The following is a 68,675-nucleotide window of genomic DNA, read 5'->3' on the forward strand; positions in this document are numbered from 1 at the left end:
GCTGACATGTGGCAAGACGCTCCTCGGAGCGCGTCTTGCTGGGGCTTCTCTCATGGAGGCACTCAGTCAGACCCAGTGTTGACATGTGGCAAGACGCTCCTCAGGGCGTTTCTTGCTTGGGTCTCTCTCCTGGAGGCGCTCAGTCAGACCCAGTGTTGACATGTGACAAGACGCTCCTCGGGGCTCGTCTTGCTTGGGCCTCTCTCCTGGAGGTGCTCAGTCAGACCCAGAGGTGACATGTGGCAAGACGCTCCTCGGGGTGCGTCTTGCTTGGGCCTCTCTCCTGGAGGCGCTCAGTCAGACCGAGTGCTGACCTGTGGCAAGACGCTCCTTGGGGCGCGTCTTGCTTGGGCTTCTCTCCTGGAGGCCCCTTAGTCAGACCCATTGTTGACATGTGGCAAGACGCTCCTCGGGGTGCGTCTTGCTTGGGCCTCTCTCCTGGAGGCGCTCAGTCAGACCGAGTGCTGACATGTGGCAAGAAGCTCCTCGGGGCGCGTCTTGCTTGGGCTTCTCTCCTTTAGGCCCTCAGTCAGACCCATTGTTGACATGTGGCAAGACGCTCCTCGGGGCGCGTCTTGCTTTGGCCTCTCTCCAGAAGGCCCTCAATCAGACCCAGTGTTGACACGTGGCAAGACGCTCCTCGGGGCGCGTCTTGCTTGGGCCTCTCTCCTGGAGGCGCTCAGTGAGACCCAGTGGTGACATGTGGCAAGACGCTCCTCGGGGCGCGTATTGCTTGGGCCTCTCTCCTGGATGCCCTCTGTCAGACCCTGTGTTGACATGTGGCAAGACTCTCCTCGGGGCGCGTCTTGCTTGGGCTTCTCTCATGGAGGCGCTCAGTGAGACCCAGTGGTGACATGTGGCAAGACGCTCCTCGGGGCGCGTATTGCTTGGGCCTCTCTCCTGGATGCCCTCAGTCAGACCCATTGTTGACATGTGGCAAGATGCTCCTCGGGGCGCGTCTTGCTTGGGCCTCTCTCCTTGAGGCCCTCTGTCAGACCCAGTGTTGACACGTGGCAAGACGCTCCTCCGGGCGCGTCTTGCTTGGGCCTCTCTCCTGGAGGCGCTCAGTCAGACCCAGTGTTGACATGTGGCAAGACGCTCCTTGGGGCGCATCTTGCTTGGGCCTCTCTCCTGGAGGCGCTCAGTCAGACCGAGAGCTGACATGTGGCAAGACGCTCCTCGGAGCGCGTCTTGCTGGGGCTTCTCTCATGGAGGCACTCAGTCAGACCCAGTGTTGACATGTGGCAAGACGCTCCTCGGGGCTCGTCTTGCTTGGGCCTCTCTCCTGGAGGTGCTCAGTCAGACCCAGAGGTGACATGTGGCAAGACGCTCCTCGGGGTGCGTCTTGCTTGGGCCTCTCTCCTGGAGGCGCTCAGTCAGACCGAGTGCTGACCTGTGGCAAGACGCTCCTTGGGGCGCGTCTTGCTTGGGCTTCTCTCCTGGAGGCCCCTTAGTCAGACCCATTGTTGACATGTGGCAAGACGCTCCTCGGGGTGCGTCTTGCTTGGGCCTCTCTCCTGGAGGCGCTCAGTCAGACCGAGTGCTGACATGTGGCAAGAAGCTCCTCGGGGCGCGTCTTGCTTGGGCTTCTCTCCTTTAGGCCCTCAGTCAGACCCATTGTTGACATGTGGCAAGACGCTCCTCGGGGCGCGTCTTGCTTTGGCCTCTCTCCAGAAGGCCCTCAATCAGACCCAGTGTTGACACGTGGCAAGACGCTCCTCGGGGCGCGTCTTGCTTGGGCCTCTCTCCTGGAGGCGCTCAGTGAGACCCAGTGGTGACATGTGGCAAGACGCTCCTCGGGGCGCGTATTGCTTGGGCCTCTCTCCTGGATGCCCTCTGTCAGACCCTGTGTTGACATGTGGCAAGACTCTCCTCGGGGCGCGTCTTGCTTGGGCTTCTCTCATGGAGGCCCTCAGTCAGACCCAGTGTTCACATGTGTCAAGACGCTCCTCAGGGCATGTCTTGCTTGGGCCTCTCTCCTGGAGGGTGCTCAGTCAGACCCAGTGTTGACATGTGGCAAGACGCTCCTCGGGGCGCTTCTTGCTTGGGCTTCTTTCCTGGAGGCCCTCAGTCAGACCCAGTGTTGACATGTGGCAAGACGCTCCTCGGGGCGCGTGTTGCTTGGACCTCTCTCCTGGAGGCGCTCAGTCAGACCGAGTAGTGACATGTGGCAAGACGCTCCTCGGGGCGCGTCTTGCTTGTGCTTCTCTCCTGGAGGCCCTCAGTCAGACCCATTGTTTACATGTGGCAAGACGCTCCTCAGGGCGCTTCTTGCCTGGGCCTCTCTCCTGGAGGCGCTCAGTCAGACCGAGTAGTGACATGTGGCAAGACGCTCCTCGGGGCGCGTCTTGCTTGGGCCTCTCTCCTGGAGGCGCTCAGTCAGACCCAGTGTTGACATGTGGCAAGATGCTCCTCGGGGCGCGTCTTGCTTGTGCTTCTCTCCTGGAGGCCCTCAGTCAGACCCATTGTTGACATGTGGCAAGACGCTCCTCGGGGCGCTTCTTGCTTGGGCCTCTCTCCTGGAGGCGCTCAGTCAGACCGAGTGCTGACATGTGGCAAGACGCTCCTCGGGGCGCGTCTTGCTTGGGCTTCTCTCCTGGAGGCCCTCAGTCAGACCCATTGTTGACATGTGGCAAGATGCTCCTCGGGGCGCGTCTTGCTTGGGCCTCTCTCCTTGAGGCCCTCTGTCAGACCCAGTGTTGACACGTGGCAAGACGCTCCTCCGGGCGCGTCTTGCTTGGGCCTCTCTCCTGGAGGCGCTCAGTCAGACCCAGTGTTGACATGTGGCAAGACGCTCCTTGGGGCGCATCTTGCTTGGGCCTCTCTCCTGGAGGCGCTCAGTCCGACCGAGAGCTGACATGTGGCAAGACGCTCCTCGGAGCTCGTCTTGCTGGGGCTTCTCTCATGGAGGCACTCAGTCAGACCCAGTGTTGACATGTGGCAAGACGCTCCTCCGGGCGTTTCTTGCCTGGGTCTCTCTCCTGGAGGCGCTCAGTCAGACCCAGTGTTGACATGTGACAAGACGCTCCTCGGGGCGCGTCTTGCTTGGGCCTCTCTCCTAGAGGTGCTCAGTCAGACCCAGAGGTGACATGTGGCAAGACGCTCCTTGGGGCGCGTCTTGCTTGGGCTTCTCTCCTGGAGGCCCTCAGTCAGACCCATTGTTGACATGTGGCAAGATGCTCCTCGGGACGCGTCTTGCTTGGGCCTCTCTCCTTGAGGCCCTCTGTCAGACCCAGTGTTGACACGTGGCAAGACGCTCCTCCGGGCGCGTCTTGCTTGGGCCTCTCTCCTGGAGGTGCTCAGTCAGACCCAGTGTTGACATGTGGCAAGACGCTCCTTGGGGCGCATCTTGCTTGGGCCTCTCTCCTGGAGGCGCTCAGTCAGACCGAGAGCTGACATGTGGCAAGACGCTCCTCGGAGCGCGTCTTGCTGGGGCTTCTCTCATGGAGGCACTCAGTCAGACCCAGTGTTGACATGTGGTAAGACGCTCCTCAGGGCGTTTCTTGCTTGGGTCTCTCTCCTGGAGGCGCTCAGTCAGACCCAGTGTTGACATGTGACAAGACGCTCCTCGGGGCGCGTCTTACTTGGGCCTCTCTCCTGGAGGTGCTCAGTCAGACCCAGAGGTGACATGTGGCAAGACGCTCCTCGGGGCGCGTCTTGCTTGGCCCTCTCTCCTGGAGAAGCTCAGTCAGACCCAGTGTTGTCATGTGGCAAGACGCTCCTCGGGGCGCGTCTTGCTTGGGCCTCTCTCCTGGAGGCGCTCAGTCAGACCGAGTGCTGACCTGTGGCAAGACGCTCCTTGGGGCGCGGCTTGCTTGAGCTTCTCTCCTGGAGGCCCCTTAGTCAGACCCATTGTTGACATGTGGCAAGACGCTCCTCGGGGCGCGTCTTGCTTGGGCCTCTCTCCTGGAGGCGCTCAGTCAGACCGAGTGCTGACATGTGGCAAGAAGCTCCTCGGGGCGCGTCTTGCTTGGGCTTCTCTCCATTAGGCCCTCAGTCAGACCCATTGTTGACATGTGGCAAGACGCTCCTCGGGGCGCGTCTTGCTTGGGCCTCTCTCCAGAAGGCCCTCAATCAGACCCAGTGTTGACATAAGGCAAGACGCTCCTCGGGGCGCGTCTTGCTTGGGCCTCTCTCCTGGAGGCGCTCAGTCAGACCCAGTGGTGACATGTGGCAAGACGCTCCTCGGGGCGCATATTGCTTGGGCCTCTCTCCTGGATGCCCTCTGTCAGACCCAGTGTTGACATGTGGCAAGACTCTCCTCGTGGCGCATCTTGCTTGGGCTTCTCTCATGGATGCCCTCAGTCAGACCCAGTGTTGACATGTGTCAAGACGCTCCTCGGGGCGTGTCTTGCTTGGGCCTTTCTCTTGGAGGCGCTCAGTCAGACCCAGTGTTGACATGTGGCAAGACGCTCCTTGGGGCACGTCTTACTTGGGCCTCTCTCCTGGAGGCGCTCAGTCAGACCGAGTAGTGACATGTGGCAAGACGCTCCTCGGGGCGCGTCTTGCTTGTGCTTCTCTCCTGGAGGCCCTCAGTCAGACCCATTGTTGACATGTGGCAAGACGCTCCTCGGGGCGCTTCTTGCTTGGGCCTCTCTCCTGGAGGCGCTCAGTCAGACCGAGTGCTGACATGTAGCAAGACGCTCCTCGGGGCGCGTTTTGCTGGGGCCTTTCTCCTGGAGGCGCTCAGTCAGACCCAGTGTTGACATGTGTCAAGACGCTCCTTTGGCGTTTCTTGCTTGGGCCTCTCTCCTGGAGGTACTCAGTCAGACCCAGTGTTGACATGTGACAAGACGCTCCTCGGGGCGCGTCTTGCTTGGGCCTCTCTCCTGGAGGCACTCAGTCAGACCCAGAGGTGACATGTGGCAAGACGCTCCTCTGGCCTCTCTCCTGGAGGCGCTCAATCAGACCCAGTGTTGACATGTTGGAAGACGCTCCTCGGGGCACGTCTTGCTTGGGCCTCTCTCCTGGAGGTGCTCAGTCAGACCCAGTGTTGACATGTGGCAAGACGCTCCTCGGGGCACGTCTTGCTTGGGCCTCTCTCCTGGAGGCGCTCAGTCAGACCCAGAGGAGACATGTGTCAAGACGCTCCTCGGGGCGCATCTTGTTTGGACCTCTCTCCTGGAGGCGCTCAGTCAGACCCAGTGTTGACAGGTGGCAAGACTCTCCTCGGGGCGCGTCTTGCTTGGGCTTCTCTCATGGAGGCCCTCAGTCAGACCCAGTGTTGACATGTGTCAAGACGCTCCTCGGGGCGTGTCTTGCTTGGGCCTCTCTCCTGGAGGCGCTCAGTCAGACCCTGTGTTGACATGTGGCAAGACATTCCTCGGGGCGCTTCTTGCTTGGGCTTCTTTCCTGGAGGCCCTCAGTCAGACCCATTGTTGACATGTGGCAAGACGCTCCTCGGGGCACGTCTTGCTTGGGCCTCTCTCCTGGAGGTGCGCAGTCAGACCGAGTAGTGACATGTGACAAGACGCTCCTCGGGGCGCGTCTTGCTGGGGCTTCTCTCCTGGAGGCCCTCAGTCAGACCCATTGTTGACATGTGGCAAGACGCTCCTCGGGGCGCGTCTTGCTTGGGCCTCTCTCCTGGAGGCGCTCAGTCAGACCGAGTGCTGACATGTGGCAAGAAGCTCCTCGGGGCGCGTCTTGCTTGGGCTTCTCTCCTTTAGGCCCTCAGTCAGACCCATTGTTGACATGTGGCAAGACGCTCCTCGGGGCGCGTCTTGCTTGGGCCTCTCTCCAGAAGGCCCTCAATCAGACCCAGTGTTGACACGTCGCAAGACGCTCCTCGGGGCGCGTCTTGCTTGGGCCTCTCTCCTGGAGGCGCTCAGTCAGACCCAGTGATGACATGTGGCAAGACGCTCCTCGGGGCGCGTATTGCTTGGGCCTCTCTCCTGGATGCCCTCTGTCAGACCCAGTGTTGACATGTGTCAAGACGCTCCTCGGGGCGTGTCTTGCTTGGGCCTCTCTCCTGGAGGCGCTCAGTCAGACCCAGTGTTGACATGTGGCAAGACACTCCTCGGGGCGCTTCTTGCTTGGGCTTCTTTCCTGGAGGCCCTCAGTCAGACCCATTGTTGACATGTGGCAAGACGCTCCTCGGGGCACGTCTTGCTTGGGCCTCTCTCCTGGAGGCGCGCAGTCAGACCGAGTAGTGACATGTGACAAGACACTCCTCGGGGCGCGTCTTGCTGGGGCTTCTCTCATGGAGGCACTCAGTCAGACCCAGTGTTGACATGTGGCAAGACGCTCCTCGGGGCGCGTGTTGCTTCGACCTCTCTCCTGGAGGCGCTCAGTCAGACCGAGTAGTGACATGTGGCAAGACGCTCCTCGGGGCGCGTCTTGCTTGGGCCTCTCTCCTGGAGGCGCTCAGTCAGACCCAGTGTTGACATGTGGCAAGACGCTCCTCGGGGCACGTCTTGCTTGTGCTTCTCTCCTGGAGGCCCTCAGTCAGTCCCATTGTTGACATGTGGCAAGACGCTCCTCGGGGCGCTTCTTTCTTGGGCCTCTCTCCTGGAGGCGCTCAGTCAGACCGAGTGCTGACATGTGGCAAGACGCTCCTCGGGGCGCGTCTTGCTTGGGCTTCTCTCCTGGAGGCCCTCAGTCAGACCCATTGTTGACATGTGGCAAGATGCTCCTCGGGGCGCGTCTTGCTTGGGCCTCTCTCCTTGAGGCCCTCTGTCAGACCCAGTGTTGACACGTGGCAAGACGCTCCTCCGGGCGCGTCTTGCTTGGGCCTCTCTCCTGGAGGCGCTCAGTCAGACCCAGTGTTGACATGTGGCAAGACGCTCCTTGGGGCGCATCTTGCTTGGGCCTCTCTCCTGGAGGCGCTCAGTCAGACCGAGAGCTGACATGTGGCAAGACGCTCCTCGGAGCGCGTCTTGCTGGGGCTTCTCTCATGGAGGCACTCAGTCAGACCCAGTGTTGACATGTGGCAAGACGCTCCTCAGGGCGTTTCTTGCTTGGGTCTCTCTCCTGGAGGCGCTCAGTCAGACCCAGTGTTGACATGTGACAAGACGCTCCTCGGGGCTCGTCTTGCTTGGGCCTCTCTCCTGGAGGTGCTCAGTCAGACCCAGAGGTGACATGTGGCAAGACGCTCCTCGGGGTGCGTCTTGCTTGGGCCTCTCTCCTGGAGAAGCTCAGTCAGACCCAGTGTTGACATGTGGCAAGACGCTCCTCGGGGCGCGTCTTGCTTGGGCCTCTCTCCTGGAGGCGCTCAGTCAGACCGAGTGCTGACCTGTGGCAAGACGCTCCTTGGGGCGCGTCTTGCTTGGGCCTCTCTCCTGGAGAAGCTCAGTCAGACCCAGTGTTGACATGTGGCAAGACGCTCCTCGGGGTGCGTCTTGCTTGGGCCTCTCTCCTGGAGGCGCTCAGTCAGACCGAGTGCTGACATGTGGCAAGAAGCTCCTCGGGGCGCGTCTTGCTTGGGCTTCTCTCCTTTAGGCCCTCAGTCAGACCCATTGTTGACATGTGGCAAGACGCTCCTCGGGGCGCGTCTTGCTTTGGCCTCTCTCCAGAAGGCCCTCAATCAGACCCAGTGTTGACACGTGGCAAGACGCTCCTCGGGGCGCGTCTTGCTTGGGCCTCTCTCCTGGAGGCGCTCAGTGAGACCCAGTGGTGACATGTGGCAAGACGCTCCTCGGGGCGCGTATTGCTTGGGCCTCTCTCCTGGATGCCCTCTGTCAGACCCTGTGTTGACATGTGGCAAGACTCTCCTCGGGGCGCGTCTTGCTTGGGCTTCTCTCATGGAGGCCCTCAGTCAGACCCAGTGTTCACATGTGTCAAGACGCTCCTCAGGGCATGTCTTGCTTGGGCCTCTCTCCTGGAGGGTGCACAGTCAGACCCAGTGTTGACATGTGGCAAGACGCTCCTCGGGGCGCTTCTTGCTTGGGCTTCTTTCCTGGAGGCCCTCAGTCAGACCCATTGTTGACATGTGGCAAGACGCTCCTCGGGGCACGTCTTGCTTGGGCCTCTCTCCTGGAGGCGCGCAGTCAGACCGAGTAGTGACATGTGACAAGACGCTCCTCGGGGCGCGTCTTGCTGGGGCTTCTCTCATGGAGGCACTCAGTCAGACCCAGTGTTGACATGTGGCAAGACGCTCCTCGGGGCGCGTGTTGCTTGGACCTCTCTCCTGGAGGCGCTCAGTCAGACCGAGTAGTGACATGTGGCAAGACGCTCCTCGGGGCGCGTCTTGCTTGTGCTTCTCTCCTGGAGGCCCTCAGTCAGACCCATTGTTTACATGTGGCAAGACGCTCCTCAGGGCGCTTCTTGCCTGGGCCTCTCTCCTGGAGGCGCTCAGTCAGACCGAGTAGTGACATGTGGCAAGACGCTCCTCGGGGCGCGTCTTGCTTGGGCCTCTCTCCTGGAGGCGCTCAGTCAGACCCAGTGTTGACATGTGGCAAGATGCTCCTCGGGGCGCGTCTTGCTTGTGCTTCTCTCCTGGAGGCCCTCAGTCAGACCCATTGTTGACATGTGGCAAGACGCTCCTCGGGGCGCTTCTTGCTTGGGCCTCTCTCCTGGAGGCGCTCAGTCAGACCGAGTGCTGACATGTGGCAAGACGCTCCTCGGGGCGCGTCTTGCTTGGGCTTCTCTCCTGGAGGCCCTCAGTCAGACCCATTGTTGACATGTGGCAAGATGCTCCTCGGGGCGCGTCTTGCTTGGGCCTCTCTCCTTGAGGCCCTCTGTCAGACCCAGTGTTGACACGTGGCAAGACGCTCCTCCGGGCGCGTCTTGCTTGGGCCTCTCTCCTGGAGGCGCTCAGTCAGACCCAGTGTTGACATGTGGCAAGACGCTCCTTGGGGCGCATCTTGCTTGGGCCTCTCTCCTGGAGGCGCTCAGTCCGACCGAGAGCTGACATGTGGCAAGACGCTCCTCGGAGCGCGTCTTGCTGGGGCTTCTCTCATGGAGGCACTCAGTCAGACCCAGTGTTGACATGTGGCAAGACGCTCCTCCGGGCGTTTCTTGCCTGGGTCTCTCTCCTGGAGGCGCTCAGTCAGACCCAGTGTTGACATGTGACAAGACGCTCCTCGGGGCGCGTCTTGCTTGGGCCTCTCTCCTAGAGGTGCTCAGTCAGACCCAGAGGTGACATGTGGCAAGACGCTCCTTTGGCGTTTCTTGCTTGGGCCTCTCTCCTGGAGGTACTCAGTCAGACCCAGTGTTGACATGTGACAAGACGCTCCTCGGGGCGCGTCTTGCTTGGGCCTCTCTCCTGGAGGCACTCAGTCAGACCCAGAGGTGACATGTGGCAAGACGCTCCTCTGGCCTCTCTCCTGGAGGCGCTCAATCAGACCCAGTGTTGACATGTTGGAAGACGCTCCTCGGGGCACGTCTTGCTTGGGCCTCTCTCCTGGAGGTGCTCAGTCAGACCCAGTGTTGACATGTGGCAAGACGCTCCTCGGGGCACGTCTTGCTTGGGCCTCTCTCCTGGAGGCGCTCAGTCAGACCCAGAGGAGACATGTGTCAAGCCGCTCCTCGGGGCGCATCTTGTTTGGACCTCTCTCCTGGAGGCGCTCAGTCAGACCCAGTGTTGACAGGTGGCAAGACTCTCCTCGGGGCGCGTCTTGCTTGGGCTTCTCTCATGGAGGCCCTCAGTCAGACCCAGTGTTGACATGTGTCAAGACGCTCCTCGGGGCGTGTCTTGCTTGGGCCTCTCTCCTGGAGGCGCTCAGTCAGACCCTGTGTTGACATGTGGCAAGACATTCCTCGGGGCGCTTCTTGCTTGGGCTTCTTTCCTGGAGGCCCTCAGTCAGACCCATTGTTGACATGTGGCAAGACGCTCCTCGGGGCACGTCTTGCTTGGGCCTCTCTCCTGGAGGTGCGCAGTCAGACCGAGTAGTGACATGTGACAAGACGCTCCTCGGGGCGCGTCTTGCTGGGGCTTCTCTCCTGGAGGCCCTCAGTCAGACCCATTGTTGACATGTGGCAAGACGCTCCTCGGGGCGCGTCTTGCTTGGGCCTCTCTCCTGGAGGCGCTCAGTCAGACCGAGTGCTGACATGTGGCAAGAAGCTCCTCGGGGCGCGTCTTGCTTGGGCTTCTCTCCTTTAGGCCCTCAGTCAGACCCATTGTTGACATGTGGCAAGACGCTCCTCGGGGCGCGTCTTGCTTGGGCCTCTCTCCAGAAGGCCCTCAATCAGACCCAGTGTTGACACGTCGCAAGACGCTCCTCGGGGCGCGTCTTGCTTGGGCCTCTCTCCTGGAGGCGCTCAGTCAGACCCAGTGATGACATGTGGCAAGACGCTCCTCGGGGCGCGTATTGCTTGGGCCTCTCTCCTGGATGCCCTCTGTCAGACCCAGTGTTGACATGTGTCAAGACGCTCCTCGGGGCGTGTCTTGCTTGGGCCTCTCTCCTGGAGGCGCTCAGTCAGACCCAGTGTTGACATGTGGCAAGACACTCCTCGGGGCGCTTCTTGCTTGGGCTTCTTTCCTGGAGGCCCTCAGTCAGACCCATTGTTGACATGTGGCAAGACGCTCCTCGGGGCACGTCTTGCTTGGGCCTCTCTCCTGGAGGCGCGCAGTCAGACCGAGTAGTGACATGTGACAAGACACTCCTCGGGGCGCGTCTTGCTGGGGCTTCTCTCATGGAGGCACTCAGTCAGACCCAGTGTTGACATGTGGCAAGACGCTCCTCGGGGCGCGTGTTGCTTCGACCTCTCTCCTGGAGGCGCTCAGTCAGACCGAGTAGTGACATGTGGCAAGACGCTCCTCGGGGCGCGTCTTGCTTGGGCCTCTCTCCTGGAGGCGCTCAGTCAGACCCAGTGTTGACATGTGGCAAGACGCTCCTCGGGGCACGTCTTGCTTGTGCTTCTCTCCTGGAGGCCCTCAGTCAGTCCCATTGTTGACATGTGGCAAGACGCTCCTCGGGGCGCTTCTTTCTTGGGCCTCTCTCCTGGAGGCGCTCAGTCAGACCGAGTGCTGACATGTGGCAAGACGCTCCTCGGGGCGCGTCTTGCTTGGGCTTCTCTCCTGGAGGCCCTCAGTCAGACCCATTGTTGACATGTGGCAAGATGCTCCTCGGGGCGCGTCTTGCTTGGGCCTCTCTCCTTGAGGCCCTCTGTCAGACCCAGTGTTGACACGTGGCAAGACGCTCCTCCGGGCGCGTCTTGCTTGGGCCTCTCTCCTGGAGGCGCTCAGTCAGACCCAGTGTTGACATGTGGCAAGACGCTCCTTGGGGCGCATCTTGCTTGGGCCTCTCTCCTGGAGGCGCTCAGTCAGACCGAGAGCTGACATGTGGCAAGACGCTCCTCGGAGCGCGTCTTGCTGGGGCTTCTCTCATGGAGGCACTCAGTCAGACCCAGTGTTGACATGTGGCAAGACGCTCCTCAGGGCGTTTCTTGCTTGGGTCTCTCTCCTGGAGGCGCTCAGTCAGACCCAGTGTTGACATGTGACAAGACGCTCCTCGGGGCTCGTCTTGCTTGGGCCTCTCTCCTGGAGGTGCTCAGTCAGACCCAGAGGTGACATGTGGCAAGACGCTCCTCGGGGTGCGTCTTGCTTGGGCCTCTCTCCTGGAGAAGCTCAGTCAGACCCAGTGTTGACATGTGGCAAGACGCTCCTCGGGGCGCGTCTTGCTTGGGCCTCTCTCCTGGAGGCGCTCAGTCAGACCGAGTGCTGACCTGTGGCAAGACGCTCCTTGGGGCGCGTCTTGCTTGGGCTTCTCTCCTGGAGGCCCCTTAGTCAGACCCATTGTTGACATGTGGCAAGACGCTCCTCGGGGTGCGTCTTGCTTGGGCCTCTCTCCTGGAGGCGCTCAGTCAGACCGAGTGCTGACATGTGGCAAGAAGCTCCTCGGGGCGCGTCTTGCTTGGGCTTCTCTCCTTTAGGCCCTCAGTCAGACCCATTGTTGACATGTGGCAAGACGCTCCTCGGGGCGCGTCTTGCTTTGGCCTCTCTCCAGAAGGCCCTCAATCAGACCCAGTGTTGACACGTGGCAAGACGCTCCTCGGGGCGCGTCTTGCTTGGGCCTCTCTCCTGGAGGCGCTCAGTGAGACCCAGTGGTGACATGTGGCAAGACGCTCCTCGGGGCGCGTATTGCTTGGGCCTCTCTCCTGGATGCCCTCTGTCAGACCCTGTGTTGACATGTGGCAAGACTCTCCTCGGGGCGCGTCTTGCTTGGGCTTCTCTCATGGAGGCCCTCAGTCAGACCCAGTGTTCACATGTGTCAAGACGCTCCTCAGGGCATGTCTTGCTTGGGCCTCTCTCCTGGAGGGTGCACAGTCAGACCCAGTGTTGACATGTGGCAAGACGCTCCTCGGGGCGCTTCTTGCTTGGGCTTCTTTCCTGGAGGCCCTCAGTCAGACCCATTGTTGACATGTGGCAAGACGCTCCTCGGGGCACGTCTTGCTTCGGCCTCTCTCCTGGAGGCGCGCAGTCAGACCGAGTAGTGACATGTGACAAGACGCTCCTCGGGGCGCGTCTTGCTGGGGCTTCTCTCATGGAGGCACTCAGTCAGACCCAGTGTTGACATGTGGCAAGACGCTCCTCGGGGCGCGTGTTGCTTGGACCTCTCTCCTGGAGGCGCTCAGTCAGACCGAGTAGTGACATGTGGCAAGACGCTCCTCGGGGCGCGTCTTGCTTGTGCTTCTCTCCTGGAGGCCCTCAGTCAGACCCATTGTTTACATGTGGCAAGACGCTCCTCAGGGCGCTTCTTGCCTGGGCCTCTCTCCTGGAGGCGCTCAGTCAGACCGAGTAGTGACATGTGGCAAGACGCTCCTCGGGGCGCGTCTTGCTTGGGCCTCTCTCCTGGAGGCGCTCAGTCAGACCCAGTGTTGACATGTGGCAAGATGCTCCTCGGGGCGCGTCTTGCTTGTGCTTCTCTCCTGGAGGCCCTCAGTCAGACCCATTGTTGACATGTGGCAAGACGCTCCTCGGGGCGCTTCTTGCTTGGGCCTCTCTCCTGGAGGCGCTCAGTCAGACCGAGTGCTGACATGTGGCAAGACGCTCCTCGGGGCGCGTCTTGCTTGGGCTTCTCTCCTGGAGGCCCTCAGTCAGACCCATTGTTGACATGTGGCAAGATGCTCCTCGGGGCGCGTCTTGCTTGGGCCTCTCTCCTTGAGGCCCTCTGTCAGACCCAGTGTTGACACGTGGCAAGACGCTCCTCCGGGCGCGTCTTGCTTGGGCCTCTCTCCTGGAGGCGCTCAGTCAGACCCAGTGTTGACATGTGGCAAGACGCTCCTTGGGGCGCATCTTGCTTGGGCCTCTCTCCTGGAGGCGCTCAGTCCGACCGAGAGCTGACATGTGGCAAGACGCTCCTCGGAGCGCGTCTTGCTGGGGCTTCTCTCATGGAGGCACTCAGTCAGACCCAGTGTTGACATGTGGCAAGACGCTCCTCCGGGCGTTTCTTGCCTGGGTCTCTCTCCTGGAGGCGCTCAGTCAGACCCAGTGTTGACATGTGACAAGACGCTCCTCGGGGCGCGTCTTGCTTGGGCCTCTCTCCTAGAGGTGCTCAGTCAGACCCAGAGGTGACATGTGGCAAGACGCTCCTTTGGCGTTTCTTGCTTGGGCCTCTCTCCTGGAGGTACTCAGTCAGACCCAGTGTTGACATGTGACAAGACGCTCCTCGGGGCGCGTCTTGCTTGGGCCTCTCTCCTGGAGGCACTCAGTCAGACCCAGAGGTGACATGTGGCAAGACGCTCCTCTGGCCTCTCTCCTGGAGGCGCTCAATCAGACCCAGTGTTGACATGTTGGAAGACGCTCCTCGGGGCACGTCTTGCTTGGGCCTCTCTCCTGGAGGTGCTCAGTCAGACCCAGTGTTGACATGTGGCAAGACGCTCCTCGGGGCACGTCTTGCTTGGGCCTCTCTCCTGGAGGCGCTCAGTCAGACCCAGAGGAGACATGTGTCAAGCCGCTCCTCGGGGCGCATCTTGTTTGGACCTCTCTCCTGGAGGCGCTCAGTCAGACCCAGTGTTGACAGGTGGCAAGACTCTCCTCGGGGCGCGTCTTGCTTGGGCTTCTCTCATGGAGGCCCTCAGTCAGACCCAGTGTTGACATGTGTCAAGACGCTCCTCGGGGCGTGTCTTGCTTGGGCCTCTCTCCTGGAGGCGCTCAGTCAGACCCTGTGTTGACATGTGGCAAGACATTCCTCGGGGCGCTTCTTGCTTGGGCTTCTTTCCTGGAGGCCCTCAGTCAGACCCATTGTTGACATGTGGCAAGACGCTCCTCGGGGCACGTCTTGCTTGGGCCTCTCTCCTGGAGGTGCGCAGTCAGACCGAGTAGTGACATGTGACAAGACGCTCCTCGGGGCGCGTCTTGCTGGGGCTTCTCTCCTGGAGGCCCTCAGTCAGACCCATTGTTGACATGTGGCAAGACGCTCCTCGGGGCGCGTCTTGCTTGGGCCTCTCTCCTGGAGGCGCTCAGTCAGACCGAGTGCTGACATGTGGCAAGAAGCTCCTCGGGGCGCGTCTTGCTTGGGCTTCTCTCCTTTAGGCCCTCAGTCAGACCCATTGTTGACATGTGGCAAGACGCTCCTCGGGGCGCGTCTTGCTTGGGCCTCTCTCCAGAAGGCCCTCAATCAGACCCAGTGTTGACACGTCGCAAGACGCTCCTCGGGGCGCGTCTTGCTTGGGCCTCTCTCCTGGAGGCGCTCAGTCAGACCCAGTGATGACATGTGGCAAGACGCTCCTCGGGGCGCGTATTGCTTGGGCCTCTCTCCTGGATGCCCTCTGTCAGACCCAGTGTTGACATGTGTCAAGACGCTCCTCGGGGCGTGTCTTGCTTGGGCCTCTCTCCTGGAGGCGCTCAGTCAGACCCAGTGTTGACATGTGGCAAGACACTCCTCGGGGCGCTTCTTGCTTGGGCTTCTTTCCTGGAGGCCCTCAGTCAGACCCATTGTTGACATGTGGCAAGACGCTCCTCGGGGCACGTCTTGCTTGGGCCTCTCTCCTGGAGGCGCGCAGTCAGACCGAGTAGTGACATGTGACAAGACACTCCTCGGGGCGCGTCTTGCTGGGGCTTCTCTCATGGAGGCACTCAGTCAGACCCAGTGTTGACATGTGGCAAGACGCTCCTCGGGGCGCGTGTTGCTTCGACCTCTCTCCTGGAGGCGCTCAGTCAGACCGAGTAGTGACATGTGGCAAGACGCTCCTCGGGGCGCGTCTTGCTTGGGCCTCTCTCCTGGAGGCGCTCAGTCAGACCCAGTGTTGACATGTGGCAAGACGCTCCTCGGGGCACGTCTTGCTTGTGCTTCTCTCCTGGAGGCCCTCAGTCAGTCCCATTGTTGACATGTGGCAAGACGCTCCTCGGGGCGCTTCTTTCTTGGGCCTCTCTCCTGGAGGCGCTCAGTCAGACCGAGTGCTGACATGTGGCAAGACGCTCCTCGGGGCGCGTCTTGCTTGGGCTTCTCTCCTGGAGGCCCTCAGTCAGACCCATTGTTGACATGTGGCAAGATGCTCCTCGGGGCGCGTCTTGCTTGGGCCTCTCTCCTTGAGGCCCTCTGTCAGACCCAGTGTTGACACGTGGCAAGACGCTCCTCCGGGCGCGTCTTGCTTGGGCCTCTCTCCTGGAGGCGCTCAGTCAGACCCAGTGTTGACATGTGGCAAGACGCTCCTTGGGGCGCATCTTGCTTGGGCCTCTCTCCTGGAGGCGCTCAGTCAGACCGAGAGCTGACATGTGGCAAGACGCTCCTCGGAGCGCGTCTTGCTGGGGCTTCTCTCATGGAGGCACTCAGTCAGACCCAGTGTTGACATGTGGCAAGACGCTCCTCAGGGCGTTTCTTGCTTGGGTCTCTCTCCTGGAGGCGCTCAGTCAGACCCAGTGTTGACATGTGACAAGACGCTCCTCGGGGCTCGTCTTGCTTGGGCCTCTCTCCTGGAGGTGCTCAGTCAGACCCAGAGGTGACATGTGGCAAGACGCTCCTCGGGGTGCGTCTTGCTTGGGCCTCTCTCCTGGAGAAGCTCAGTCAGACCCAGTGTTGACATGTGGCAAGACGCTCCTCGGGGCGCGTCTTGCTTGGGCCTCTCTCCTGGAGGCGCTCAGTCAGACCGAGTGCTGACCTGTGGCAAGACGCTCCTTGGGGCGCGTCTTGCTTGGGCTTCTCTCCTGGAGGCCCCTTAGTCAGACCCAGTGTTGACATGTGGCAAGACACTCCTCGGGGCGCTTCTTGCTTGGGCTTCTTTCCTGGAGGCCCTCAGTCAGACCCATTGTTGACATGTGGCAAGACGCTCCTCGGGGCACGTCTTGCTTGGGCCTCTCTCCTGGAGGCGCGCAGTCAGACCGAGTAGTGACATGTGACAAGACACTCCTCGGGGCGCGTCTTGCTGGGGCTTCTCTCATGGAGGCACTCAGTCAGACCCAGTGTTGACATGTGGCAAGACGCTCCTCGGGGCGCGTGTTGCTTCGACCTCTCTCCTGGAGGCGCTCAGTCAGACCGAGTAGTGACATGTGGCAAGACGCTCCTCGGGGCGCGTCTTGCTTGGGCCTCTCTCCTGGAGGCGCTCAGTCAGACCCAGTGTTGACATGTGGCAAGACGCTCCTCGGGGCACGTCTTGCTTGTGCTTCTCTCCTGGAGGCCCTCAGTCAGTCCCATTGTTGACATGTGGCAAGACGCTCCTCGGGGCGCTTCTTTCTTGGGCCTCTCTCCTGGAGGCGCTCAGTCAGACCGAGTGCTGACATGTGGCAAGACGCTCCTCGGGGCGCGTCTTGCTTGGGCTTCTCTCCTGGAGGCCCTCAGTCAGACCCATTGTTGACATGTGGCAAGATGCTCCTCGGGGCGCGTCTTGCTTGGGCCTCTCTCCTTGAGGCCCTCTGTCAGACCCAGTGTTGACACGTGGCAAGACGCTCCTCCGGGCGCGTCTTGCTTGGGCCTCTCTCCTGGAGGCGCTCAGTCAGACCCAGTGTTGACATGTGGCAAGACGCTCCTTGGGGCGCATCTTGCTTGGGCCTCTCTCCTGGAGGCGCTCAGTCAGACCGAGAGCTGACATGTGGCAAGACGCTCCTCGGAGCGCGTCTTGCTGGGGCTTCTCTCATGGAGGCACTCAGTCAGACCCAGTGTTGACATGTGGCAAGACGCTCCTCAGGGCGTTTCTTGCTTGGGTCTCTCTCCTGGAGGCGCTCAGTCAGACCCAGTGTTGACATGTGACAAGACGCTCCTCGGGGCTCGTCTTGCTTGGGCCTCTCTCCTGGAGGTGCTCAGTCAGACCCAGAGGTGACATGTGGCAAGACGCTCCTCGGGGTGCGTCTTGCTTGGGCCTCTCTCCTGGAGAAGCTCAGTCAGACCCAGTGTTGACATGTGGCAAGACGCTCCTCGGGGCGCGTCTTGCTTGGGCCTCTCTCCTGGAGGCGCTCAGTCAGACCGAGTGCTGACCTGTGGCAAGACGCTCCTTGGGGCGCGTCTTGCTTGGGCTTCTCTCCTGGAGGCCCCTTAGTCAGACCCATTGTTGACATGTGGCAAGACGCTCCTCGGGGTGCGTCTTGCTTGGGCCTCTCTCCTGGAGGCGCTCAGTCAGACCGAGTGCTGACATGTGGCAAGAAGCTCCTCGGGGCGCGTCTTGCTTGGGCTTCTCTCCTTTAGGCCCTCAGTCAGACCCATTGTTGACATGTGGCAAGACGCTCCTCGGGGCGCGTCTTGCTTTGGCCTCTCTCCAGAAGGCCCTCAATCAGACCCAGTGTTGACACGTGGCAAGACGCTCCTCGGGGCGCGTCTTGCTTGGGCCTCTCTCCTGGAGGCGCTCAGTGAGACCCAGTGGTGACATGTGGCAAGACGCTCCTCGGGGCGCGTATTGCTTGGGCCTCTCTCCTGGATGCCCTCTGTCAGACCCTGTGTTGACATGTGGCAAGACTCTCCTCGGGGCGCGTCTTGCTTGGGCTTCTCTCATGGAGGCCCTCAGTCAGACCCAGTGTTCACATGTGTCAAGACGCTCCTCAGGGCATGTCTTGCTTGGGCCTCTCTCCTGGAGGGTGCACAGTCAGACCCAGTGTTGACATGTGGCAAGACGCTCCTCGGGGCGCTTCTTGCTTGGGCTTCTTTCCTGGAGGCCCTCAGTCAGACCCATTGTTGACATGTGGCAAGACGCTCCTCGGGGCACGTCTTGCTTCGGCCTCTCTCCTGGAGGCGCGCAGTCAGACCGAGTAGTGACATGTGACAAGACGCTCCTCGGGGCGCGTCTTGCTGGGGCTTCTCTCATGGAGGCACTCAGTCAGACCCAGTGTTGACATGTGGCAAGACGCTCCTCGGGGCGCGTGTTGCTTGGACCTCTCTCCTGGAGGCGCTCAGTCAGACCGAGTAGTGACATGTGGCAAGACGCTCCTCGGGGCGCGTCTTGCTTGTGCTTCTCTCCTGGAGGCCCTCAGTCAGACCCATTGTTTACATGTGGCAAGACGCTCCTCAGGGCGCTTCTTGCCTGGGCCTCTCTCCTGGAGGCGCTCAGTCAGACCGAGTAGTGACATGTGGCAAGACGCTCCTCGGGGCGCGTCTTGCTTGGGCCTCTCTCCTGGAGGCGCTCAGTCAGACCCAGTGTTGACATGTGGCAAGATGCTCCTCGGGGCGCGTCTTGCTTGTGCTTCTCTCCTGGAGGCCCTCAGTCAGACCCATTGTTGACATGTGGCAAGACGCTCCTCGGGGCGCTTCTTGCTTGGGCCTCTCTCCTGGAGGCGCTCAGTCAGACCGAGTGCTGACATGTGGCAAGACGCTCCTCGGGGCGCGTCTTGCTTGGGCTTCTCTCCTGGAGGCCCTCAGTCAGACCCATTGTTGACATGTGGCAAGATGCTCCTCGGGGCGCGTCTTGCTTGGGCCTCTCTCCTTGAGGCCCTCTGTCAGACCCAGTGTTGACACGTGGCAAGACGCTCCTCCGGGCGCGTCTTGCTTGGGCCTCTCTCCTGGAGGCGCTCAGTCAGACCCAGTGTTGACATGTGGCAAGACGCTCCTTGGGGCGCATCTTGCTTGGGCCTCTCTCCTGGAGGCGCTCAGTCCGACCGAGAGCTGACATGTGGCAAGACGCTCCTCGGAGCGCGTCTTGCTGGGGCTTCTCTCATGGAGGCACTCAGTCAGACCCAGTGTTGACATGTGGCAAGACGCTCCTCCGGGCGTTTCTTGCCTGGGTCTCTCTCCTGGAGGCGCTCAGTCAGACCCAGTGTTGACATGTGACAAGACGCTCCTCGGGGCGCGTCTTGCTTGGGCCTCTCTCCTAGAGGTGCTCAGTCAGACCCAGAGGTGACATGTGGCAAGACGCTCCTTGGGGCGCGTCTTGCTTGGGCTTCTCTCCTGGAGGCCCTCAGTCAGACCCATTGTTGACATGTGGCAAGATGCTCCTCGGGACGCGTCTTGCTTGGGCCTCTCTCCTTGAGGCCCTCTGTCAGACCCAGTGTTGACACGTGGCAAGACGCTCCTCCGGGCACGTCTTGCTTGGGCCTCTCTCCTGGAGGTGCTCAGTCAGACCCAGTGTTGACATGTGGCAAGACGCTCCTTGGGGCGCATCTTGCTTGGGCCTCTCTCCTGGAGGCGCTCAGTCAGACCGAGAGCTGACATGTGGCAAGACGCTCCTCGGAGCGCGTCTTGCTGGGGCTTCTCTCATGGAGGCACTCAGTCAGACCCAGTGTTGACATGTGGTAAGACGCTCCTCAGGGCGTTTCTTGCTTGGGTCTCTCTCCTGGAGGCGCTCAGTCAGACCCAGTGTTGACATGTGACAAGACGCTCCTCGGGGCGCATCTTGCTTGGGCCTCTCTCCTGGAGGTGCTCAGTCAGACCCAGAGGTGACATGTGGCAAGACGCTCCTCGGGGCGCGTCTTGCTTGGGCTTCTCTCCTGGAGAAGCTCAGTCAGACCCAGTGTTGACATGTGGCAAGACGCTCCTCGGGGCGCGTCTTGCTTGGGCCTCTCTCCTGGAGGCGCTCAGTCAGACCGAGTGCTGACCTGTGGCAAGACGCTCCTTGGGGCGCGGCTTGCTTGAGCTTCTCTCCTGGAGGCCCCTTAGTCAGACCCATTGTTGACATGTGGCAAGACGCTCCTCGGGGCGCGTCTTGCTTGGGCCTCTCTCCTGGAGGCGCTCAGTCAGACCGAGTGCTGACATGTGGCAAGAAGCTCCTTGGGGCGCGTCTTGCTTGGGCTTCTCTCCATTAGGCCCTCAGTCAGACCCATTGTTGACATGTGGCAAGACGCTCCTCGGGGCGCGTCTTGCTTGGGCCTCTCTCCAGAAGGCCCTCAATCAGACCCAGTGTTGACATAAGGCAAGACGCTCCTCGGGGCGCGTCTTGCTTGGGCCTCTCTCCTGGAGGCGCTCAGTCAGACCCAGTGGTGACATGTGGCAAGACGCTCCTCGGGGCGCATATTGCTTGGGCCTCTCTCCTGGATGCCCTCTGTCAGACCCAGTGTTGACATGTGGCAAGACTCTCCTCGTGGCGCATCTTGCTTGGGCTTCTCTCATGGATGCCCTCAGTCAGACCCAGTGTTGACATGTGTCAAGACGCTCCTCGGGGCGTGTCTTTCTTGGGCCTTTCTCTTGGAGGCGCTCAGTCAGACCCAGTGTTGACATGTGGCAAGACGCTCCTTGGGGCACGTCTTACTTGGGCCTCTCTCCTGGAGGCGCTCAGTCAGACCGAGTAGTGACATGTGGCAAGACGCTCCTCGGGGCGCGTCTTGCTTGTGCTTCTCTCCTGGAGGCCCTCAGTCAGACCCATTGTTGACATGTGGCAAGACGCTCCTCGGGGCGCTTCTTGCTTGGGCCTCTCTCCTGGAGGCGCTCAGTCAGACCGAGTGCTGACATGTAGCAAGACGCTCCTCGGGGCGCGTTTTGCTGGGGCCTTTCTCCTGGAGGCGCTCAGTCAGACCCAGTGTTGACATGTGTCAAGACGCTCCTTGGGCGTTTCTTGCTTGGGCCTCTCTCCTGGAGGTACTCAGTCAGACCCAGTGTTGACATGTGACAAGACGCTCCTCGGGGCGCGTCTTGCTTGGGCCTCTCTCCTGGAGGCACTCAGTCAGACCCAGAGGTGACATGTGGCAAGACGCTCCTCTGGCCTCTCTCCTGGAGGCGCTCAGTCAGACCCAGTGTTGACATGTGGCAAGACGCTCCTCGGGGCACGTCTTGCTTGGGCCTCTCTCCTGGAGGTGCTCAGTCAGACCCAGTGTTGACATGTGGCAAGACGCTCCTCGGGGCACGTCTTGCTTGGGCCTCTCTCCTGGAGGCGCTCAGTCAGACCCAGAGGAGACATGTGTCAAGACGCTCCTCGGGGCGCATCTTGTTTGGACCTCTCTCCTGGAGGCGCTCAGTCAGACCCAGTGTTGACAGGTGGCAAGACTCTCCTCGGGGCGCGTCTTGCTTGGGCTTCTCTCATGGAGGCCCTCAGTCAGACCCAGTGTTGACATGTGTCAAGACGCTCCTCGGGGCGTGTCTTGCTTGGGCCTCTCTCCTGGAGGCGCTCAGTCAGACCCTGTGTTGACATGTGGCAAGACATTCCTCGGGGCTTTTCTTGCTTGGGCTTCTTTCCTGGAGGCCCTCAGTCAGACCCATTGTTGACATGTGGCAAGACGCTCCTCGGGGCACGTCTTGCTTGGGCCTCTCTCCTGGAGGTGCGCAGTCAGACCGAGTAGTGACATGTGACAAGACGCTCCTCGGGGCGCGTCTTGCTGGGGCTTCTCTCCTGGAGGCCCTCAGTCAGACCCATTGTTGACATGTGGCAAGACGCTCCTCGGGGCGCTTCTTGCTTGGGCCTCTCTCCTGGAGGCGCTCAGTCAAAGCGAGTGCTGACATGTAGCAAGACGCTCCTCGTGGCGCGTTTTGCTGGGGCCTTTCTCCTGGAGGCGCTCAGTCAGACCTATTGTTGACATGTGGCAAGACGCTCCTCGGGGCGCTTCTTGCTTGGGCCTCTCTCCTGGAGGCGCTCAGTCAGACCGAGTGCTGACATGTAGCAAGACGCTCCTTGGGGCACGTCTTACTTGGTCCTCTCTCCTGGAGGCGCTCAGTCAGACCGAGTAGTGACATGTGGCAAGACGCTCCTCGGGGCGCGTTTTGCTGGGGCCTTTCTCCTGGAGGCGCTCAGTCAGACCCAGTGTTGACATGTGTCAAGACGCTCCTCGGGCGTTTCTTGCTTGGGCCTCTCTCCTGGAGGCGCTCAGTCAGACCCATTGTTGACATGTGGCAAGACGCTCCTCGGGGCGCGTCTTGCTTGGGCTTCTCTCCTTGAGGCCCTCAGTCAGATCCATTGTTGACATGTGGCAAGACGCTCCTCGGGGCGCTTCTTGCTTGGGCCTCTCTCCTGGAGGCGCTCAGTCAGACCCAGTGTTGACATGTGGCAAGACGCTCCTCGGGGCATGTCTTGCTTGGGCCTCTCTCCTGGAAGCGCTCAGTCAGACCCAGTGTTGACATGTGGCAAGACGCTCCTCGGGGCGCGTCTTGCTTGGGCCTCTCTCCTGGAGGCGCTCAGTCAGAGCGAGTGCTGACATGTGGCAAGACGCTCCTCGGGGCGCGTCTTGCTTGGGCCTCTCTCCTGGAGGCGCTCAGTCAGACCCAGTGGTGACATGTGGCAAGACGCTCCTCGGAGCGCGTCTTGCTGGGGCTTCTCTCATGGAGGCACTCAGTCAGACCCAGTGTTGACATGTGGCAAGACGCTCCTCCGGGCGTTTCTTGCCTGGGTCTCTCTCCTGGAGGCGCTCAGTCAGACCCAGTGTTGACATGTGACAAGACGCTCCTCGGGGCGCGTCTTGCTTGGGCCTCTCTCCTAGAGGTGCTCAGTCAGACCCAGAGGTGACATGTGGCAAGACGCTCCTTGGGGCGCGTCTTGCTTGGGCTTCTCTCCTGGAGGCCCTCAGTCAGACCCATTGTTGACATGTGGCAAGATGCTCCTCGGGACGCGTCTTGCTTGGGCCTCTCTCCTTGAGGCCCTCTGTCAGACCCAGTGTTGACACGTGGCAAGACGCTCCTCCGGGCACGTCTTGCTTGGGCCTCTCTCCTGGAGGTGCTCAGTCAGACCCAGTGTTGACATGTGGCAAGACGCTCCTTGGGGCGCATCTTGCTTGGGCCTCTCTCCTGGAGGCGCTCAGTCAGACCCAGTGTTGACATGTGGCAAGACGCTCCTCGGGGCACGTCTTGCTTGGGCCTCTCTCCTGGAGGCGCTCAGTCAGACCCAGAGGAGACATGTGTCAAGACGCTCCTCGGGGCGCATCTTGTTTGGACCTCTCTCCTGGAGGCGCTCAGTCAGACCCAGTGTTGACAGGTGGCAAGACTCTCCTCGGGGCGCGTCTTGCTTGGGCTTCTCTCCTGGAGGCGCTCAGTCAGACCCTGTGTTGACATGTGGCAAGACATTCCTCGGGGCTTTTCTTGCTTGGGCTTCTTTCCTGGAGGCCCTCAGTCAGACCCATTGTTGACATGTGGCAAGACGCTCCTCGGGGCACGTCTTGCTTGGGCCTCTCTCCTGGAGGTGCGCAGTCAGACCGAGTAGTGACATGTGACAAGACGCTCCTCGGGGCGCGTCTTGCTGGGGCTTCTCTCCTGGAGGCCCTCAGTCAGACCCATTGTTGACATGTGGCAAGACGCTCCTCGGGGCGCTTCTTGCTTGGGCCTCTCTCCTGGAGGCGCTCAGTCAAAGCGAGTGCTGACATGTAGCAAGACGCTCCTCGTGGCGCGTTTTGCTGGGGCCTTTCTCCTGGAGGCGCTCAGTCAGACCTATTGTTGACATGTGGCAAGACGCTCCTCGGGGCGCTTCTTGCTTGGGCCTCTCTCCTGGAGGCGCTCAGTCAGACCGAGTGCTGACATGTAGCAAGACGCTCCTTGGGGCACGTCTTACTTGGTCCTCTCTCCTGGAGGCGCTCAGTCAGACCGAGTAGTGACATGTGGCAAGACGCTCCTCGGGGCGCGTTTTGCTGGGGCCTTTCTCCTGGAGGCGCTCAGTCAGACCCAGTGTTGACATGTGTCAAGACGCTCCTCGGGCGTTTCTTGCTTGGGCCTCTCTCCTGGAGGCGCTCAGTCAGACCCATTGTTGACATGTGGCAAGACGCTCCTCGGGGCGCGTCTTGCTTGGGCTTCTCTCCTTGAGGCCCTCAGTCAGATCCATTGTTGACATGTGGCAAGACGCTCCTCGGGGCGCTTCTTGCTTGGGCCTCTCTCCTGGAGGCGCTCAGTCAGACCCAGTGTTGACATGTGGCAAGACGCTCCTCGGGGCATGTCTTGCTTGGGCCTCTCTCCTGGAAGCGCTCAGTCAGACCCAGTGTTGACATGTGGCAAGACGCTCCTCGGGGCGCGTCTTGCTTGGGCCTCTCTCCTGGAGGCGCTCAGTCAGAGCGAGTGCTGACATGTGGCAAGACGCTCCTCGGGGCGCGTCTTGCTTGGGCCTCTCTCCTGGAGGCGCTCAGTCAGACCCAGTGGTGACATGTGGCAAGACGCTCCTCGGGGCGCGTCTTGCTTGGGCCTCTCTCCTGGAGACGCTCAGTCAGGCCCAGTGGTGACATGTGGCAAGACGCTCCTCGGGGCACGTATTGCTAGGGCCTCTCTCCTGGAGGCCCTCTGTCAGACCCAGTGTTGACATGTGGCAAGACACTCCTCGGGGCGCGTCTTGCTTGGGCCTCTCTCCTGGAGGCCCTCTGTCAGACCCAGTGTTGACATGTGGCAGGACGCTCCTAGGGGAGCGTCTTGCTTGGGTCTCTCTCCTTGAGGCCCTCAGTCAGACCCATTGTTGACATGTGGCAAGACGCTCCTCGTGGCGCTTCTTGCTTGGGCCTCTCTCCTGGAGGCGCTCAGTCAGACCCAGTGTTGACATGTGGCAAGACGCTCCTCGGGGCACGTCTTGCTTGGGCCTCTCTCCTGGAGGCGCTCAGTCAGACCCAGTGATGACATGTGGCAAGACGCTCCTCCGGGCACGTATTGCTTGGGCCTCTCTCCTGGAGGCCCTCTGTCAGACCCAGTGTTGACATGTGGCAAGACGCTCCTCGGGGCGCGTCTTGCTTGTGCCTTTCTCCTGGAGGCCCTCAATCAGACCCAGTGTTGACACGTGGCAAGACGCTCCGAGGGGCGCGTCTTGCTTGGGCCTCTCTCCTGGAGGCGCTCAGTCAGACCGAGTGCTGACATGTGGCAAGACGCTCCTCGGTGCGCGTCTTGCTTGGGCCTCTCTCCTGGAGGCGCTCAGTCAGACCCAGTGGTGACATATGGCAAGACGCTCCTCGGGGCGCGTGTTGCGTGGGCCTCTCTCCTGGAGGCCCTCTGTCAGACCCAGTGTTGACATGTGGCAAGACACTCCTCGGGGCGCGTCTTGCTTGGGCTTCTCTCCTGGAGGCCCTCAGTCAGACCCAGTGTTGACAAGTGTCAAGACGCTCCTCGGGGCACGTCTTGCTTGGGCCTCTCTCCTGGAGGCGCTCAGTCAGACCCATTGTTGACCTGTGGTAAGACGCTCCTCGGGGCGCGTCTTGCTTGGGCTTCTCTCCTGGAGGCCCTCAGTCAGACCCATTGTTGACATGTAGCAAGACGCTCCTCGGGGCGCTTCTTGCTTGGGCCTCTCTCCTGGAGGCGCTCAGTCAGACCCAGCGTTGACATTTGGCAAGACGCTCCTCGGGGCGCGTCTTGCTTGGGCCTCTCTCCTGGAGGCGCTCAGTCAGACCCAGTGGTGACTTATGGCAAGACGCTCCTCGGGGCGCGTATTGCTTGGGCCTCTCTCCTGGAGGCCCTCTGTCAGACCCAGTGTTGACATGTGGCAAGACACTCCTCGGGGAGCGTCTTGCTTGGGCTTCTCTCATGGAGGCCCTCAGTCAGACCCAGTGTTGACAAGTGTCAAGACACTCCTCGGGGCGCGTCTTGCTTGGGCCTCTCTCCTGGAGGCGCTCAGTCAGACCCATTGTTGACAGGTGGCAAGACGCTCCTCGGGGCGCGTCTTGCTTGGGCTTCTCTCCTGGAGGCCCTCAGTCAGATCCATTGTTGACATGTGGCAAGACGCTCCTCGGGGCGCTTCTTGCTTGGGCCTCTCTCCTGGAGGCGCTCAGTCAGACCCAGTGTTGACATGTGGCAAGACGCTCCTCGGGGCATGTCTTGCTTGGGCCTCTCTCCTGGAAGCGCTCAGTCAGACCCAGTGTTGACATGTGGCAAGACGCTCCTCGGGGCGCGTCTTGCTTGGGCCTCTCTCCTGGAGGCGCTCAGTCAGACCCAGTGGTGACATGTGGCAAGACGCTCCTCGGGGCGCGTCTTGCTTGGGCCTCTCTCCTGGAGGCCCTCAATCAGACCCAGTGTTGACACGTGGCAAGACGCTCCTCGGGGCGCGTCTTGCTTGGGCCTCTCTCCTGGAGGCGCTCAGTCAGACCCAGTGTTGACATGTGGCAAGACGCTCCTCGGGGCGCGTCTTACTTGGGCCTCTCTCCATGAGGCGCTTAGTCAGACCCATTGTTGACATGTGGCAAGACGGTCCTCGGGGCGCGACTTGCTTGGGCTTCTCTCCTGGAGGAACTCAGTCAGACCCATTGTTGACATGTGGCAAGACGCTCCTCGGGGCGCTTCTTGCTTGGGCCTCTCTCCTGGAGGCGCTCAGTCAGACCCAGTGTTGACATGTGGCAAGACGCTCCTCGGGGCACGTCTTGCTTGGGCCTCTCTCCTGGAGGAGCTCAGTCAGACCCAGTACTGACATGTGGCAAGACGCTCCTCGGGGCGCGTCCGGCTTGGGCCTCTCTCCTGGAGGCGCTCAGTCAGACCCAGTGTTGACATGTGGCAAGATGCTCCACGGGAAGCGTCTTACTTGGGCCTCTCTCCTGGAGACGCTCAGTCAGACCCAGTGGTGACATGTGGCAAGACGCTCCTCGGGGCACGTATTGCTTGGGCCTCTCTCCTGGAGGCCCTCTGTCAGACCCAGTGTTGACATGTGGCAAGACACTCCTCGGGGCGCGTCTTGCTTGGGCCTCTCTCCTGGAGGCCCTCTGTCAGACCCAGTGTTGACATGTGGCAGGACGCTCCTAGGGGCGCGTCTTGCTTGGGCCTCTCTCCTGGAGGCGCTCAGTCAGACCCAGTGGTTACATATGGCAAGACGCTCCTCAGGGCGCCTATTGCTTGGGCCTCTCTCCTGGAGGCCCTCCGTCAGACCCAGTGTTGACATGTGGCAAGACACTCCTCGGGGCGCGTCTTGCTTGGGCTTCTCTCATGGAGGCCCTCAGTCAGACCCAGTGTTGACAAGTGTTAAGTCACTCCTCGGGGCGCGTCTTGCTTGGGCCTCTCTCCTGGAGGCGCTCAGTCAGACCCAGTGTTGACATGTGGCAAGACGCTCCTCGGGGCTTGTCTTGCTTGGGCCTCTCTCCTGGAGGCGCTCAGTCAGAGCGAGTGCTGACATGTGGCAAGACGCTCCTCGGGGCGCGTCTTGCTTGGGCCTCTCTCCTGGAGGCGCTCAGTCAGACCCAGTGGTGACATGTGGCAAGACGCTCCTCGGGGCGCGTCTTGCTTGGGCCTCTCTCCTGGAGGCGCTCAGTCAGACCCAGTGGTGACATATGGCAAGACGGTCCTCGGGGCGCGTATTGCTTGGGCCCCTCTCCTGGAGGCCCTCTGTCAGACCCAGTGTTGACATGTGGCAAGACGCTCCTCGGGGCGCTACTTGCTTGGGCCTCTCTCCTGGAGGCGCTCAGTCAGACCCAGTGTTGACATGTGGCAAGACGCTCCTCGGGGCACGTCTTGCTTGGGCCTCTCTCCTGGAGGCGCTCAGTCAGACCCAGTGTTGACATGTGGCAAGACGCTCCTCGGGGCGCGTCTTGCTTGGGCCTCTCTCCTGGAGGCTCTCAGTCAGACCCAGTGGTGACATGTGGCAAGACGCTCCTCGGGGCGCGTCTTGCTTGGGCCTCTCTCCTTGAGGCCCTCAGTCAGACCCATTGTTGACATGTGGCAAGACGCTCCTCGTGGCGCTTCTTGCTTGGGCCTCTCTCCTGGAGGCGCTCAGTCAGACCCAGTGTTGACATGTGGCAAGACGCTCCTCGGGGCACGTCTTGCTTGGGCCTCTCTCCTGGAGGCGCTCAGTCAGACCCAGTGATGACATGTGGCAAGACGCTCCTCCGGGCACGTATTGCTTGGGCCTCTCTCCTGGAGGCCCTCTGTCAGACCCAGTGTTGACATGTGGCAAGACGCTCCTCGGGGCGCGTATTGCTTGTGCCTTTCTCCTGGAGGCCCTCAATCAGACCCAGTGTTGACACGTGGCAAGACGCTCCTCGGGGCGCGTCTTGCTTGGGCCTCTCTCCTGGAGGCGCTCAGTCAGACCGAGTAGTGACATGTGGCATGGCGCTCCTCGGGGCGCGTCTTGCTTGGGCCTCTCTCCTGGAGGCGCTCAGTCAGACCCAGTGGTGACATGTGGCAAGACACTCCTCGGGGCGCGTCTTGCTTGGGCCTCTCTCCTGGAGGCCCTCTGTCAGACCCAGTGTTGACATGTGGCAAGACGCTCCGAGGGGCGCGTCTTGCTTGGGCCTCTCTCCTGGAGGCGCTCAGTCAGACCGAGTGCTGACATGTGGCAAGACGCTCCTCGGTGCGCGTCTTGCTTGGGCCTCTCTCGTGGAGGCGCTCAGTCAGACCCAGTGGTGACATATGGCAAGACGCTCCTCGGGGCGCGTGTTGCGTGGGCCTCTCTCCTGGAGGCCCTCTGTCAGACCCAGTGTTGACATGTGGCAAGACACTCCTCGGGGCGCGTCTTGCTTGGGCTTCTCTCCTGGAGGCCCTCAGTCAGACCCAGTGTTGACAAGTGTCAAGACGCTCCTCGGGGCACGTCTTGCTTGGGCCTCTCTCCTGGAGGCGCTCAGTCAGACCCATTGTTGACCTGTGGCAAGATGCTCCTCGGGGCGCGTCTTGCTTGGGCTTCTCTCCTGGAGGCCCTCAGTCAGACCCATTGTTGACATGTAGCAAGACGCTCCTCGGGGCGCTTCTTGCTTGGGCCTCTCTCCTGGAGGCGCTCAGTCAGACCCAGCGTTGACATTTGGCAAGACGCTCCTCGGGGCGCGTCTTGCTTGGGCCTCTCTCCTGGAGGCGCTCAGTCAGACCCAGTGGTGACTTATGGCAAGACGCTCCTCGGGGCGCGTATTGCTTGGGCCTCTCTCCTGGAAGCCCTCTGTCAGACCCAGTGTTGACATGTGGCAAGACACTCCTCGGGGAGCGTCTTGCTTGGGCTTCTCTCATGGAGGCCCTCAGTCAGACCCAGTGTTGACAAGTGTCAAGACACTCCTCGGGGCGCGTCTTGCTTGGGCCTCTCTCCTGGAGGCGCTCAGTCAGACCCATTGTTGACAGGTGGCAAGACGCTCCTCGGGGCGCGTCTTGCTTGGGCTTCTCTCCTGGAGGCCCTCAGTCAGATCCATTGTTGACATGTGGCAAGACGCTCCTCGGGGCGCTTCTTGCTTGGGCCTCTCTCCTGGAGGCGCTCAGTCAGACCCAGTGTTGACATGTGGCAAGACGCTCCTCGGGGCATGTCTTGCTTGGGCCTCTCTCCTGGAAGCGCTCAGTCAGACCCAGTGTTGACATGTGGCAAGACGCTCCTCGGGGCGCGTCTTGCTTGGGCCTCTCTCCTGGAGGCGCTCAGTCAGACCCAGTGGTGACATGTGGCAAGACGCTCCTCGGGGCGCGTCTTGCTTGGGCCTCTCTCCTGGAGGCCCTCAATCAGACCCAGTGTTGACACGTGGCAAGACGCTCCTCGGGGCGCGTCTTGCTTGGGCCTCTCTCCTGGAGGCGCTCAGTCAGACCCAGTGTTGACATGTGGCAAGACGCTCCTCGGGGCGCGTCTTACTTGGGCCTCTCTCCATGAGGCGCTTAGTCAGACCCATTGTTGACATGTGGCAAGACGGTCCTCGGGGCGCGACTTGCTTGGGCTTCTCTCCTGGAGGAACTCAGTCAGACCCATTGTTGACATGTGGCAAGACGCTCCTCGGGGCGCTTCTTGCTTGAGCCTCTCTCCTGGAGGCGCTCAGTCAGACCCAGTGTTGACATGTGGCAAGACGCTCCTCGGGGCACGTCTTGCTTGGGCCTCTCTCCTGGAGGAGCTCAGTCAGACCCAGTACTGACATGTGGCAAGACGCTCCTCGGGGCGCGTCCGGCTTGGGCCTCTCTCCTGGAGGCGCTCAGTCAGACCCAGTGTTGACATGTGGCAAGATGCTCCACGGGAAGCGTCTTACTTGGGCCTCTCTCCTGGAGACGCTCAGTCAGACCCAGTGGTGACATGTGGCAAGACGCTCCTCGGGGCACGTATTGCTTGGGCCTCTCTCCTGGAGGCCCTCTGTCAGACCCAGTGTTGACATGTGGCAAGACACTCCTCGGGGCGCGTCTTGCTTGGGCCTCTCTCCTGGAGGCCCTCTGTCAGACCCAGTGTTGACATGTGGCAGGACGCTCCTAGGGGCGCGTCTTGCTTGGGCCTCTCTCCTGGAGGCGCTCAGTCAGACCCAGTGGTTACATATGGCAAGACGCTCCTCAGGGCGCCTATTGCTTGGGCCTCTCTCCTGGAGGCCCTCCGTCAGACCCAGTGTTGACATGTGGCAAGACACTCCTCGGGGCGCGTCTTGCTTGGGCTTCTCTCATGGAGGCCCTCAGTCAGACCCAGTGTTGACAAGTGTTAAGTCACTCCTCGGGGCGCGTCTTGCTTGGGCCTCTCTCCTGGAGGCGCTCAGTCAGACCCAGTGTTGACATGTGGCAAGACGCTCCTCGGGGCTTGTCTTGCTTGGGCCTCTCTCCTGGAGGCGCTCAGTCAGAGCGAGTGCTGACATGTGGCAAGACGCTCCTCGGGGCGCGTCTTGCTTGGGCCTCTCTCCTGGAGGCGCTCAGTCAGACCCAGTGGTGACATGTGGCAAGACGCTCCTCGGGGCGCGTCTTGCTTGGGCCTCTCTCCTGGAGGCGCTCAGTCAGACCCAGTGGTGACATATGGCAAGACGGTCCTCGGGGCGCGTATTGCTTGGGCCCCTCTCCTGGAGGCCCTCTGTCAGACCCAGTGTTGACATGTGGCAAGACACTCCTCGGGGCGCGTCTTGCTTGGGCTTCTCTCATGGAGGCCCTCAGTCAGACCCAGTGTTGACAAGTGTCAAGACGCTCCTCGGGGCGCGTCTTGCTTGGGCGTCTCTCCTGGAGGCGCTCAGTCAGACCCAGTGTTGACATGTGGCAAGACACTCCTCGGGGAGCGTCTTGCTTGGGCTTCTCTCATGGAGGCCCTCAGTCAGACCCAGTGTTGACAAGTGTCAAGACACTCCTCGGGGCGCGTCTTGCTTGGGCCTCTCTCCTGGAGGCGCTCAGTCAGACCCATTGTTGACAGGTGGCAAGACGCTCCTCGGGGCGCGTCTTGCTTGGGCTTCTCTCCTGGAGGCCCTCAGTCAGATCCATTGTTGACATGTGGCAAGACGCTCCTCGGGGCGCTTCTTGCTTGGGCCTCTCTCCTGGAGGCGCTCAGTCAGACCCAGTGTTGACATGTGGCAAGACGCTCCTCGGGGCATGTCTTGCTTGGGCCTCTCTCCTGGAAGCGCTCAGTCAGACCCAGTGTTGACATGTGGCAAGACGCTCCTCGGGGCGCGTCTTGCTTGGGCCTCTCTCCTGGAGGCGCTCAGTCAGACCCAGTGGTGACATGTGGCAAGACGCTCCTCGGGGCGCGTCTTGCTTGGGCCTCTCTCCTGGAGGCCCTCAATCAGACCCAGTGTTGACACGTGGCAAGACGCTCCTCGGGGCGCGTCTTGCTTGGGCCTCTCTCCTGGAGGCGCTCAGTCAGACCCAGTGTTGACATGTGGCAAGACGCTCCTCGGGGCGCGTCTTACTTGGGCCTCTCTCCATGAGGCGCTTAGTCAGACCCATTGTTGACATGTGGCAAGACGGTCCTCGGGGCGCGACTTGCTTGGGCTTCTCTCCTGGAGGAACTCAGTCAGACCCATTGTTGACATGTGGCAAGACGCTCCTCGGGGCGCTTCTTGCTTGGGCCTCTCTCCTGGAGGCGCTCAGTCAGACCCAGTGTTGACATGTGGCAAGACGCTCCTCGGGGCACGTCTTGCTTGGGCCTCTCTCCTGGAGGAGCTCAGTCAGACCCAGTACTGACATGTGGCAAGACGCTCCTCGGGGCGCGTCCGGCTTGGGCCTCTCTCCTGGAGGCGCTCAGTCAGACCCAGTGTTGACATGTGGCAAGATGCTCCACGGGAAGCGTCTTACTTGGGCCTCTCTCCTGGAGACGCTCAGTCAGACCCAGTGGTGACATGTGGCAAGACCTTCCTCGGGGCACGTATTGCTTGGGCCTCTCTCCTGGAGGCCCTCTGTCAGACCCAGTGTTGACATGTGGCAAGACACTCCTCGGGGCGCGTCTTGCTTGGGCCTCTCTCCTGGAGGCCCTCTGTCAGACCCAGTGTTGACATGTGGCAGGACGCTCCTAGGGGCGCGTCTTGCTTGGGCCTCTCTCCTGGAGGCGCTCAGTCAGACCCAGTGGTTACATATGGCAAGACGCTCCTCAGGGCGCCTATTGCTTGGGCCTCTCTCCTGGAGGCCCTCCGTCAGACCCAGTGTTGACATGTGGCAAGACACTCCTCGGGGCGCGTCTTGCTTGGGCTTCTCTCATGGAGGCCCTCAGTCAGACCCAGTGTTGACAAGTGTTAAGTCACTCCTCGGGGCGCGTCTTGCTTGGGCCTCTCTCCTGGAGGCGCTCAGTCAGACCCAGTGTTGACATGTGGCAAGACGCTCCTCGGGGCTTGTCTTGCTTGGGCCTCTCTCCTGGAGGCGCTCAGTCAGAGCGAGTGCTGACATGTGGCAAGACGCTCCTCGGGGCGCGTCTTGCTTGGGCCTCTCTCCTGGAGGCGCTCAGTCAGACCCAGTGGTGACATGTGGCAAGACGCTCCTCGGGGCGCGTCTTGCTTGGGCCTCTCTCCTGGAGGCGCTCAGTCAGACCCAGTGGTGACATATGGCAAGACGGTCCTCGGGGCGCGTATTGCTTGGGCCCCTCTCCTGGAGGCCCTCTGTCAGACCCAGTGTTGACATGTGGCAAGACGCTCCTCGGGGCGCTACTTGCTTGGGCCTCTCTCCTGGAGGCGCTCAGTCAGACCCAGTGTTGACATGTGGCAAGACGCTCCTCGGGGCACGTCTTGCTTGGGCCTCTCTCCTGGAGGCGCTCAGTCAGACCCAGTGTTGACATGTGGCAAGACGCTCCTCGGGGCGCGTCTTGCTTGGGCCTCTCTCCTGGAGGCTCTCAGTCAGACCCAGTGGTGACATGTGGCAAGACGCTCCTCGGGGCGCGTCTTGCTTGGGCCTCTCTCCTTGAGGCCCTCAGTCAGACCCATTGTTGACATGTGGCAAGACGCTCCTCGTGGCGCTTCTTGCTTGGGCCTCTCTCCTGGAGGCGCTCAGTCAGACCCAGTGTTGACATGTGGCAAGACGCTCCTCGGGGCACGTCTTGCTTGGGCCTCTCTCCTGGAGGCGCTCAGTCAGACCCAGTGATGACATGTGGCAAGACGCTCCTCCGGGCACGTATTGCTTGGGCCTCTCTCCTGGAGGCCCTCTGTCAGACCCAGTGTTGACATGTGGCAAGACGCTCCTCGGGGCGCGTATTGCTTGTGCCTTTCTCCTGGAGGCCCTCAATCAGACCCAGTGTTGACACGTGGCAAGACGCTCCTCGGGGCGCGTCTTGCTTGGGCCTCTCTCCTGGAGGCGCTCAGTCAGACCGAGTAGTGACATGTGGCATGGCGCTCCTCGGGGCGCGTCTTGCTTGGGCCTCTCTCCTGGAGGCGCTCAGTCAGACCCAGTGGTGACATGTGGCAAGACACTCCTCGGGGCGCGTCTTGCTTGGGCCTCTCTCCTGGAGGCCCTCTGTCAGACCCAGTGTTGACATGTGGCAAGACGCTCCGAGGGGCGCGTCTTGCTTGGGCCTCTCTCCTGGAGGCGCTCAGTCAGACCGAGTGCTGACATGTGGCAAGACGCTCCTCGGTGCGCGTCTTGCTTGGGCCTCTCTCGTGGAGGCGCTCAGTCAGACCCAGTGGTGACATATGGCAAGACGCTCCTCGGGGCGCGTGTTGCGTGGGCCTCTCTCCTGGAGGCCCTCTGTCAGACCCAGTGTTGACATGTGGCAAGACACTCCTCGGGGCGCGTCTTGCTTGGGCTTCTCTCCTGGAGGCCCTCAGTCAGACCCAGTGTTGACAAGTGTCAAGACGCTCCTCGGGGCACGTCTTGCTTGGGCCTCTCTCCTGGAGGCGCTCAGTCAGACCCATTGTTGACCTGTGGCAAGATGCTCCTCGGGGCGCGTCTTGCTTGGGCTTCTCTCCTGGAGGCCCTCAGTCAGACCCATTGTTGACATGTAGCAAGACGCTCCTCGGGGCGCTTCTTGCTTGGGCCTCTCTCCTGGAGGCGCTCAGTCAGACCCAGCGTTGACATTTGGCAAGACGCTCCTCGGGGCGCGTCTTGCTTGGGCCTCTCTCCTGGAGGCGCTCAGTCAGACCCAGTGGTGACTTATGGCAAGACGCTCCTCGGGGCGCGTATTGCTTGGGCCTCTCTCCTGGAGGCCCTCTGTCAGACCCAGTGTTGACATGTGGCAAGACACTCCTCGGGGAGCGTCTTGCTTGGGCTTCTCTCATGGAGGCCCTCAGTCAGACCCAGTGTTGACAAGTGTCAAGACACTCCTCGGGGCGCGTCTTGCTTGGGCCTCTCTCCTGGAGGCGCTCAGTCAGACCCATTGTTGACAGGTGGCAAGACGCTCCTCGGGGCGCGTCTTGCTTGGGCTTCTCTCCTGGAGGCCCTCAGTCAGATCCATTGTTGACATGTGGCAAGACGCTCCTCGGGGCGCTTCTTGCTTGGGCCTCTCTCCTGGAGGCGCTCAGTCAGACCCAGTGTTGACATGTGGCAAGACGCTCCTCGGGGCATGTCTTGCTTGGGCCTCTCTCCTGGAAGCGCTCAGTCAGACCCAGTGTTGACATGTGGCAAGACGCTCCTCGGGGCGCGTCTTGCTTGGGCCTCTCTCCTGGAGGCGCTCAGTCAGACCCAGTGGTGACATGTGGCAAGACGCTCCTCGGGGCGCGTCTTGCTTGGGCCTCTCTCCTGGAGGCCCTCAATCAGACCCAGTGTTGACACGTGGCAAGACGCTCCTCGGGGCGCGTCTTGCTTGGGCCTCTCTCCTGGAGGCGCTCAGTCAGACCCAGTGTTGACATGTGGCAAGACGCTCCTCGGGGCGCGTCTTACTTGGGCCTCTCTCCATGAGGCGCTTAGTCAGACCCATTGTTGACATGTGGCAAGACGGTCCTCGGGGCGCGACTTGCTTGGGCTTCTCTCCTGGAGGAACTCAGTCAGACCCATTGTTGACATGTGGCAAGACGCTCCTCGGGGCGCTTCTTGCTTGGGCCTCTCTCCTGGAGGCGCTCAGTCAGACCCAGTGTTGACATGTGGCAAGACGCTCCTCGGGGCACGTCTTGCTTGGGCCTCTCTCCTGGAGGAGCTCAGTCAGACCCAGTACTGACATGTGGCAAGACGCTCCTCGGGGCGCGTCCGGCTTGGGCCTCTCTCCTGGAGGCGCTCAGTCAGACCCAGTGTTGACATGTGGCAAGATGCTCCACGGGAAGCGTCTTACTTGGGCCTCTCTCCTGGAGACGCTCAGTCAGACCCAGTGGTGACATGTGGCAAGACGCTCCTCGGGGCACGTATTGCTTGGGCCTCTCTCCTGGAGGCCCTCTGTCAGACCCAGTGTTGACATGTGGCAAGACACTCCTCGGGGCGCGTCTTGCTTGGGCCTCTCTCCTGGAGGCCCTCTGTCAGACCCAGTGTTGACATGTGGCAGGACGCTCCTAGGGGCGCGTCTTGCTTGGGCCTCTCTCCTGGAGGCGCTCAGTCAGACCCAGTGGTTACATATGGCAAGACGCTCCTCAGGGCGCCTATTGCTTGGGCCTCTCTCCTGGAGGCCCTCCGTCAGACCCAGTGTTGACATGTGGCAAGACACTCCTCGGGGCGCGTCTTGCTTGGGCTTCTCTCATGGAGGCCCTCAGTCAGACCCAGTGTTGACAAGTGTTAAGTCACTCCTCGGGGCGCGTCTTGCTTGGGCCTCTCTCCTGGAGGCGCTCAGTCAGACCCAGTGTTGACATGTGGCAAGACACTCCTCGGGGCTTGTCTTGCTTGGGCCTCTCTCCTGGAGGCGCTCAGTCAGAGCGAGTGCTGACATGTGGCAAGACGCTCCTCGGGGCGCGTCTTGCTTGGGCCTCTCTCCTGGAGGCGCTCAGTCAGACCCAGTGGTGACATGTGGCAAGACGCTCCTCGGGGCGCGTCTTGCTTGGGCCTCTCTCCTGGAGGCGCTCAGTCAGACCCAGTGGTGACATATGGCAAGACGGTCCTCGGGGCGCGTATTGCTTGGGCCCCTCTCCTGGAGGCCCTCTGTCAGACCCAGTGTTGACATGTGGCAAGACACTCCTCGGGGCGCGTCTTGCTTGGGCTTCTCTCATGGAGGCCCTCAGTCAGACCCAGTGTTGACAAGTGTCAAGACGCTCCTCGGGGCGCGTCTTGCTTGGGCGTCTCTCCTGGAGGCGCTCAGTCAGACCCATTGTTGACATGTGGCAAGACGCTCCTTGGGGCGCGTCTTGCTTGGGCCTCTCTCCTGGAGGCCCTCAGTCAGACCCATTGTTGACATGTGGCAAGACGCTCCTCGGGGCGCTACTTGCTTGGGCCTCTCTCCTGGAGGCGCTCAGTCAGACCCAGTGTTGACATGTGGCAAGACGCTCCTCGGGGCACGTCTTGCTTGGGCCTCTCTCCTGGAGGCGCTCAGTCAGACCCAGTGTTGACTTGTGGCAAGACGCTCCTCGGGGCGCGTCTTGCTTGGGCCTCTCTCCTGGAGGCTCTCAGTCAGACCCAGTGGTGACATGTGGCAAGACGCTCCTCGGGGCGCGTCTTGCTTGGGCCTCTCTCCTGGAGGCGCTCAGTCACACCGAGTGCTGACATGTGGGAAGACGCTCCTCGGGGCGCGTCTTGCTTGGGCCTCTCTCCTGGAGAAGCTCAGTCAGACCCAGTGGTGACATGTGGCTAGACGCTCCTCGGGGCACGTATTGCTTGGGCCTCTCTCCTGGAGGCCCTCTGTCAGACCCAGTGTTGACATGTGGCAAGACGCTCCTCGGGGCGCGTCTTGCTTGGGCCTCTCTCCTGGAGGGCCTCAATCAGACTCAGTGTTGACACGTGGCAAGACGCTCCTCAGGGCGCGTCTTGCTTGGGCCTCTCTCCTGGAGGCGCTCAGTCAGACCCAGTGTTGACATGTGGCAAGACGCTCCTCGGGGCTTGTCTTGCTTGGGCCTCTCTCCTGGAGGCGCTCAGTCAGAGCGAGTGCTGACATGTGGCAAGACGCTCCTCGGGGCGCGTCTTGCTTGGGCCTCTCTCCTGGAGGCGCTCAGTCAGACCCAGTGGTGACATGTGGCAAGACGCTCCTCGGGGCGCGTCTTGCTTGGGCTTCTCTCATGGAGGCCCTCAGTCAGACCCAGTGTTGACAAGTGTCAAGACGCTCCTCGGGGCGCGTCTTGCTTGGGCCTCTCTCCTGGAGGCGCTCAGTCAGACCCATTGTTGACATGTGGCAAGACGCTCCTTGGGGCGCGTCTTGCTTGGGCCTCTCTCCTCGAGGCCCTCAGTCAGACCCATTGTTGACATGTGGCAAGACGCTCCTCGGGGCGCTACTTGCTTGGGCCTCTCTCCTGGAGGCGCTCAGTCAGACCCAGTGTTGACATGTGGCAAGACGCTCCTCGGGGCACGTCTTGCTTGGGCCTCTCTCCTGGAGGCGCTCAGTCAGACCCAGTGTTGACATGTGGCAAGACGCTCCTTGGGGCGCGTCTTGCTTGGGCCTCTCTCCTGGAGGCTCTCAGTCAGACCCAGTGGTGACATGTGGCAAGACGCTCCTCGGGGCGCGTCTTGCTTGGGCCTCTCTCCTGGAGGCGCTCAGTCACACCGAGTGCTGACATGTGGGAAGACGCTCCTCGGGGCGCGTCTTGCTTGGGCCTCTCTCCTGGAGAAGCTCAGTCAGACCCAGTGGTGACATGTGGCTAGACGCTCCTCGGGGCACGTATTGCTTGGGCGTCTCTCCTGGAGGCCCTCTGTCAGACCCAGTGTTGACATGTGGCAAGACGCTCCTCGTGGCGCGTCTTGCTTGGGCCTCTCTCCTGGAGGGCCTCAGTCAGACCCAGTGTTGACACCTGGCAAGACGCTCCTCAGGGCGCGTCTTGCTTGGGCCTCTCTCCTGGAGGCGCTCAGTCAGACCGAGTAGTGACAAGTGTCAAGACACTCCTCGGGGCGCGTCTTGCTTGGGCTTCTCTCCTGGAGGCCCTCAGTCAGATCCATTGTTGACATGTGGCAAGACGCTCCTCGGGGCGCTTCTTGCTTGGGCCTCTCTCCTGGAGGCGCTCAGTCAGACCCAGTGTTGACATGTGGCAAGACGCTCCTCGGGGCATGTCTTGCTTGGGCCTCTCTCCTGGAAGCGCTCAGTCAGACCCAGTGTTGACATGAGGCAAGACGCTCCTCGGGGCGCGTCTTGCTTGGGCCTCTCTCCTGGAGGCGCTCAGTCAGAGCGAGTGCTGACATGTGGCAAGACGCTCCTCGGGGCGCGTCTTGCTTGGGCCTCTCTCCTGGAGGCGCTCAGTCAGACCCAGTGTTGACATGTGGCAAGACGCTCCTCGGGGCGCGTCTTGCTTGGGCCTCTCTCCTGGAGACGCTCAGTCAGACCCAGTGGTGACATGTGGCAAGACGCTCCTCGGGGCACGTATTGCTTGGGCCTCTCTCCTTGAGGCCCTCAGTCAGACCCATTGTTGACATGTGGCAAGACGCTCCTCGTGGCGCTTCTTGCTTGGGCCTCTCTCCTGGAGGCGCTCAGTCAGACCCAGTGTTGACATGTGGCAAGACGCTCCTCGGGGCACGTCTTGCTTGGGCCTCTCTCCTGGAGGCGCTCAGTCAGACCCAGTGTTGACATGTGGCAAGACGCTCCTCCGGGTACGTATTGCTTGGGCCTCTCTCCTGGAGGCCCTCTGTCAGACCCAGTGTTGACATGTGGCAAGACGCTCCTCGGGGCGCGTCTTGCTTGTGCCTTTCTCCTGGAGGCCCTCAATCAGACCCAGTGTTGACACGTGGCAAGACGCTCCTCGGGGCGCGTCTTGCTTGGGCCTCTCTCCTGGAGGCGCTCAGTCAGACCGAGTAGTGACATGTGGCATGGCGCTCCTCGGGGCGCGTCTTGCTTGGGCCTCTCTCCTGGAGGCGCTCAGTCAGACCCAGTGGTGACATGTGGCAAGACACTCCTCGGGGCGCGTCTTGCTTGGGCCTCTCTCCTGGAGGCCCTCTGTCAGACCCAGTGTTGACATGTGGCAAGACGCTCCGAGGGGCGCGTCTTGCTTGGGCCTCTCTCCTGGAGGCGCTCAGTCAGACCGAGTGCTGACATGTGGCAAGACGCTCCTCGGTGCACGTCTTGCTTGGGCCTCTCTCCTGGAGGCGCTCAGTCAGACCCAGTGGTGACATATGGCAAGACGCTCCTCGGGGCGCGTGTTGCGTGGGCCTCTCTCCTGGAGGCCCTCTGTCAGACCCAGTGTTGACATGTGGCAAGACACTCCTCGGGGCGCGTCTTGCTTGGGCTTCTCTCCTGGAGGCCCTCAGTCAGACACAGTGTTGACAAGTGTCAAGACGCTCCTCGGGGCACGTCTTGCTTGGGCCTCTCTCCTGGAGGCGCTCAGTCAGACCCATTGTTGACCTGTGGCAAGACGCTCCTCGGGGCGCGTCTTGCTTGGGCTTCTCTCCTGGAGGCCCTCAGTCAGACCCATTGTTGACATGTGGCAAGATGCTCCTCGGGGCGCTTCTTGCTTGGGCCTCTCTCCTGGAGGCGCTCAGTCAGACCCAGCGTTGACATTTGGCAAGACGCTCCTCGGGGCGCGTCTTGCTTGGGCCTCTCTCCTGGAGGCGCTCAGTCAGACCCAGTGGTGACTTATGGCAAGACGCTCCTCGGGGCGCGTATTGCTTGGGCCTCTCTCCTGGAGGCCGTCTGTCAGACCCAGTGTTGACATGTGGCAAGACACTCCTCGGGGAGCGTCTTGCTTGGGCTTCTCTCATGGAGGCCCTCAGTCAGACCCAGTGTTGACAAGTGTCAAGACACTCCTCGGGGCGCGTCTTGCTTGGGCCTCTCTCCTGGAGGCGCTCAGTCAGACCCATTGTTGACATGTGGCAAGACGCTCCTCGGGGCGCGTCTTGCTTGGGCTTCTCTCCTGGAGGCCCTCAGTCAGATCCATTGTTGACATGTGGCAAGACGCTCCTCGGGGCGCTTCTTGCTTGGGCCTCTCTCCTGGAGGCGCTCAGTCAGACCCAGTGTTGACATGTGGCAAGACGCTCCTCGGGGCATGTCTTGCTTGGGCCTCTCTCCTGGAAGCGCTCAGTCAGACCCAGTGTTGACATGTGGCAAGACGCTCCTCGGGGCGCGTCTTGCTTGGGCCTCTCTCCTGGAGGCGCTCAGTCAGAGCGAGTGCTGACATGTGGCAAGACGCTCCTCGGGGCGCGTCTTGCTTGGGCCTCTCTCCTGGAGGCGCTCAGTCAGACCCAGTGGTGACATGTGGCAAGACGCTCCTCGGGGCGCGTCTTGCTTGGGCCTCTCTCCTGGAGGCCCTCAATCAGACCCAGTGTTGACACGTGGCAAGACGCTCCTCGGGGCGCGTCTTGCTTGGGCCTCTCTCCTGGAGGCGCTCAGTCAGACCCAGTGTTGACATGTGGCAAGATGCTCCTCGGGGCGCGTCTTACTTGGGCCTCTCTCCTGGAGGCGCTTAGTCAGACCCATTGTTGACATGTGGCAAGACGGTCCTCGGGGCGCGACTTGCTTGGGCTTCTCTCCTGGAGGCCCTCAGTCAGACCCATTGTTGACATGTGGCAAGACGCTCCTCGGGGCGCTTCTTGCTTGGGCCTCTCTCCTGGAGGCGCTCAGTCAGACCCAGTGTTGACATGTGGCAAGACGCTCCTCGGGAAACGTCTTGCTTGGGCCTCTTTCCTGGAGGAGCTCAGTCAGACCCAGTACTGACATGTGGCAAGACGCTCCTTGGGGCGCGTCCGGCTTGGGCCTCTCTCCTGGAGGCGCTCAGTCAGACCCAGTGTTGACATGTGGCAAGATGCTCCACGGGGCGCGTCTTACTTGGGCCTCTCTCCTGGAGACGCTCAGTCAGACCCAGTGGTGACATGTGGCAAGACGCTCCTCGGGGCACGTATTGCTTGGGCCTCTCTCCTGGAGGCCCTCTGTCAGACCCAGTGTTGACATGTGGCAAGACACTCCTCGGGGCGCGTCTTGCTTGGGCCTCTCTCCTGGAGGCCCTCTGTCAGACCCAGTGTTGACATGTGGCAGGACGCTCCTAGGGGCGCGTCTTGCTTGGGCCTCTCTCCTGGAGGCGCTCAGTCAGACCCAGTGGTTACATATGGCAAGACGCTCCTCGGGGCGCCTATTGCTTGGGCCTCTCTCCTGGAGGCCCTCTGTCAGACCCAGTGTTGACATGTGGCAAGACACTCCTCGGGGCGCGTCTTGCTTGGGCCTCTCTCCTGGAGGCGCTCAGTCAGACCCAGTGTTGACATGTGGCAAGACGCTCCTCGGGGCTTGTCTTGCTTGGGCCTCTCTCCTGGAGGCGCTCAGTCAGAGCGAGTGCTGACATGTGGCAAGACGCTCCTCGGGGCGCGTCTTGCTTGGGCCTCTCTCCTGGAGGCGCTCAGTCAGACCCAGTGGTGACATGTGGCAAGACGCTCCTCGGGGCGCGTCTTGCTTGGGCCTCTCTCCTGGAGGCCCTCAATCAGACCCAGTGTTGACACGTGGCAAGACGCTCCTCGGGGCGCGTCTTGCTTGGGCCTCTCTCCTGGAGGCGCTCAGTCAGACCCAGTGTTGACATGTGGCAAGACGCTCCTCGGGGCGCGTCTTACTTGGGCCTCTCTCCTGGAGGCGCTTAGTCAAACCCATTGTTGACATGTGGCAAGACGGTCCTCGGGGCGCGACTTGCTTGGGCTTCTCTCCTGGAGGCCCTCAGTCAGACCCATTGTTGACATGTGGCAAGACGCTCCTCGGGGCGCTTCTTGCTTGGGCCTCTCTCCTGGAGGCGCTCAGTCAGACCCAGTGTTGACATGTGGCAAGACGCTCGTCGGGGCACGTCTTGCTTGGGCCTCTCTTCTGGAGGCGCTCATTCAGACCCAGTGTTGACGTGTGGCAAGACGCTCCTCGGGGCGCGTCCGGCTTGGGCCTCTCTCCTGGAGGCGCTCAGTCAGACCCAGTGTTGACATGTGGCAAGATGCTCCTCGGGGCGCGTCTTACTTGGGCCTCTCTCCTGGAGACGCTCAGTCAGACCCAGTGGTGACATGTGGCAAGACGCTCCTCGGGGCACGTATTGCTTGGGCCTCTCTCCTGGAGGCCCTCTGTCAGACCCAGTGTTGACATGTGGCAAGACACTCCTCGGGGCGCGTCTTGCTTGGGCCTCTCTCCTGGAGGCCCTCTGTCAGACCCAGTGTTGACATGTGGCAGGACGCTCCTAGGGGCGAGTCTTGCTTGGGCCTCTCTCCTGGAGGCGCTCAGTCAGACCCAGTGGTTACATATGGCAAGACGCTCCTCGGGGCGCCTATTGCTTGGGCCTCTCTCCTGGAGGCCCTCTGTCAGACCCAGTGTTGACATGTGGCAAGACACTCCTCGGGGCGCGTCTTGCTTGGGCTTCTCTCATGGAGGCCCTCAGTCAGACCCAGTGTTGACAAGTGTTAAGACACTCCTCGGGGCGCGTCTTGCTTGGGCCTCTCTCCTGGAGGCGCTCAGTCAGACCCATTGTTGACATGTGGCAAGACGCTCCTCGGGGCGCGTCTTGCTTGGGCTTCTCTCCTGGAGGCCCTCTGTCAGACCCATTGTTGACATGTGGCAAGACGCTTCTCGGGGCGCTTCTTGCTTGGGCCTCTCTCCTGGAGGCGCTCAGTCAGACCCAGTGTTGACATGTGGCAAGACTCTCCTCGGGGCGCTTCTTGCTTGGGCCTCTCTCCTGGAGGCGCTCAGTCAGACCCAGTGTTGACATGTGGCAAGACGCTCCTCGGGGCACGTCTTGCTTGGGCCTCTCTCCTGGAGGCGCTCAGTCAGACCCAGTGTTGACATGTGGCAAGACGCTCCTCGGGGCACGTCTTGCTTGGGCCTCTCTCCTGAAGGCGCTCAGTCAGACCCAGTGTTGACATGTGGCAAGACGCTCCTCGGGGCGCGTCTTACTTGGGCCTCTCTCCTGGAGGCGCTCAGTCAGACCCAGTGTTGACATGTGGCAAGACGCTCCTCGGGGCGCGTCTTGCTTGGGCCTCTCTCCTGGAGGCTCTCAGTCAGAGCCAGTGGTGACATGTGGCAAGACGCTCCACGGGGCGCGTCTTGCTTGGGCCTCTCTCCTGGAGGCGCTCAGTCATACCCAGTGGTGACATGTGGCTAGACGTTCCTCGGGGCACGTTTTGCTTGGGCCTCTCTCCTGGAGGCCCTCTGTCAGACCCAGTGTTGACATGTGGCAAGACGCTCCTCGGGGCGCGTCTTGCTTGGGCCTCTCTCCTGGAGGCCCTCAATCAGACCCAGTGTTGACACGTGGCAAGATGCTCCTCGGGGCGCGTCTTGCTTGGGCCTCTCTCCTGGAGGCGCTCAGTCAGACCGAGTGCTGACATGTGGCAAGACGCTCCTCGGGGCGCGTCTTGCTTGGGCCTCTTTCCTGGAGGCGCTCAGTCAGACCCAGTGGTGACATATGGCAAGACGCTCCTCGGGGCGCATGTTGCTTGGGCCTCTCTCTTGGAGGCCCTCTGTCAGACCCAGTGTTGACATGTGGCAAGACACTCCTTAGGGCGCATCTTGCTTGGGCCTCTCTCCTGGAGGCGCTCAGTCAGACCGAGTGCTGACATGTGGCAAGACGCTCCTCGAGGCGTGTCTTGCTTGTGCCTCTCTCCTGGAGGCGCTCAGTCAGACCCAGTGGTGACATATGCCAAGACACTCCTCGGGGCGCGTATTGCTTGGGCCTCTCTCCTGGAGGCCCTCTGTCAGACCCAGTGTTGACATGTGGCAAGACACTCCTCGGGGCGCGTCTTGCTTGGGCCTCTCTCCTGGAGGCGCTCAGTCAGACCGAGTGCTGACATGTGGCAAGACGCTCCTGGGGGCACATCTTGCTTGGGCCTCTCTCCGGGAGGTGCTCAGTCAGACCCAGTGGTGACATATGGCAAGACGCTCCTCGGGGCGCGTGTTGCTTGGGCTCTCTCCTGGAGGCCCTCTGTCAGACCCAGTGTTGACATGTGGCAAGACACTCCTCGGGGCGCGTCTTGCTTGGGCCTCTCTCCTGGAGGCGCTCAGTCAGACCCAGTGTTGACATGTGGCAAGACGCTCCTAGGGGCGCGTCTTGCTTGGGCCTCTCTCCTGGAGGCGCTCAGTCAGACCGAGTGCTGACATATGGCAAGACGCTCCTCGGGGCGCGTCTTGCTTGGGCCTCTCTCCTGGAGGCGCTCAGTCAGACCCAGTGGTGACATATGGCAAGACGCTCCTCGGGGCGCGTATTGCTTGGGCCCCTCTCCTGGAGGCCCTCTGTCAGACCCAGTGTTGACATGTGGCAAGACACTCCTCGGGGCGCATCTTGCTTGGGCTTCTCTCATGGAGGCCCTCAGTCAGACCCAGTGTTGACAAGTGTCAAGACGCTCCTCGGGGCGCGTCTTGCTTGGGCCTCTCTCCTGGAGGCGCTCAGTCAGACCCATTGTTGACATGTGGCAAGACGCTCCTTGGGGCGCGTCTTGCTTGGGCCTCTCTCCTGGAGGCCCTCAGTCAGACCCATTGTTGACATGTGGCAAGACGCTCCTCGGGGCGCTACTTGCTTTGGCCTCTCTCCTGGAGGCGCTCAGTCAGACCCAGTGTTGACATGTGGCAAGACGCTCCTCGGGGCATGTCTTGCTTGGGCCTCTCTCCTGGAGGCGCTCAGTCAGACCCAGTGTTGACATGTGGCAAGACGCTCCTCGGGGCGCGTCTTGCTTGGGCCTCTCTCCTGGAGGCTCTCAGTCAGACCCAGTGGTGACATGTGGCAAGACGCTCCTCGGGGCGCGTCTTGCTTGGGCCTCTCTCCTGGAGGCGCTCAGTCACACCGAGTGCTGACATGTGGGAAGATGCTCCTCGGGGCGCGTCTTGCTTGGGCCTCTCTCCTGGAGGCGCTCAGTCAGACCCAGTGGTGACATGTGGCTAGACGCTCCTCGGGGCACGTATTGCTTGGGCCTCTCTCCTGGAGGCCCTCTGTCAGACCCAGTGTTGACATGTGGCAAGACGCTCCTCGGGGCGCGTCTTGCTTGGGCCTCTCTCCTGGAGGGCCTCAATCAGACCCAGTGTTGACACGTGGCAAGACGCTCCTCAGGGTGCGTCTTGCTTGGGCCTCTCTCCTGGAGGCGCTCAGTCAGACCGAGTTGTGACAAGTGTCAAGACACTCCTCGGGGCGCTTCTTGCTTGGGCCTCTCTCCTGGAGGCGCTCAGTCAGACCCAGTGTTGACATGTGGCAAGACTCTCCTCGGGGCGCTTCTTGCTTGGGCCTCTCTCCTGGAGGCGCTCAGTCAGACCCAGTGTTGACATGTGGCAAGACGCTCCTCGGGGCACGTCTTGCTTGGGCCTCTCTCCTGGAGGCGCTCAGTCAGACCCAGTGTTGACATGTGGCAAGACGCTCCTCGGGGCGCGTCTTACTTGGGCCTCTCTCCTGGAGGCGCTCAGTCAGACCCAGTGTTGACATGTGGCAAGACGCTCCTCGGGGCGCGTCTTGCTTGGCTCTCTCTCCTGGAGGCTCTCAGTCAGAGCCAGTGGTGACATGTGGCAAGACGCTCCTCGGGGCGCGTCTTGCTTGGGCCTCTCTCCTGGAGGCCCTCTGTCAGACCCAGTGTTGACATGTGGCAAGACGCTCCTCGGGGCGCGTCTTGCTTGGGCCTCTCTCCTGGAGGCCCTCTGTCAGACCCAGTGTTGACATGTGGCAAGACGCTCCTCGGGGCGCGTCTTGCTTGGGCCTCTCTCCTGGAGGCCCTCAATCAGACCCATTGTTGACACGTGGCAAGATGCTCCTCGGGGCGCGTCTTGCTTGGGCCTCTCTCCTGGAGGCGCTCAGTCAGACCGAGTGATGACATGTGGCTAGACGCTCCTCGGGGCGCTTCTTGCTTGGGCCTCTTTCCTGGAGGCGCTCAGTCCGACCCAGTGGTGACATATGGCAAGACGCTCCTCGGGGCGCGTGTTGCTTGGGCCTCTCTCTTGGAGGCCCTCTGTCAGACCCAGTGTTGACATTAGGCAAGACGCTCCTAGGGGCGCGTCTTGCTTGGGCCTCTCTCTTGGAGGCGCTCAGTCAGACCGAGTGCTGACATGTGGCAAGACGCTCCTCGAGGCGTGTCTTTCTTGGGCCTCTCTCCTGGAGGCGCTCAGTCAGACCCAGTGGTGACATATGGCAAGACACTCCTCGGGGCGCGTATTGCTTGGGCATCTCTCCTGGAGGCCCTCTGTCAGACCCAGTGTTGACATGTGGCAAGACACTCCTCGGGGCGCGTCTTGCTTGGGCCTCTCTCCTGGAGGCCCTCTGTCAGACCCAGTGTTGACATGTTTCAAGACGCTCCTAGGGGCGCGTCTTTCTTGGCTCTCTCTCCTGGAGGCGCTCAGTCAGACTGAGTGCTGACATGTGGCAAGACGCTCCTCGGGGCGCGTCTTGCTTGGGCCTCTCTCCTGGAGGCGCTCAGTCAGACCCATTGGTGACATGTGGCAAGACACTCCTCGGGGCGCGTCTTGCTTGGGCCTCTCTCCTGGAGGCCCGCTGTCAGACCCAGTGTTGACATGTGGCAAGACGCTCCTAGGGGCGCATCTTGCTTGGGCCTCTCTCCTGGAGGCGCTCAGTCAGACCGAGTGCTGACATGTGGCAAGACGCTCCTCGGGGCGCGTCTTGCTTGGGCCTCTCTCCTGGTGGCGCTCAGTCAGACCCAGTGGTGACATATGGCAAGACGCTCCTCAGGGCGCGTCTTGCTTGGGCCTCTCTCCTGGAGGCGCTCAGTCAGACCCAGTGTTGACATGTGGCAAGACGCTCCTCGGGGCGCTTCTTGCTTGGGCCTCTCTCCTGGAGGCGCTCAGTCAGACCCAGTGTTGACATGTGGCAAGACGCTCCTCGGGGCACGTCTTGCTTGGGCCTCTCTCCTGGAGGCGCTCAGTCAGACCCAGTGTTGACATGTGGCAAGACGCTCCTCGGGGCGCGTCTTGCTTGGGCCTCTCTCCTGGAGGCTCTCAGTCAGACCCAGCGGTGACATGTGGCAAGACGCTCCTCGGGGCGCGTCTTGCTTGGGCCTCTCTCCTGGAGGCGCTCAGTCACACCGAGTGCTGACATGTGGGAAGACGCTCCTCGGGGCGCGTCTTGCTTGGGCCTCTCTCCTGGAGGCGCTCAGTCAGACCCAGTGGTGACATGTGGCTAGACGCTCCTCGGGGCACGTATTGCTTGGGCCTCTCTCCTGGAAGCCCTCTGTCACACCCAGTGTTGACATGTGGCAAGATGCTCCTCGGGGCGCGTCTTGCTTGGGCCTCTCTCCTGGAGGCCCTCAATCAGACCCAGTGTTGACACGTGGCAAGACGCTCCTCGGGGCACGTCTTGCTTGGGCCTCTCTCCTGGAGGCGCTCAGTCAGACCGAGTAGTGACATGTGGCATGACGCTCCTCGGGGCGCGTCTTGCCTGGGCCTCTCTCCTGGAGGCGCTCAGTCAGACCCAGTGGTGACATGTGGCAAGACACTCCTCGGGGCGTGTCTTGCTTGGGCCTCTCTCCTGGAGGCCCTCTGTCAGACCCAGTGTTGACCTGTGGCAAGACGCTTCTAGGGGCGCGTCTTGCTTGGGCCTCTCTCCTGGAGGCGCTCAGTCAGACCGAGTGCTGACATGTGGCAAGACGCTCCTCGGTGCGCGTCTTGCTTGGGCCTCTCTCCTGGAGGCGCTCAGTCAGACCCAGTGGTGACATATGGCAAGACGCTCCTTGGGGCGCGTGTTGCTTGGGCCTCTCTCCTGGAGGCCCTCTGACAGACCCAGTGTTGACATGTGGCAAGACACTCCTCGGGGCGCTTCTTGCTTGGGCTTCTCTCCTGGAGGCCCTCAGTCAGACCCAGTGTTGACAAGTGTCAAGACGCTCCTCGGGGCACGTCTTGCTTGGGCCTCTCTCCTGGAGGCGCTCAGTCAGACCCATTGTTGACATGTGGCAAGACGCTCCTCGGGGCGCGTCTTGCTTGGGCTTCTCTCCTGGAGGCCCTCAGTCAGACCCATTTTTGACATGTGGCAAGACGCTCCTCGGGGCGCGTCTTGCTTGGGCCTCTCTCCTGGAGGCCCTCTGTCAGACCCAGTGTTGACATATTTCAAGACGCTCCTAGGGGCGCGTCTTTCTTGGCTCTCTCTCCTGGAGGCGCTCAGTCAGACTGAGTGCTGACATGTGGCAAGACGCTCCTCGGGGCGCGTCTTGCTTGGGCCTCTCTCCTGGAGGCGCTCAGTCAGACCCAGTAGTGACATGTGGCAAGACGCTCCTCGGGGCGCGTCTTGCTTGGGCCTCTCTCCTGGAGGCGCTCAGTCAGACCCAGTGGTGACATGTGGCAAGACACTCCTCGGGGCGCGTCTTGCTTGGGCCTCTCTCCTGGAGGCCCGCTGTCAGACCCAGTGTTGACATGTGGCAAGACGCTCCTAGGGGCGCATCTTGCTTGGGCCTCTCTCCTGGAGGCGCTCAGTCAGACCCAGTGGTGACATATGGCAAGACGCTCCTCAGGGCGCGTCTTGCTTGGGCCTCTCTCCTGGAGGCGCTCAGTCAGACCCAGTGTTGACATGTGGCAAGACGCTCCTCGGGGCGCTTCTTGCTTGGGCCTCTCTCCTGGAGGCGCTCAGTCAGACCCAGTGTTGACATGTGGCAAGACGCTCCTCGGGGCACGTCTTGCTTGGGCCTCTCTCCTGGAGGCGCTCAGTCAGACCCAGTGTTGACATGTGGCAAGACGCTCCTCGGGGCGCGTCTTGCTTGGGCCTCTCTCCTGGAGGCTCTCAGTCAGACCCAGTGGTGACATGTGGCAAGACGCTCCTCGGGGCGCGTCTTGCTTGGGCCTCTCTCCTGGAGGCGCTCAGTCACACCGAGTGCTGACATGTGGGAAGACGCTCCTCGGGGCGCGTCTTGCTTGGGCCTCTCTCCTGGAGGCGCTCAGTCAGACCCAGTGGTGACATGTGGCTAGACGTTCCTCGGGGCACGTATTGCTTGGGCCTCTCTCCTGGAAGCCCTCTGTCACACCCAGTGTTGACATGTGGCAAGACGCTCCTCGGGGCGCGTCTTGCTTGGGCCTCTCTCCTGGAGGCGCTCAGTCAGACCCAGTGGTGACATATGGCAAGACGCTCCTCAGGGCGCGTCTTGCTTGGGCCTCTCTCCTGGAGGCGCTCAGTCAGACCCAGTGTTGACATGTGGCAAGACGCTCCTCGGGGCGCTTCTTGCTTGGGCCTCTCTCCTGGAGGCGCTCAGTCAGACCCAGTGTTGACATGTGGCAAGACGCTCCTCGGGGCACGTCTTGCTTGGGCCTCTCTCCTGGAGGCCCTCAGTCAGACCCAGTGTTGACATGTGGCAAGACGCTCCTCGGGGCGCGTCTTGCTTGGGCCTCTCTCCTGGAGGCTCTCAGTCAGACCCAGTGGTGACATGTGGCAAGACGCTCCTCGGGGCGCGTCTTGCTTGGGCCTCTCTCCTGGAGGCGCTCAGTCACACCGAGTGCTGACATGTGGGAAGACGCTCCTCGGGGCGCGTCTTGCTTGGGCCTCTCTCCTGGAGGCGCTCAGTCAGACCCAGTGGTGACATGTGGCTAGACGCTCCTCGGGGCACGTATTGCTTGGGCCTCTCTCCTGGAAGCCCTCTGTCACACCCAGTGTTGACATGTGGCAAGACGCTCCTCGGGGCGCGTCTTGCTTGGGCCTCTCTCCTGGAGGCCCTCAATCAGACCCAGTGTTGACACGTGGCAAGACGCTCCTCGGGGCACGTCTTGCTTGGGCCTCTCTCCTGGAGGCGCTCAGTCAGACCGAGTAGTGACATGTGGCATGACGCTCCTCGGGGCGCGTCTTGCTTGGGCCTCTCTCCTGGAGGCGCTCAGTCAGACCCAGTGGTGACATGTGGCAAGACACTCCTCGGGGCGTGTCTTGCTTGGGCCTCTCTCCTGGAGGCCCTCTGTCAGACCCAGTGTTGACCTGTGGCAAGACGCTTCTAGGGGCGCGTCTTGCTTGGGCCTCTCTCCTGGAGGCGCTCAGTCAGACAGAGTGCTGACATGTGGCAAGACGCTCCTCGGTGCCCGTCTTGCTTGGGCCTCTCTCCTGGAGGCGCTCAGTCAGACCCAGTGGTGACATATGGCAAGACGCTCCTTGGGGCGCGTGTTGCTTGGGCCTCTCTCCTGGAGGCCCTCTGACAGACCCAGTGTTGACATGTGGCAAGACACTCCTCGGGGCGCTTCTTGCTTGGGCTTCTCTCCTGGAGGCCCTCAGTCAGACCCAGTGTTGACAAGTGTCAAGACGCTCCTTCGGGCACGTCTTGCTTGGGCCTCTCTCCGGGAGGCGCTCAGTCAGACCCATTGTTGACATGTGGCAAGACGCTCCTCGGGGCGCGTCTTGCTTGGGCTTCTCTCCTGGAGGCCCTCAGTCAGACCCATTGTTGACATGTGGCAAGACGCTCCTCGGGGCGCTTCTTGCTTGGGCCTCTCTCCTGGAGGCGCTCAGTCAGACCCAGGGTTGACATGTGGCAAGACGCTCCTCGGGGCACGTCTTTCTTGGGTCTCTCTCCTGGAGGCGCTCAGTCAGACCGAGTGCTGACATGTGGCAAGACGCTCCTCGGGGCGCGTCTTGCTTGGGCCTCTCTCCTGGAGGCGCTCAGTCAGACCCAGTGGTGACATGTGGCAAGACGCTCCTCGGGGCGCGTCTTGCTTGGGCTTCTCTCCTGGAGGCCCTCAGTCAGACCCAGTGTTGACATGTGGCAAGACGCTCCTCGGGGCGCGTCTTGCTTGGGCCTCTCTCCTGGAGGCGCTCAGTCAGACCCAGTGGTGACATGTGGCAAGACGCTCCTCGGGGCGCGTATTGCTTGGGCCTCTCTCCTGGAGGCCCTCTGTTAGACCCAGTGTTGACATGTTGCAAGACGCTCCTCGGGGCGCGTCTTGCTTGGGCTTCTCTCATGGATGCCCTCAGTCAGACCCAGTGTTGACATGTGTCAAGATGCTCCTCGGGGCGCGTCTTGCTTGGGCCTCTCTCCTGGAGGCGCTCAGTCAGACCCAGTGTTGACATGTGGCAAGACGCTCCTCGGGGCGCGTCTTGGTTGGGCCTCTCTACTGGAGGCCCTCAATCAGACCCAGTGTTGACACGTTGCAAGACGCTCCTCGGGGCGCGTCTTCCTTGGGCCTCTCTCCTGGAGGCTCTCAGTCAGACCGAGTAGTGACATGTGGCATGATGCTCCTCGGGGCGCGTCTTGCTTGGGCCTATCTCATGGAGGCGCTCAGTCAGACCCAGTGGTGACATGTGGCAAGACACTCCTCGGGGCGCGTCTTGCTTGGGCCTCTCTCCTGGAGGCGCTCAGTCAGACCGAGTGCTGACATAAGGCAAGACGCTCCTCGGGGCGCGTCTTGCTTGGGCCTCTCTCCTGGAGGCGCTCAGTCAGACCGAGTGCTGACATAAGGCAAGACGCTCCTCGGGGCGCGTCTTGCTGGGGACTCTCTCCTGGAGGCGCTCAGTCAGACCCCGTGTTGACATGTGGCAAGACGCTCCTCGGGGCGCTTCTTGCTTGGGCTTCTCTCCTGGAGGCACTCAGTCAGACCCAGTGTTGACCTTTGGCAAGACGCTCCTCGGGGCTCGTCTTGCTTGGGCCTCTCTCCTGGAGGCGCTCAGTCAGACCCAGTGGTGACACGTGGCAAGACGCTCCTCGGGGCGCGTCTTGCTTGGGCCTCTCTCCTGGAGGCGCTCAGTCAGACCCAGTGTTGACACGTGGCAAGACGCTCCTCGGGGCGCGTCTTGCTTGGGCCTCTCTCATGGAGGCGCTCAGTTAGACCCAGTGGTGACATGTGGCAAGACACTCCTCGGGGCGCGTCTTGCTTGGGCCTCTCTCATGGAGGCGCTCAGTTAGACCCAGTGGTGACATGTGGCAAGACACTCCTCGGGGCACGTATTGCTTGGGCCTCTCTCCTGGAGGCCCTCTGTCAGACCCAGTGTTGACATGTGGCAAGACGCTCCTCGGGGCGCGTCTTGCTTGGGCCTCTCTCCTGGAGGGCCTCAATCAGACCCAGTGTTGACACGTGGCAAGACGCTCCTCAGGGTGCGTCTTGCTTGGGCCTCTCTCCTGGAGGCGCTCAGTCAGACCGAGTAGTGACAAGTGTCAAGACACTCCTCGGGGCGCGTCTTGCTTGGGCCTCTCTCCTGGAGGCGCTCAGTCAGACCCATTGTTGACATGTGGCAAGACGCTCCTCGGGGCGCGTCTTGCTTGGGCTTCTCTCCTGGAGGCCCTCAGTCAGACCCATTGTTGACATGTGGCAAGACGCTCCTCGGGGCGCTTCTTGCTTGGGCCTCTCTCCTGGAGGCGCTCAGTCAGACCCAGTGTTGACATGTGGCAAGATGCTCCTCGGGGCACGTCTTGCTTGGGCCTCTCTCCTGGAGGCGCTCAGTCAGACCCAGTGTTGACATGTGGCAAGACGCTCCTCGGGGCGCGTCTTGCTTGGGCCTCTCTCCTGGAGGCGCTCAGTCAGACCCAGTGTTGACATGTGGCAAGATGCTCCTCGGGGCGCGTCTTGCTTGGGCCTCTCTCCTGGAGGCTCTCAGTCAGCGCCAGTGGAGACATGTGGCAAGACGCTCCTCGGGGCGCGTCTTGCTTGGGCCTCTCTCCTGGAGGCGCTCAGTCAGACCCAGTGGTGACATGTGGCTAGACGTTCCTCGGGGCACGTATTGCTTGGGCCTCTCTCCTGGAGGCCCTCTGTCAGACCCAGTGTTGACATGTGGCAAGACGCTCCTCGGGGCGCGTCTTGCTTGGGCCTCTCTCCTGGAGGCCCTCAATCAGACCCATTGTTGACACGTGGCAAGATGCTCCTCGGGGCGCGTCTTGCTTGGGCCTCTCTCCTGGAGGCGCTCAGTCAGACCGAGTGATGACATGTGGCAAGACGCTCCTCGGGGCGCGTCTTGCTTGGGCCTCTTTCCTGGAGGCGCTCAGTCCGACCCAGTGGTGACATATGGCAAGACGCTCCTCGGGGCGCGTGTTGCTTGGGCCTCTCTCTTGGAGGCCCTCTGTCAGACCCAGTGTTGACATTAGGCAAGACACTCCTTAGGGCGCGTCTTGCTTCGGCCTCTCTCCTGGAGGCGCTCAGTCAGACCCAGTGTTGACATGTGGCAAGACGCTCCTCGAGGCGTGTCTTGCTTGGGCGTCTCTCCTGGAGGCGCTCAGTCAGACCCAGGGGTGACATATGGCAAGACACTCCTCGGGGCGCGTATTGCTTGGGCCTCTCTCCTGGAGGTCCTCTGTCAGACCCAGTGTTGACATGTGGCAAGACACTTCTCGGGGCGCGTCTTGCTTGGGCCTCTCTCCTGGAGGCCCTCTGTCAGACCCAGTGTTGACATGTTTCAAGACGCTCCTAGGGGCGCGTCTTTCTTGGCTCTCTCTCCTGGAGGCGCTCAGTCAGACCGAGTGCTGACATGTGGCAAGACGCTCCTCGGGGCGCGTCTTGCTTGGGCCTCTCTCCTGGAGGCGCTCAGTCAGACCCAGTTGTGACATGTGGCAAGACACTCCTCGGGGCGCGTCTTGCTTCGGCCTCTCTCCTGGAGGCCCGCTGTCAGACCCAGTGTTGACATGTGGCAAGACGCTCCTAGGGGCGCATCTTGCTTGGGCCTCTCTCCTGGAGGCGCTCAGTCAGACCGAGTGCTGACATGTGGCAAGACGCTCCTCGGGGCGCGTCTTGATTGGGCCTCTCTCCTGGAGGCGCTCAGTCAGACCCAGTGGTGACATATGGCAAGACGCTCCTCGGGGCGCGTCTTGCTTGGGCCTCTCTCCTGGAGGCGCTCAGTCAGACCCAGTTGTGACATGTGGCAAGACACTCCTCGGGGCGCGTCTTGCTTGGGCCTCTCTCCTGGAGGCCCGCTGTCAGACCCAGTGTTGACATGTGGCAAGACGCTCCTAGGGGCGCATCTTGCTTGGGCCTCTCTCCTGGAGGCGCTCAGTCAGACCGAGTGCTGACATGTGGCAAGACGCTCCTCGGGGCGCGTCTTGATTGGGCCTCTCTCCTGGAGGCGCTCAGTCAGACCCAGTGGTGACATATGGCAAGACGCTCCTCGGGGCGCGTCTTGCTTGGGCCTCTCTCCTGGAGGCGCTCAGTCAGACCCAGTGTTGACATGTGGCAAGACGCTCCTAGGGGCGCGTCTTGCTTGGGCCTCTCTCCTGGAGGCGCTCAGTCAGACCGAGTGCTGACATATGGCAAGACGCTCCTCGGGGCGCGTCTTGCTTGGGCCTCTCTCCTGGAGGCGCTCAGTCAGACCCAGTGGTGACATATGGCAAGACGCTCCTCGGGGCGCGTATTGCTTGGGCCCCTCTCCTGGAGGCCCTCTGTCAGACCCAGTGTTGACATGTGGCAAGACACTCCTCGGGGCGCGTCTTGCTTGGGCTTCTCTCATGGAGGCCCTCAGTCAGACCCAGTGTTGACAAGTGTCAAGACGCTCCTCGGGGCGCGTGTGCTTGGGCCTCTCTCCTGGAGGCGCTCAGTCAGACCCATTGTTGACATGTGGCAAGACGCTCCTTGGGGCGCGTCTTGCTTGGGCCTCTCTCCTGGAGGCCCTCAGTCAGACCCATTGTTGACATGTGGCAAGACGCTCCTCGGGGCGCTTCTTGCTTGGGCCTCTCTCCTGGAGGCGCTCAGTCAGACCCAGTGTTGACATGTGGCAAGACGCTCCTCGGGGCACGTCTTGCTTGGGCCTCTCTCCTGGAGGCGCTCAGTCAGACCCAGTGTTGACATGTGGCAAGACGCTCCTCGGGGCGTGTCTTGCTTGGGCCTCTCTCCTGGAGGCTCTCAGTCAGACCCAGTGGTGACATGTGGCAAGACGCTCCTCGGGGCGCGTCTTGCTTGGGCCTCTCTCCTGGAGGCGCTCAGTCACACCGAGTGCTGACATGTGGGAAGACGCTCCTCGGGGCGCGTCTTGCTTGGGCCTCTCTCCTGGAGGCGCTCAGTCAGACCCAGTGGTGACATGTGGCTAGACGCTCCTCGGGGCACGTATTGCTTGGGCCTCTCTCCTGGAGGCCCTCTGTCAGACCCAGTGTTGACATGTGGCAAGATGCTCCTCGGGGCGCGTCTTGCTTGGGCCTCTCTCCTGGAGGCCCTCAATCAGACCCAGTGTTGACACGTGGCAAGACGCTCCTCGGGGCGCGTCTTGCTTGGGCCTCTCTCCTGGAGGCGCTCAGTCAGACCGAGTAGTGACATGTGGCATGACGCTCCTCGGGGCGAGTCTTGCTTGGGCCTCTCTCCTGGAGGCGCTCAGTCAGACCCAGTGGTGACATGTGGCAAGACACTCCTCGGGGCGCGTCTTGCTTGGGCCTCTCTCCTGGAGGCCCTCTGTCAGACCCAGTGTTGACATGTGGCAAGACGCTTCTAGGGGCGCGTCTTGCTTGGGCCTCTCTCCTGGAGGCGCTCAGTCAGACCGAGTGCTGACATGTGGCAAGACGCTCCTCGGTGCGCGTCTTGCTTGGGCCTCTCTCCTGGAGGCGCTCAGTCAGACCCAGTGTTGACATGTGGCAAGACGCTCCTCGGGGCACGTCTTGCTTGGGCCTCTCTCCTGGAGGCGCTCAGTCAGACCCAGTGTTGACATGTGGCAAGACGCTCCTCGGGGCGCGTCTTACTTGGGCCTCTCTCCTGGAGGCGCTCAGTCAGACCCAGTGTTGACATGTGGCAAGACGCTCCTCGGGGCGCGTGTTGCTTGAGCCTCTCTCTTGGAGGCCCTCTGTCAGACCCAGTGTTGACATTAGGCAAGACACTCCTTAGGGCGCGTCTTGCTTCGGCCTCTCTCCTGGAGGTGCTCAGTCAGACCCAGTGTTGACATGTGGCAAGACGCTCCTAGGGGCGCGTCTTGCTTGGGCCTCTCTCCTGGAGGCGCTCAGTCAGACCGAGTGCTGACATGTGGCAAGACGCTCCTCGAGGCGTGTCTTGCTTGGGCCTCTCTCCTGTAGGCGCTCAGTCAGACCCAGTGGTGACATATGGCAAGACACTCCTCGGGGCGCGTATTGCTTGGGCCTCTCTCCTGGAGGCCCTCTGTCAGACCCAGTGTTGACATGTGGCAAGACACTCCTCGGGGCGCGTCTTGCTTGGGCCTCTCTCCTGGAGGCCCTCTGTCAGACCCAGTGTTGACATGTTTCAAGACGCTCCTAGGGGCACGTCTTTCTTGGCTCTCTCTCCTGGAGGCGCTCAGTCAGACCGAGTGCTGACATGTGGCAAGACGCTCCTCGGGGCGCGTCTTGCTTGGGCCTCTCTCCTGGAGGCGCTCAGTCAGACCCAGTGGTGACATGTGGCAAGACACTCCTCGGGGCGCGTCTTGCTTGGGCCTCTCTCCTGGAGGCCCGCTGTCAGACCCAGTGTTGACATGTGGCAAGACGCTCCTAGGGGCGCATCTTGCTTGGGCCTCTCTCCTGGAGGCGCTCAGTCAGACCGAGTGCTGACATGTGGCAAGACGCTCCTCGGGGCGCGTCTTGCTTGGGCCTCTCTCCTGGAGGCGCTCAGTCAGACCCAGTGGTGACATATGGCAAGACGCTCCTCGGGGCGCGTCTTGCTTGGGCCTCTCTCCTGGAGGCGCTCAGTCGGACCCAGTGTTGACATGTGGCAAGACGCTCCTAGGGGCGCGTCTTGCTTGGGCCTCTCTCCTGGAGGCGCTCAGTCAGACCCAGTGGTGACTTATGGCAAGACGCTCCTCGGGGCGCGTCTTGCTTGGGCCTCTCTCCTGGAGGCGCTCAGTCGGACCCAGTGTTGACATGTGGCAAGACGCTCCTAGGGGCGCGTCTTGCTTGGGCCTCTCTCCTGGAGGCGCTCAGTCAGACCGAGTGCTGACATATGGCAAGACGCTCCTCGGGGCGCGTCTTGCTTGGGCCTCTCTCCTGGAGGCGCTCAGTCAGACCCAGTGGTGACATATGGCAAGACGCTCCTCGGGGCGCGTATTGCTTGGGCCCTTCTCCTGGAGGCCCTCTGTCAGACCCAGTGTTGACATGTGGCAAGACACTCCTCGGGGCGCGTCTTGCTTGGGCTTCTCTCATGGAGGCCCTCAGTCAGACCCAGTGTTGACAAGTGTCAAGACGCTCCTCGGGGCGCGTCTTGCTTGGGCCTCTCTCCTGGAGGCGCTCAGTCAGACCCATTGTTGACATGTGGCAAGACGCTCCTTGGGGCGCGTCTTGCTTGGGCCTCTCTCCTGGAGGCCCTCAGTCAGACCCATTGTTGACATGTGGCAAGACGCTCCTCGGGGCGCTTCTTGCTTGGGCCTCTCTCCTGGAGGCGCTCAGTCAGACCCAGTGTTGACATGTGGCAAGACGCTCCTCGGGGCACGTCTTGCTTGGGCCTCTCTCCTGGAGGCGCTCAGTCACACCGAGTGCTGACATGTGGGAAGACGCTCCTCGGGGCGCGTCTTGCTGGGGCTTCTCTCATGGAGGCGCTCAGTCAGACCCAGTGGTGACATGTGGCAAGACGCTCCTCGGGGCGCGTATTGCTTGGGCCTCTCTCCTGGAGGCCCTCTGTCAGACCCAGTGTTGACATGTGGCAAGACGCTCCTCGGGGCGCGTCTTGCTTGGGCCTCTCTCCTGGAGGCCCTCAATCAGACCCAGTGTTGACACGTGGCAAGACGCTCCTCGGGGCGCGTCTTGCTTGGGCCTCTCTCCTGGAGGCGCTCAGTCAGACCGAGTAGTGACATGTGGCATGACGCTCCTCGGGGCGCGTCTTGCTTGGGCCTCTCTCCTGGAGGCGCTCAGTCAGACCCAGTGGTGACATGTGGCAAGACACTCCTCGGGGCGCGTCTTGCTTGGGCCTCTCTCCTGGAGGCCCTCTGACAGACGCAGTGTTGACATGTGGCAAGACACTCCTCGGGGCGCGTCTTGCTTGGGCTTCTCTCCTGGAGGCCCTCAGTCAGACCCAGTGTTGACAAGTGTCAAGACGCTCCTCGGGGCACGTCTTGCTTGGGCCTCTCTCCTGGAGGCGCTCAGTCAGACCCATTGTTGACATGTGGCAAGACGCTCCTCGGGGCGCGTCTTGCTTGGGCTTCTCTCCTGGAGGCCCTCAGTCAGACCCATTGTTGACATGTGGCAAGACGCTCCTCGGGGCGCTTCTTGCTTGGGCCTCTCTCCTGGAGGCGCTCAGTGAGACCCAGTGTTGACATGTGGCAAGACGCTCCTCGGGGCGCGTCTTGCTTGGGCTTCTCTCCTGGAGGCCCTCAGTCAGACCCATTGTTGACATGTGGCAAGACGCTCCTCGGGGCGCGTCTTGCTTGGGCCTCTCTCCTGGAGGCCCGCTGTCAGACCCAGTGTTGACATGTGGCAAGACGCTCCTAGGGGCGCGTCTTGCTTGGGCCTCTCTCCTGGAGGCCCGCTGTCAGACCCAGTGTTGACATGTGGCAAGACGCTCCTAGGGGCGCATCTTGCTTGGGCCTCTCTCCTGGAGGCGCTCAGTCAGACCGAGTGCTGACTTGTGGCAAGACGCTCCTCGGGGCGCGTCTTGCTTGGGCCTCTCTCCTGGAGGCGCTCAGACAGACCCAGTGGTTACATATGGCAAGACGCTCCTCGGGGCGCGTCTTGCTTGGGCCTCTCTCCTGGAGGCGCTCAGTCGGACCCAGTGTTGACATGTGGCAAGACGCTCCTAGGGGCACGTCTTGCTTGGGCCTCTCTCCTGGAGGCGCTCAGTCAGACCCAGTGGTGACATATGGCAAGACGCTCCTCGGGGCGCGTCTTGCTTGGGCCTCTCTCCTGGAGGCGCTCAGTCGGACCCAGTGTTGACATGTGGCAAGACGCTCCTAGGGGCGCGTCTTGCTTGGGCCTCTCTCCTGGAGGCGCTCAGTCAGACCGAGTGCTGACATATGGCAAGACGCTCCTCGGGGCACGTCTTGCTTGGGCCTCTCTCCTGGAGGCGCTCAGTCAGACCCAGTGGTGACATATGGCAAGACGCTCCTCGGGGCGCGTATTGCTTGGGCCCTTCTCCTGGAGGCCCTCTGTCAGACCCAGTGTTGACATGTGGCAAGACACTCCTCGGGGCGCGTCTTGCTTGGGCTTCTCTCATGGAGGCCCTCAGTCAGACCCAGTGTTGACAAGTGTCAAGACGCTCCTCGGGGCGCGTCTTGCTTTGGCCTCTCTCCTGGAGGCGCTCAGTCAGACCCATTGTTGACATGTGGCAAGACGCTCCTTGGGGCGCGTCTTGCTTGGGCCTCTCTCCTGGAGGCCCTCAGTCAGACCCATTGTTGACATGTGGCAAGACGCTCCTCGGGGCGCTTCTTGCTTGGGCCTCTCTCCTGGAGGCGCTCAGTCAGACCCAGTGTTGACATGTGGCAAGACGCTCCTCGGGGCACCTCTTGCTTGGGACTCTCTCCTGGAGGCGCTCAGTCACACCGTGTGCTGACATGTGGGAAGACGCTCCTCGGGGCGCGTCTTGCTGGGGCTTCTCTCATGGAGGCACTCAGTCAGACCCAGTGGTGACATGTGGCAAGACGCTCCTTGGGGCGCGTATTGCTTGGGCCTCTCTCCTGGAGGCCCTCTGTCAGACCCAGTGTTGACATGTGGCAAGACGCTCCTCGGGGCGCGTCTTGCTTGGGCCTCTCTCCTGGAGGCCCTCAATCAGACCCAGTGTTGACACGTGGCAAGACGCTCCTCGGGGCGCGTCTTGCTTGGGCCTCTCTCCTGGAGGCGCTCAGTCAGACCGAGTAGTGACATGTGGCATGACGCTCCTCGGGGCGCGTCTTGCTTGGGCCTCTCTCCTGGAGGCGCTCAGTCAGACCCAGTGTTGACATGTGGCAAGACACTCCTCGGGGCGCGTCTTGCTTGGGCTTCTCTCCTGGAGGCCCTCAGTCAGACCCAGTGTTGACAAGTGTCAAGACGCTCCTCGGGGCACGTCTTGCTTGGGCCTCTCTCCTGGAGGCGCTCAGTCAGACCCATTGTTGACATGTGGCAAGACGCTCCTCGGGGCGCGTCTTGCTTGGGCTTCTCTCCTGGAGGCCCTCAGTCAGACCCATTGTTGACATGTGGCAAGACGCTCCTCGGGGCGCTTCTTGCTTGGGCCTCTCTCCTGGAGGCGCTCAGTGAGACCCAGTGTTGACATGTGGCAAGACGCTCCTCGGGGCGCGTCTTGCTTGGGCTTCTCTCCTGGAGGCCCTCAGTCAGACCCATTGTTGACATGTGGCAAGACGCTCCTCGGGGCGCGTCTTGCTTGGGCCTCTCTCCTGGAGGCCCGCTGTCAGACCCAGTGTTGACATGTGGCAAGACGCTCCTAGGGGCGCGTCTTGCTTGGGCCTCTCTCCTGGAGGCCCGCTGTCAGACCCAGTGTTGACATGTGGCAAGACGCTCCTAGGGGCGCATCTTGCTTGGGCCTCTCTCCTGGAGGCGCTCAGTCAGACCGAGTGCTGACATGTGGCAAGACGCTCCTCGGGGCGCGTCTTGCTTGGGCCTCTCTCCTGGAGGCGCTCAGACAGACCCAGTGGTGACATATGGCAAGACGCTCCTCGGGGCGCGTCTTGCTTGGGCCTCTCTCCTGGAGGCGCTCAGTCGGACCCAGTGTTGACATGTGGCAAGACGCTCCTAGGGGCACGCCTTGCTTGGGCCTCTCTCCTGGAGGCGCTCAGTCAGACCCAGTGGTGACATATGGCAAGACGCTCCTCGGGGCGCGTCTTGCTTGGGCCTCTCTCCTGGAGGCGCTCAGTCGGACCCAGTGTTGACATGTGGCAAGACGCTCCTAGGGGCGCGTCTTGCTTGGGCCTCTCTCCTGGAGGCGCTCAGTCAGACCGAGTGCTGACATATGGCAAGACGCTCCTCGGGGCGCGTCTTGCTTGGGCCTCTCTCCTGGAGGCGCTCAGTCAGACCCAGTGGTGACATATGGCAAGACGCTCCTCGGGGCGCGTATTGCTTGGGCCCTTCTCCTGGAGGCCCTCTGTCAGACCCAGTGTTGACATGTGGCAAGACACTCCTCGGGGCGCGTCTTGCTTGGGCTTCTCTCATGGAGGCCCTCAGTCAGACCCAGTGTTGACAAGTGTCAAGACGCTCCTCGGGGCGCGTCTTGCTTGGGCCTCTCTCCTGGAGGCGCTCAGTCAGACCCATTGTTGACATGTGGCAAGACGCTCCTTGGGGCGCGTCTTGCTTGGGCCTCTCTCCTGGAGGCCCTCAGTCAGACCCATTGTTGACATGTGGCAAGACGCTCCTCGGGGCGCTTCTTGCTTGGGCCTCTCTCCTGGAGGCGCTCATTCAGACCCAGTGTTGACATGTGGCAAGACGCTCCTCGGGGCACCTCTTGCTTGGGACTCTCTCCTGGAGGCGCTCAGTCACACCGAGTGCTGACATGTGGGAAGACGCTCCTCGGGGCGCGTCTTGCTGGGGCTTCTCTCATGGAGGCACTCAGTCAGACCCAGTGGTGACATGTGGCAAGACGCTCCTCGGGGCGCGTATTGCTTGGGCCTCTCTCCTGGAGGCCCTCTGTCAGACCCAGTGTTGACATGTGGCAAGACGCTCCTCGGGGCGCGTCTTGCTTGGGCCTCTCTCCTGGAGGCCCTCAATCAGACCCAGTGTTGACACGTGGCAAGACGCTCCTCGGGGCGCGTCTTGCTTGGGCCTCTCTCCTGGAGGCGCTCAGTCAGACCGAGTAGTGACATGTGGCATGACGCTCCTCGGGGCGCGTCTTGCTTGGGCCTCTCTCCTGGAGGCGCTCAGTCAGACCCAGTGGTGACATGTGGCAAGACACTCCTCGGGGCGCGTCTTGCTTGGGCCTCTCTCCTGGAGGCCCTCTGACAGACCCAGTGTTGACATGTGGCAAGACACTCCTCGGGGCGCGTCCTGCTTGGGCTTCTCTCCTGGAGGCCCTCAGTCAGACCCAGTGTTGACAAGTGTCAAGACGCTCCTCGGGGCACGTCTTGCTTGGGCCTCTCTCCTGGAGGCGCTCAGTCAGACCCATTGTTGACATGTGGCAAGACGCTCCTCGGGGCGCGTCTTGCTTGGGCTTCTCTCCTGGAGGCCCTCAGTCAGACCCATTGTTGACATGTGGCAAGACGCTCCTCGGGGCGCTTCTTGCCTGGGCCTCTCTCCTGGAGGCACTCAGTGAGACCCAGTGTTGACATGTGGCAAGACGCTCCTCGGGGCACTTCTTGCTTGGGTCTCTCTCCTGGAGGCGCTCAGTCAGACCGAGTGCTGACATGTGGCAAGACGCTCCTCGGGGCGCGTCTTGCTTGGGCCTCTCTCCTGGAGGCGCTCAGTCAGACCCAGTGGTGACATGTGGCAAGACGCTCCTCGGGGCGCGTCTTGCTTGGGCTTCTCTCCTGGAGGCCCTCAGTCAGACCCAGTGTTGACATGTGGCAAGACGCTCCTCGGGGCGCGTCTTGCTTGGGCCTCTCTCCTGGAGGCGCTCAGTCAGACCAAGTGGTGACATGTGGCAAGACGCTCCTCGGGGCGCGTATTGCTTGGGCCTCTCTCCTGGAGGCCCTCTGTTAGACCCAGTGTTGACATGTTGCAAGACGCTCCTCGGGGCGCGTCTTGCTTGGGCTTCTCTCATGGATGCCCTCAGTCAGACCCAGTGTTGACATGTGTCAAGATGCTCCTCGGGGCGCGTCATGCTTGGGCCTCTCTCCTGGAGGCGCTCAGTCAGACCCAGTGTTGACATGTGGCAAGACGCTCCTCGGGGCGCGTCTTGGTTGGGCCTCTCTACTGGAGGCCCTCAATCAGACCCAGTGTTGTCACGTTGCAAGACGCTCCTCGGGGCGCGTCTTCCTTGGGCCTCTCTCCTGGAGGCTCTCAGTCAGACCGAGTAGTGACATGTGGCATGATGCTCCTCGGGGCGCGTCTTGCTTGGCCCTATCTCCTGGAGGCGCTCAGTCAGACCCAGTGGTGACATGTGGCAAGACACTCCTCGGGGCGCGTCTTGCTTGGGCCTCTCTCCTGGAGGCGCTCAGTCAGACCGAGTGCTGACATAAGGCAAGACGCTCCTCGGGGCGCGTCTTGCTTGGGCCTCTCTCCTGGAGGCGCTCAGTCAGACCGAGTGCTGACATAAGGCAAGACGCTCCTCGGGGCGCGTCTTGCTGGGGACTCTCTCCTGGAGGCGCTCAGTCAGACCCAGTGTTGACATGTGGCAAGACGCTCCTCGGGGCGCTTCTTGCTTGGGCCTCTCGCCTGGAGGCGCTCAGTCAGACCCAGTGTTGACATGTGGCAAGACGCTCCTCGGGGCGCGTCTTGCTTGGGCCTCTCTCCTGGAGGCGCTCAGTCAGATTCAGTGTTGACTTGTGGCAAGACGCGCCTCGGGGCGCGTCTTGCTTGGGCTTCTCTCCTGGAGAACCTCAGTCAGACCCATTGTTGACATGTGGCAAGACGCTCCTCGGGGTGCGTCTTGCTGGGGCTTCTCTCATGGAGGCACTCAGTCAGACCCAGTGTTGACCTGTGGCAAGACGCTCCTCGGGGCTCGTCTTGCTTGGGCCTCTCTCCTGGAGGCGCTCAGTCAGACCCAGTGGTGACACGTGGCAAGACGCTCCTCGGGGCGCGTCTTGCTTGGGCCTCTCTCCTGGAGGCGCTCAGTGAGACCCTTTGGTGACATGTGGCAAGACGCTCCTCGGGGCGCGTCTTGCTTGGGCCTCTCTCCTGGAGGCGCTCAGTCAGACCCAGTGTTGACACGTGGCAAGACGCTACTCGGGGCGCGTCTTGCTTGGGCCTCTCTCATGGAGGCGCTCAGTCAGACCCAGTGGTGACATGTGGCAAGACACTCCTCGGGGCACGTCTTGCTTGGGCCTCTCTCCTGCAGGCGCTCAGTCAGACCCAGTGGTGACATGTGGCAAGACACTCCTCGGGGCGCGTCTTGCTTGGGCCTCTCTCCTGGAGGCCCGCTGTCAGACCCAGTGTTGACATGTGGCAAGACGCTCCTAGGTTTCGTCTTGCTTGGGCCTCTCTCCTGGAGGCGCTCAGTCAGACCCAGTGGTGACATATGGCAAGACGCTCCTCGGGGCGCGTTTTGCTTGGGCCTCTCTCCTGGAGGCCCTCTGTCAGACCCAGTGTTGACATGTGGCAAGACACTCCTCAGGGCGCGTCTTGCTTGGGCCTCTCTCCTGGAGGCACTCAGTCAGACCCAGTGTTGACATGTGGCAAGACGCTCCTAGGGGCGCGTCTTGCTTGGGCCTCTCTCCTGGAGGCGCTCAGTCAGACCGAGTGCTGACATGTGGCAAGACGCTCCTCGAGGCGTGTCTTGCTTGGGCCTCTATCCTGGAGGCGCTCAGTCAGACCCAGTGGTGACATATGGCAAGACACTCCTCGGGGCGCGTATTGCTTGGGCCTCTCTCCTGGAGGCCCTCTGTCAGACCCAGTGTTGACATGTGGCAAGACACTCCTCGGGGCGCGTCTTGCTTGGGCCTCTCTCCTGGAGGCCCTCTGTCAGACCCAGTGTTGACATGTTTCAAGACGCTCCTAGGGGCGCGTCTTTCTTGGCTCTCTCTCCTGGAGGCGCTCAGTCAGACCGAGTGCTGACATGTGGCAAGACGCTCCTCGGGGCGCGTCTTGCTTGGGCCTCTCTCCTGGAGGCGCTCAGTCAGACCCAGTGGTGACATGTGGCAAGACACTCCTCGGGGCGCGTCTTGCTTGGGCCTCTCTCCTGGAGGCCCGCTGTCAGACCCAGTGTTGACATGTGGCAAGACGCTCCTAGGGGCGCATCTTGCTTGGGCCTCTCTCCTGGAGGCGCTCAGTCAGACCGAGTGCTGACATGTGGCAAGACGCTCCTCGGGGCGCGTCTTGCTTGGGCCTCTCTCCTGGAGGCGCTCAGTCAGACCCAGTGGTGACATATGGCAAGACGCTCCTCGGGGCGCGTCTTGCTTGGGCCTCTCTCCTGGAGGCGCTCAGTCGGACCCAGTGTTGACATGTGGCAAGACGCTCCTAGGGGCGCGTCTTGCTTGGGCCTCTCTCCTGGAGGCGCTCAGTCAGACCCAGTGGTGACATATGGCAAGACGCTCCTCGGGGCGCGTCTTGCTTGGGCCTCTCTCCTGGAGGCGCTCAGTCGGACCCAGTGTTGACATGTGGCAAGACGCTCCTAGGGGCGCGTCTTGCTTGGGCCTCTCTCCTGGAGGCGCTCAGTCAGACCCATTGTTGACATGTGGCAAGACGCTCCTTGGGGCGCGTCTTGCTTGGGCCTCTCTCCTGGAGGCCCTCAGTCAGACCCATTGTTGACATGTGGCAAGACGCTCCTCGGGGCGCTTCTTGCTTGGGCCTCTCTCCTGGAGGCGCTCAGTCAGACCCAGTGTTGACATGTGGCAAGACGCTCCTCGGGGCACGTCTTGCTTGGGCCTCTCTCCTGGAGGCGCTCAGTCACACCGAGTGCTGACATGTGGGAAGACCCTCCTCGGGGCGCGTCTTGCTGGGGCTTCTCTCATGGAGGCGCTCAGTCAGACCCATTGTTGACATGTGGCAAGACGCTCCTTGGGGCGCGTCTTGCTTGGGCCTCTCTCCTGGAGGCCCTCAGTCAGACCCATTGTTGACATGTGGCAAGACGCTCCTCGGGGCGCTTCTTGCTTGGGCCTCTCTCCTGGAGGCGCTCAGTCAGACCCAGTGTTGACATGTGGCAAGACGCTCCTCGGGGCACGTCTTGCTTGGGCCTCTCTCCTGGAGGCGCTCAGTCACACCGAGTGCTGACATGTGGGAAGACCCTCCTCGGGGCGCGTCTTGCTGGGGCTTCTCTCATGGAGGCGCTCAGTCAGACCCAGTGGTGACATGTGGCAAGACGCTCCTCGGGGCGCGTATTGCTTGGGCCTCTCTCCTGGAGGCCCTCTGTCAGACCCAGTGTTGACATGTGGCAAGACGCTCCTCGGGGCGCGTCTTGCTTGGGCCTCTCTCCTGGAGGCGCTCAGTCAGACCGAGTAGTGACATGTGGCATGACGCTCCTCGGGGCGCGTCTTGCTTGGGCCTCTCTCCTGGAGGCGCTCAGTCAGACCCAGTGGTGACATGTGGCAAGACACTCCTCGGGGCGCGTCTTGCTTGGGCCTCTCTCCTGGAGGCCCTCTGTCAGACCCAGTGTTGACATGTGGCAAGACACTCCTCGGGGCGCGTCTTGCTTGGGCTTCTCTCCTGGAGGCCCTCAGTCAGACCCAGTGTTGACAAGTGTCAAGACGCTCCTCGGGGCACGTCTTGCTTGGGCCTCTCTCCTGGAGGCGCTCAGTCAGACCCATTGTTGACATGTGGCAAGACGCTCCTCGGGGCGCGTCTTGCTTGGGCTTCTCTCCTGGAGGCCCTCAGTCAGACCCATTGTTGACATGTGGCAAGACGCTCCTCGGGGCGCTTCTTGCTTGGGCCTCTCTCCTGGAGGCGCTCAGTGAGACCCAGTGTTGACATGTGGCAAGACGCTCCTCGGGGCACTTCTTGCTTGGGTCTCTCTCCTGGAGGCGCTCAGTCAGACCGAGTGCTGACATGTGGCAAGACGCTCCTCGGGGCGCGTCTTGCTTGGGCCTCTCTCCTGGAGGCGCTCAGTCAGACCCAGTGGTGACATGTGGCAAGACGCTCCTCGGGGCGCGTCTTGCTTGGGCTTCTCTCCTGGAGGCCCTCAGTCAGACCCAGTGTTGACATGTGGCAAGACGCTCCTCGGGGCGCGTCTTGCTTGGGCCTCTCTCCTGGAGGCGCTCAGTCAGACCAAGTGGTGACATGTGGCAAGACGCTCCTCGGGGCGCGTATTGCTTGGGCCTCTCTCCTGGAGGCCCTCTGTTAGACCCAGTGTTGACATGTTGCAAGACGCTCCTCGGGGCGCGTCTTGCTTGGGCTTCTCTCATGGATGCCCTCAGTCAGACCCAGTGTTGACATGTGTCAAGATGCTCCTCGGGGCGCGTCTTGCTTGGGCCTCTCTCCTGGAGGCGCTCAGTCAGACCCAGTGTTGACATGTGGCAAGACGCTCCTCGGGGCGCGTCTTGGTTGGGCCTCTCTACTGGAGGCCCTCAATCAGACCCAGTGTTGACACGTTGCAAGACGCTCCTCGGGGCGCGTCTTCCTTGGGCCTCTCTCCTGGAGGCTCTCAGTCAGACCGAGTAGTGACATGTGGCATGATGCTCCTCGGGGCGCGTCTTGCTTGGGCCTATCTCCTGGAGGCGCTCAGTCAGACCCAGTGGTGACATGTGGCAAGACACTCCTCGGGGCGCGTCTTGCTTGGGCCTCTCTCCTGGAGGCGCTCAGTCAGACCGAGTGCTGACATAAGGCAAGACGCTCCTCGGGGCGCGTCTTGCTTGGGCCTCTCTCCTGGAGGCGCTCAGTCAGACCGAGTGCTGACATAAGGCAAGACGCTCCTCGGGGCGCGTCTTGCTGGGGACTCTCTCCTGGAGGCGCTCAGTCAGACCCAGTGTTGACATGTGGCAAGACGCTCCTCGGGGCGCTTCTTGCTTGGGCCTCTCGCCTGGAGGCGCTCAGTCAGACCCAGTGTTGACATGTGGCAGGGCCTCTCTCCTGGAGGCGCTCAGTCAGATTCAGTGTTGACTTGTGGCAAGACGCTCCTCTGGGCGCGTCTTGCTTGGGCTTCTCTCCTGGAGAACCTCAGTCAGACCCATTGTTGACATGTGGCAAGACGCTCCTCGGGGTGCGTCTTGCTGGGGCTTCTCTCATGGAGGCACTCAGTCAGACCCAGTGTTGACCTGTGGCAAGACGCTCCTCGGGGCTCGTCTTGCATGGGCCTCTCTCCTGGAGGCGCTCAGTCAGACCCAGTGGTGACACGTGGCAAGACGCTCCTCGGGGCGCGTCTTGCTTGGGCCTCTCTCCTGGAGGCGCTCAGTGAGACCCTTTGGTGACATGTGGCAAGACGCTCCTCGGGGCGCGTCTTGCTTGGGCCTCTCTCCTGGAGGCGCTCAGTCAGACCCAGTGTTGACACGTGGCAAGACGCTACTCGGGGCGCGTCTTGCTTGGGCCTCTCTCATGGAGGCGCTCAGTCAGACCCAGTGGTGACATGTGGCAAGACACTCCTCGGGGCACGTCTTGCTTGGGCCTCTCTCCTGCAGGCGCTCAGTCAGACCCAGTGGTGACATGTGGCAAGACACTCCTCGGGGCGCGTCTTGCTTGGGCCTCTCTCCTGGAGGCCCGCTGTCAGACCCAGTGTTGACATGTGGCAAGACGCTCCTAGGTTTCGTCTTGCTTGGGCCTCTCTCCTGGAGGCGCTCAGTCAGACCCAGTGGTGACATATGGCAAGACGCTCCTCGGGGCGCGTGTTGCTTGGGCCTCTCTCCTGGAGGTCCTCTGTCAGACCCAGTGTTGACATGTGGCAAGACACTCCTCAGGGCGCGTCTTGCTTGGGCCTCTCTCCTGGAGGCACTCAGTCAGACCCAGTGTTGACATGTGGCAAGACGCTCCTAGGGGCGCGTCTTGCTTGGGTCCCTCTCCTGGAGGCGCTCAGTCAGACCGAGTGCTGACATGTGGCAAGACGCTCCTCGGGGCGTGTCTTGCTTGGGCCTCTCTCCTGGAGGCGCTCAGTCAGACCCAGTGGTGACATATAGCAAGACACTCCTCGGGGCGCGTATTGCTTGGGCCTCTCTCCTGGAGGCCCTCTGTGAGACCCAGTGTTGACATGTGGCAAGACACTCCTCGGGGCGCGTCTTGCTTGGGACTCTGTCCTGGAGGCCCTCTGTCAGACCCAGTGTTGACTTGTGGCAAGACGCTCCTAGGGGCACTTCTTGCTTGGCTCTCTCTCCTGGAGGCGCTCAGTCAGACCGAGTGCTG

Source organism: Nothobranchius furzeri, chromosome 10 (genome assembly GCF_043380555.1).
Source record: "Nothobranchius furzeri strain GRZ-AD chromosome 10, NfurGRZ-RIMD1, whole genome shotgun sequence".
Classification (NCBI taxonomy): Eukaryota; Metazoa; Chordata; class Actinopteri; order Cyprinodontiformes; family Nothobranchiidae; genus Nothobranchius; species Nothobranchius furzeri.